General features: G+C 36.6%; 1 protein-coding gene and 1 non-coding gene across 2 annotated transcripts; one reads left to right on the top strand and one right to left on the bottom strand.

The window, feature by feature from the left end:
* Window positions 1-34332: 34332 nt before the first annotated feature.
* On the bottom strand, window positions 34333-34439 carry LOC141670166 (small nucleolar RNA R71). Its single transcript, XR_012554409.1, has one exon. It is a non-coding gene; the product is annotated as a small nucleolar RNA R71 (small nucleolar RNA).
* Window positions 34440-44085: 9646 nt separating this feature from the next.
* LOC141664607 (uncharacterized) lies at window positions 44086-46001 on the top strand. Its single transcript, XM_074470564.1, has 3 exons — window positions 44086-44386; window positions 44543-44706; window positions 45453-46001. Exons 1-3 carry the CDS (start codon window positions 44086-44088, stop codon window positions 45999-46001), a joined length of 1014 nt encoding a protein of 337 aa, XP_074326665.1.
* The last annotated feature ends 26088 nt before the right edge of the window (window positions 46002-72089 follow it).

Genomic DNA, 72089 nt, shown 5'->3' with positions numbered 1-72089 from the left:
TGACAACCCTTGTTCTTAAATTGTAGACTCTGAAGGCTTTTGTGGAAAGTGGATATCCAATAAAAATTCCTTCATCAGCTTTTAGATCAAATTTTGACAGCTGTTGAGGATGAGTCTTAAGAACAAAACACTTGCATCCAAATACATGAAAGTATTTCAGATTTGGCTTCTGTTTCTTAACCATCTCATATGGTGTTTTTCCATGCTTGTTTATGAGTGTAGCATTCTGTGTAAAACAAGCAGTCTGCACAGCTTCAACCCAAAAATAGGTTGGTAGCTTTGCTTCATCAAGCATAGTTCGTGCAACTTCAATAAGAGTCTTGTTCTTTCTTTCTACAACACCATTCTGCTGTGGAGTTCCAGGTGCAGAAAATTTCTGCTTTATTCCTTTCTCTTTGCAGAACTCTTCCATGATTGAATTCTTGAACTCAGTGCCATTATCACTTCTTATTATTTTAACAGAATCTTTGACTAACTTATCCAGCTTTCTGACATGATCAGTTAGAGTAGATGCAGTATCATTCTTCTTGTGCAAGAAATACACCCAAGTGTATCTTGTGAACTCATCTGTTATAACCATATCATATTTCTTCTTTGCAATAGACATGACATTGACTGGACCAAATAGATCAACATACCGTAAGTGATAAGGCTCAAGAATTGAGGATTCAGTTTTGCTCTTGAATGAAGATTTTCTTTGTTTTGCCTTTTGACATGAGTCACAAAGACCATCATGAGCAAATATTGATTTTGGCAGTCCTCTCACAAGATCTTTCTTTACTAGCTCATTTATGTTGTTGAAATTTAAATGAGAGAGTCTCTTGTGCCAATTCCAGCTTTCTTTAATTGATGCTCTGCTTAACAGACAGATTGCAGAACCATCAGAATTTGTTGAAAGTCTGGTTTCATATATGTTACCATGTCTGTAAGCTTTCAGAACCACTTTTCTTGTACAATTACTTATAACTTCACAGTGTTCTTCAAAGAAATCCACATGATAACCTTTGTCATAGATTTGACTCACACTTAGCAGATTGTGTTTAAGTCCTGAGACAAGAGCTACTGTTTCAATTATGACATTCCCAAGATTGATATTGTCATATCCCAGAGTCCTTCCCATGTTGCCATCTCCATAAGAAACTCCTAGGCCAGCTTTCTCCATAAAGTGTGACAGAAGGGCTTTATTTCCAGTCATATGTCCTGAACATCCACTGTCCAGAACCAAGATGTTTTTCCTGTTTCCCTGCAATCACAAAGACCACTATCGATTAGTTTTAAGGACCCAGACTTGCTTGGATCCTTTGGCCTTGTTAAGTTTGTTAGCATTTGCAACGGATTTAGTTTCAGAGCTTATGCTAACATGCTTTTTATCAGACTTTATATCTCACTTTATATCAGAATTTACACTAGAAGGAATTACACTAATTTTTTTTAAAGAAGATTTTATTTGATAATAATCATAGTACAAACTATGATATTCCTTACAATTATAAATAGAATGCCATAAACTACCACAATGAAAACAAGGATTTTGTGGTTTAAACCTAACAGACTGACTCTTAACTCCTGATCTCGAAGGTAAAGAGTTTATATCTTTATTTTTCCTGCAAAAAGAAGCAAGATGGTTAGAGTTTCCACAATTATAGCATTTCTTTCTAGGAGCATTAGGAACAGGCATATAATTATTACTTTTATTCACACCTTCCTTTCCATTCCTATTTTTCCTAGCTTCCTTTACCTTGTTCACATTTTTAATCTCTTTCAGCTTATACTTAAGCTGCTTCTTTGTCATTAAGCCAATATTTACCAAAGCTGGTTTATCCTGTTTTAATTTGTCAGAAGTTGACTTTTTTTTACTTTTATTTTAGAGTCTTTTATCTCTTCAGAATCAGACACAACAGTTTTTGCAACAAATTTAACAGGATTTACCTTTGGCTTTTCAGTCTGTTTGATAACAGTTGGCTTAATTGGCAAAGTCCCTTTCTCACTTTTACCATCTTTATAACCTAACCCCTCTTTCCAGTTTCCACTACTTAGAATATTCTGAGTTGTTTTGCCTGAGTTAGTCCAAGTCCTGATGATTTCTCTTTCTTTTTCTAATTCAGTTTTTAGATAATCATTCTGTTTAAGCAATTCATTCTTAACATACACATCATTATCTCTCTCTATCTGAATAGTGTTCATCTTGACTAACTCTTCTTCAAGATTGTTATTTCTATTTTTGTACTTTAGATTTTCAGATTTTAATCTTTTATTCTCTAAAGTCTGATCTATATAGCTAATATAAATGCTTTTCAAAAATAATCTCAACTCAGTAATATCTTCTGTATCAAAAGCAAGAGGTGATAGAGGTACCTTTAGTTCAACAACATCAGAACTGCTATCAGCATTTGCCATTAAGGCATAGTTCACCTCTTCTTCAGATTCTGAAGTGTCTGCCCAGATTTTCTTCTTTGTGATAAGTGCCTGGCCTTTATCACATTTTCCTTTCTTGCAATTATGGTGGCCTCTTTCACCATAATTGTAGCATTTGACATTTGAGTTGTCTCCTCTGTCAGACTTTCCTCCTTTGCCTTCAGTCTTTCTGAACCTTTTCTTGTCAGAACTTCCACCTTTCCCGGAAAACTTCTTACCCTTTCTAAATTTCTTGTAGGCTATCTTTGTGATACCCTTCACCATAAGAGCACACAGTTGCATCATCTCTGTATCAACATCCACTTCAGATAAATTTTCAGGTTCTGAATCATCATCATCAGAATCTGATGACTCTGAATCAAACTGTATGATGAGAGCTTTTCCTTTTGCCTTCCTAGAGATAATTGGCTTTTCTTCAGTCTTTAAAGTAACTGTCTTAGAATTCCCTCCATGCCTCTTCTTTCTTTGCTCCATCTCAAGTTTATGAGTCTTGAGCATCCCATAGATTTCATCAAGAGACATATCAACAAGTTTATAGTTGTCTCTTATTGTAGTAGCTTTCAAATCCCACTTTTCAGGAAGAGCTAGTAGGAATTTCAGATTTAAATCTTCTGGATCATATTCCTTATCCACTAGTGACAGATCATTCAACATCTTTGTGAATCTGTCATATGTATCAGTTAGTGACTCATCAGATTTTGAGTCAAAGTGCTCATACTCCTGTCTGAGTATTGTCTCCTTGTTCTTTTTGATGGCATTGGTTCTTTGACATCTCACTTTCAATGCATCCCAGATTTCTTTTGCAGTCTTGCATCCAATCACCTTGTTTGACATGACATTGTCAAGTGCACTATGAAGCAAGTGTCTTACTTTTGCATAATTTCCTAGTAAAGAGATGTCTTCAATGGTGAGTTCTCTCTTTTCTTTGGGAATCATCTTCTGTAGCTCATTCCCAACTGCAACAAAAAGCTTTGTGGGCTTGTGTGGACCATCATAAATTCTGTCTAAATATTCTGGATCTATAGCTTCCAGAAATATGGCCATCTTCACACTCCATACAGGGTACTCAGACACCCTGAGCATTGGAACCCTGATGATTTCATATCTACTGATGTTTTGAATGGGTTGAACCTTTGCAGGTTCTTGAGGATCTAGTGTTTTTGATTGATCAAACATGATTGATTATTTATTTGGATCTTAACTGTTTGTAAGCTTAACAAATTGGCTCTGATACCACTGTTGGATTTTTAACGCAGCGGGGGCATGGTAAAATACTTTTACACATATAAAATCCAAATAAAAGCATACAGATCATGAATAAAAATTTGAGGGATCGGATCTAACCTTTAAAATAATTCGGAGACAACGATCAGAGATCCTTAGCAGTTGCTCCTCAAGTGTGAAGCACTCCACCGGTATCCACCAAGAAAACGATGTTAAGGAGGAGGAAGGAGGTGGAGAGAATTGGACTTTCCAAACTTTTTGGGTCTTTTTGGGGTTCAAATAAAAATAGGGTCTATAATAGTGTATTTATAGGCAAAATTTTCAGCTGAAATTTTCCCATAAATAATATTATTATTATCCCATTTATTATTCTCATTAATAATTAAAACACCTTTTAATTATTAATCCTTTTTCTAAACACTTTAGAAATAATTCTCTCTCTTGATTTAATTTCCAAAAATTAAATCCTTAATTAATAATATTAAGAACTTTTCTTAATTAATTTATAATCAATTAAATCTCATTTAATCAATTATTAAATTTGCCAATTAATTATTTATTTCACAAATAAATAATTATTAGCCATTATTAATTAATTCCTCCACCATAAAATCATTCTCTTTTTATGGTGTGACCCTGTAGGTTCAATATTAAGCCGATAGTAGAAATAAATAATAATAAAACTATTTTATCATTATTTATATAAATTCTCTAATTTATTAAATATGATTAATTAATTAATCACATTTATTCTACATCGTGAGGGATACTTCTCAGCATATCGCGACTATCCGGATAATATGAATTCACTGCTTAGAATACCAAGAACCTATTCAGTGAATAGTTACCGTACAATAAACTCCTTCTACCCTACAATGTCCCGATTAAATACAAGGCATGGATCTCGTGTCAAGCCTATCTAATTCAATCACTTGCTTACCATTTACTATGCGTAGTTCTATGCAAATTAGAAACTCCTTTCTAATTTCATTTACTCTGGCCAGAGATTCCTGAACTAGCATAAGTGGATCAGCCTTGAACATTCGCTTCCTTCACTGGAAGGGGTAGATCCTTTATTGATCATACACTATCTTTGTGTACAAATTCCTATACCCAGTAGAGCCCTAATAATTGTCCCTGGAGACTAAGAACTAAACCAAAGCATAGTTCAGTGTACACAAGATGGCTATGATGACCTCAAGTCTAAGGATACTTGTACAACTATCACTATGTGAACAACTGCTGACACGTGAGTGAACTCCATCACTTGTTCAGCTGTGCGAGTCATGTTCAGTGAACTTATTCCATAATAAGCACCTACATACTAGCTATAGTGCCACCACACAAATGTCTATGAGAACAGACATCCTTCATAATGAAGCAAACATAGTATGTACCGATCTTTGCGGATTATTAATTACCAGTTAGTAATCCTATGACCAGGAACTATTTAAGTTTAGAGTTATCATCTTTTTAGGTCTCACTATTATGATCTCATCATAATCCATAAAAAGATTTACTCTAAACTATGGTATATCTTATTTAAACACTTAAATAGATAGAGCCCGTAATAAAAACAAAACAAGTCTTTTATTAAAATCAATGAAATCAAAATAGATTACATAAAGAGTTATTCCTAAATCCTAATACATGATTGGACTTAGGACATATTCCTTTCAATCTCCCACTTGTACTAAAGCCAATCACTCTGGTATCTAATACCCATCTTGTCTTTATGACGATCAAAGTGACTTTCATAAAGTAGCTTTATGAGTGGGTCTGCTATGTTGTTATGTGTGTCAACTCTAATTCAATACAATACAAGAAATGTTACCGCGCTCCCACTAACCCTTTTGTAGACGCATGGTTCATCTGCGTTTTTGATAAAATCAAACTCTTTGATTGTCTCATCAAAACGGATATTCCATATACGAGAAGCTTGCTTTAAACCACATATGGTTCGCAGCAACTTACACACTAGGTTTTCATTTCTCTTGGAAAGAAAACCATCTGGCTATTTGCCAGATCTCATAGTTGTAGTAAGCAGCAATCACAAGCAAAATCCGAACTGATTATAACAGGGCTACAGGTAAAAGGTTTCATCAAAGTCAATCCATTGCCTTTGTTTGAATCCTTTTGCCATAAGCCTGGCCTTAAAGGTCTCCACTTGGCCATCAGCTATAATCTATCTTTTGTATACCGTATACATAGATTCCATTCTGGATTTCATGGCACTATGCCATTTCTCTGAGTCAACACTACTCATAGCCTCATTATAGGTCACAGGGTCGTCATCATCAATGATAGACAACTCATTGTCATTCTCAATGACAAGGCCATATTACCTCTCAGGTTGGCGAGACACTCTCCCTGATCTATAAATGGGTTGTTCCATAAAAGGTTGTTCAGTCAGAACAGGTGTTTCCACTTGATCCGTAGTAGTTTGTGCTTCTTGAACTTCATCAAGTTCAATTTTGCTCCCACTGTTTCCTTCAAGGATAAACTCCTTTTCCAAGAAGGTAGCATGTCTGGAGACAAACACCCGATGATCGGTGTAAAAGTAATACCCTAAAGTCTCTTTAGGATATCCCACAAAACTACATTTTACGGATCGATATTCCAGCTTATCTGGGTCAACTTTCTTGACATAAGCTGGACATCCTCAAATCTTAACGTGTTTAAGACTCGGTTTCCTTTCTTTCCATATCTCATACGGAGTTTGAGGAACAGATTTGGAAGGCACCTTATTCAGTAAATATGCTGAGGTTTCCAATGCATAACCCCATAGGAATACTGGAAGATTTGCATAGCTCATCATGGACCGAACTATGTCTAACAAAGTTCGATTTCTCCTTTCAGATACCAATCTGGAGGCGTCCACTGGGAGACTATACCATTTACTTTGAGATAATCTAGAAACTCTCCATTCAATTATTCACCACCTCGATCTAATTGAAGAATTATAATACTATGTTTGGTTTGTTTCTCCACTTCATACTTATACTCTTTGAACTTTTCAAAGGGCTTCAGACATGTGTTTCATCAAACACATATCCGAATCTAGATCTATCATCTATGAAAGTAATGAAGTATGAAAATCCACCCATGGCTTGCTTAGACATTGGTCCACATACATCTGTGTGTACCATTCCTAGCAAATTTGCAGTCCTCTTTCCATGTCTACTAAATGGAGACTGCAGTGCCACTATGAAGTGAGATTTTCATCATCCCTTTTCTTTTATTAGTTTGTTCAATCTGAAGTAAATTATGTCACATTTATACAGACCATTATTTAAAGTACCACGTCCATAAAGAATATTATCTCTGAGAATAGAACATTCATTATTCTCAATAATAAATGAAAATCCAGCTAAGTCTAACATGGGAATAATATTCCTCACAATCGAGGGAACAAAATAACAATTATTTAAAACAATAGTCTTGCCCATAGGCATATGTAAATGAAATGATTCTACATCTTCAGCAACAACTCTTGCTCCATTTCCCATCAGTAGAATCACCTCCTCTTCCTCAAGAGTCCTACTTCTCCTTGGTCCCTGCAATAAATTGCAGATTTGAGAACCACAGGCGGTATCTAATACCCAAGTAGAAATTTGATTTAATGATATATTCACTTCTATCATGAACATACCTGAATCAGAAGCGGTAGTCTCACTACCCTTCTTCTTCTTCTTCTTCAATTCTGCAAGGTAAACCTTACAGTTCCTCTTCCAGTGCCCCACCTTGTTACAGTGAAAACAAACAACTTTGCTCTTGGGGTCTTCAGCTTTTGGTGGAACCGGCGTTTTCTCACCTACTTTCTTCTTCTTGGAAGAGTTCCTCTTCCTTTTCTTAGGATTGGAACCTTCACCAATTAGAAGAACAGAACTCTTCTTAGGGGGAAAATTCGATTCCGCAGTCTTCAACATGTTGTGGAGTTCAGGCAGGCTGACATCCAACTTATTCATGTGAAAGTTCACAACAAACTGCGAGAACGAACTCGGAAGCGATTGCAAGACTAAGTCTTGGCTCAGCTCCCCATCCATGGCAAAACCAAGTTGTCCAAGACGTTCAATCAAATTGATCATCTTAAGTACATGGTCATTCACAGATGATCCCTCAGAAATCCTACAACCGAACAGCTCCTTCGATATCTCATATCGAGCTGTCCTCCCTGCCACATCATACAACTCTTGTAGATGCATTAGGATAGTGTGAGCATCCATATGCTCATGTTGCTTCTGTAGCTCAATGTTCATGAAAGCTAGCATGATGCATTGAGCAACATTTGCATCATCTATCCACTTACGATACACAACATGTTCATCATTATGTGCATCACTAGCAGGTTCAGTAGGCTTAGGTGAGTCAATCACGTATTCCAGCTTCTCAATCCTGAGAACGATTCTCAAGTTTCGAAGCCAGTCAGCATAATTAGGACCAGTCAATTTGTGAGCATCCAGTATGCTCCTGAGTGATAGTGCAGAAGACATAACGTACTAAGTAAATCTGTAAATGATAAACACATGACAACACTTAGCAAATATTCGATTTCATTTCAAAACACTATATGAATCGGGTCTTTATTCATAAGTGGCTCCCACTAGTTTACCTAATTTATTCAACCCCCTACGTGAAAAATTAAGCATTTATAATGCTAGTGGGAATAGGGATCCTACATTCCATTACACAACCCCGGCTGTAGCACGAACCGCCACGCAATGTTCAATAGGCAGACAACTCTTGTCAATTACATCTAATGTTATTCCCTAATGAAACTTTAGCCTCTTGAATAATTGAGTCACGGCTGTGACACGACAAACTCAATATTCTAAGTCAAGTCTAACCCAACATTCCGTACAGTTGAATCAGTTCCCAAAGGCCCACGGCTGTAGCACGTACCGACCTTTAGATTCTTATTCAATGTACACATCTCTATGTAATAGACAAGTATTTCTTATTTCGAAATCAAAGCCCTCGGCTGTAGCATGAACCGACAATGATTCAAAAATAACAACTACTTTTCTATCATGTTGGAAGGCTATGACCGACACAAGCCCGTTGTATCATTGGCCAATTACTACTTGATATTATTTAATTTTAGAGGGATTATATTACGTTACAATCATAATCATATTATAAAGAGATTCTTCCTTTTAAATTATGTTAGATATATTTGATAATGTCATGGCTAATATGTTTTATGTTTAGATTTCAGATCTTATTTGAACAGGACAAATCAGTACTTAACTGATCAGTACTTATACTGGACATCAGGACTTAAGAGATATCAGTACTTATGTTATCAGGAGATAAGCATCAGGAGATAGATATCAGAACTTAAGTGCTGAAGGACGATCAGATAAGGACAGCAGCTGATTAAAGTTAAGAAGATCAAGATAAACATAAGAAGAGATATGCATGAAGAAGGAATTCCATAAAGAATGGAATACTTGGAATAAAAGATATCTGATTGATATATATTAGGAAGCAGAATTATATTCCATATCAATTAGCGATTATCTTGTAACTGTGTAATATATAAACACAGACATAGGGTTTACACTAAAAGTGTTATTATTATCGGGAATATTATTTACTTAACCCTAGCAGCTCTCGTGATATTTTGTTCATCACTGAGAGATAACGGTTCTAGATTGTAACAGAGTTTATTGTTTCAATAAAGTTTGTTTTCTGTTACTTAAGTTCTTGAAGTTCGATTTGATTGTAATAAACACTGTATTCACCCCCTCTACAGTGATAGTGTGACCTAACAAGTGGTATCAGAGCTTGCTGTTAACACACATACAGTTAAAGATCCAAACACAATCATGTCTGACACAGAAACTCCAACTAAGCCTGCCAAAACTGAGGAATCATCAAAGACATTAATTCAGAGTCGATATGAGACCATCAGAGTTCCCATACTGAGACCATCTGAATATCCCATATGGAAGGTAAGGATGACCATGTTTCTGGAAGCAACAGATCCAGAATATCTTGATAGAATCAAGGAAGGGCCTCACAAACCTACCAAGCTCGCTGTTGTAGTTGCAGGTGAAGCAGCAATGACTGTACCAAAGGAAAAGAGTGATTACACTGCTGAAGATATAGCATCTATTGCTAAGGATGCCAAGGTACGACACTTACTGCATAGTGCCATTGATAATGTAATGTCAAACAGGGTAATCAACTGCAAGACTGCCAAGGAGATATGGGATGCACTGGAGACAAGGTGTCAAGGAACTGAAACAGTTAAGAAGAACAGGAAGACAATACTCACTCAAGAGTATGAACATTTTGACTCAAAATCTAATGAGTCATTGAATGATTTATATGATAGATTTGTCAAACTTTTGAATGATTTGTCATTGGTTGATAAAGAGTATGATCTTGAAGATACCAACCTAAAATTCCTGTTAGCTCTTCCTGAATGCTGGGATTTGAAGGCAACAACAATAAGAGACAACTACAATCTTGATGAAACAACTCTTGATGAAATCTATGGAATGCTCAAGACTCATGAACTTGAGATGGAACAAAGAAGCAAGAGGAAAGGAGGAAAGTCAAGGACAGTTGCTCTCAAGGCTGAAGAGGAATCCCCCAAAGCACCTTCCTCAAAGAAAGACAAGGGTAAAGCTCTTTTCATAAAGTCTGATACTGAGTCATCAAGTTCTGAGAGTGATGATGACTCAGATTCTGAAAGCTTGCCTGAAACTGATGCTGATGAGGAGATGATGAAGCTGTGTGCTCTTATGGTGAAAGGAATCACAAAGATTGCATACAGGAAGTTCAGGAAGGGAAAGAAGTTTTCCAGGAAAGGCATAAGTTCTGATAAGAAGAATTTCAGAAGATCTGAAGGAAGAGGAGGAAAGTCTGACAGAGGAGATTACACCAATGTTAAATGTTATAATTGTGGTGAGAAAGGCCACATATCTCCTGATTGCAAGAAGACCAAGAGTGACAAAGGCAAAGCTCTTGTCACAAAGCAGAAAAGCTGGACAGACACCTCAGACTCTGAAAGTGAGGAGAACTATGCATTGATGGCAAATGCTGATAAATCAAGTTCTGAGAGCAGTTCTGAAGCTGCTGAAACAAAGGTACCTCAGACTACTTATGCTTTTCATACTGATGATATTAATGAGTTGAGAAGATATCTTAAAACCATGTTTGTTAGTTATAGAGATCAAACTTTAACATGTGAAAGATTAACTTCTGAAAATCTTGCTTTTAGGAAAAGAAATGATTTCTTAGAAAAAGAGTTAGTCATGTTCCATCAAACTCAGAAGGATAGAGATGATGCTTTTTATGTTAGGGATGAAGTGCTAAAAATGAATGAATCTCTAAAAACTGAGTTAGAAAAGGAGAGAGAGATTATTAGGACCTGGACTAACTCTGGCAAAACAACTCAAAATTTGCTAAGCAGTGGAAACTGGAAAGAGGGCTTAGGTTATGGAGAAAATAAAAATGAAAAAGGAACTGTAGAAATTAAGCCTGTTGATAAGCAAAAGCCGAAGTTAAAACCTGTTAAGTTTGTAACTGAAAAATCTGAAAATGAGAAATCAGAAGTTAAAAAGGAATTAGCTTCTGACAAACTAAAACAGGAAAAGACAGCTGAAGTTAACATAGGCTTAATGACAAAGAAGCAGCTTAAGCATAAGCTGAAAGATGTTAAGAATGCAAACAAGGTAAAATCACCTAGGAAAAACAGGAATGGAAAGGAAGGTGTGAATAAAAGCAATAACTATAAATCTGTTTCTGATGCTCCTAGGAAAGCATGTCATAACTGTGGAAGTTCTAACCATCTGGCTTCTTTTTGCAGGAAGAATAAGAATATTAACTCCTTATCTTCAAAATCAGGAGTTAAGAGTCAGTCTGTTAGATACAAACCACAAAATCCTTGTTTTCATTGTGGTAGTTTATGGCATTCCATTTATACTTGTAAGGAATATCATAGTTTGTACTATGATTATTATCAAATAAATCCTTCTTTAAAGAAAGTTTCTGTTGTTCCTTCTAGTGTAAGTTCTGATTCAAAGTCTGGTAGTATAAGTTCTGATAAGAAAACTGTTAACATAAAATCTGATGCTAAATCCGCTGCAAATGTTAACAAACCTAAAAAGGCCAAAGGATCCAAGCAAGTCTGGGTCCTTAAAACTAATAATTAGTGGTCTTTTTGATTGCAGGGCAACAGGAAAAATATTTTAGTTCTGGACAGTGGATGTTCAGGACATATGACTGGAAATAAGGCCCTGCTATCAGACTTTGTGGAGAAAGCTGGCCCAAGTGTTTCTTATGGAGATGGCAACATTGGAAAAACTTTGGGATATGGCAATATCAATCTTGGGAATGTCATCATTAAAGATGTAGCTCTGGTCTCAGGACTTAAACACAACTTACTGAGTATAAGTCAAATCTGTGACAGAGGTTATCATGTTGATTTCTTTGCAGAACATTGTGAAATAGTTAGTAAATCTAAAGGAAAAGTTATTCAAAAGGGATTCAGGCGTGGTAACATTTATGAAGCTAAGCTTTCAACAAGTTCTGATGGTTCTGCAATCTGTTTAGTGAGTAGAGCCTCAATTGAAGAAAGCTGGAATTGGCACAAGAAACTCTCTCATTTAAACTTCAACAAGATAAATGAACTGATCAAGAAAGATCTTGTGAGAGGACTGCCAAAATCAGTGTTTGCTCCTGATGGTCTTTGTGACTCATGTCAGAAGGCCAAACAAAGAAAATCTTCATTCAAGAGCAAGACTGAATCATCAATTCTTGAGCCTTATTATCTACTTCATGTTGATCTATTTGGTCCAGTGAATGTCATGTCTATTGCAAAGAAGAAATATGCGTTGGTCATAGTAGATGAGTTCACCAGATACACATGGGTGTATTTCTTGCACACAAAAAATGAAACTGCATCTATCCTGATTGATCATGTCAAACATCTGGATAAATTGATCAAAGATTCTGTGAAAATTTTGAGGAGTGATAATGGCACTGAATTCAAGAATCTGATAATGGAAGAGTTCTGCAAAAATCATGGAATAAAGCAGGAATTTTCTGCTCCTGGAACTCCACAGCAAAATGGAGTTGTTGAAAGGAAGAATAGAACTCTCATTGAAGCTGCACGAACAATGCTTGAAGAAGCAAAGCTTCCAACCTATTTCTGGGCTGAAGCTGTGCAGACTGCTTGTTTTACTCAAAATGCAACACTCATTAACAAGCATGGAAAAACACCATATGAGATGGTGAAAAACAAGAAGCCAAATCTGAAATACTTTCATGTATTTGGATGTAAGTATTTTGTTCTCAAGACTCATCCTGAACAGCTATCCAAGTTTGATCTAAAAGCTGATGAGGGAATCTTTGTTGGATATCCACTTTCCACAAAAGCCTTCAGAGTCTATAATTTGAGAACAAAAGTGGTCATGGAATCTATCAATGTCTCTTTTGATGACAAGAAGATCACTGGACTTGAAGATTGCATTGATCATGATCAGCTGAGATTTGAAAATGAAGATTCATATTCTGATACCTTAAGTCCTGACAGTCTAAGTCCTGATACTGTAAACTCTGATGGATTAAACTCTGATGTTATTGAAACTGTGGTGACTACGTCAACGGAAGATGCACCAATGCAGGGGGAGCATACTCAAGATATTATCATATCTCAAGAAGCATCAGAACACACATCTGGCTCTTCAAGTTCTGATTCGTCAAGTTCTGATAAGCCAAGTACTGATAGTACTGAAAATCTAAATGCTGAAGAATCCAACTCAGAGAGCATAGTTTCAGGGGGAGCATCAGAAAATGAAAACGAAGACAGCATGAATCATGGGGGAGCATCCAGTTCTAGAGAAAACCTTCCATCTGCACGGAAGTGGACAAAATCACATACACCTGATTTGATAATTGGAAATCCTGATGCAGGTGTCAGAACTAGAACAGGTACTTCTAATGAATGTCTTTACAATTCTTTTCTCTCTCAGTCTGAGCCAAAGAAAGTGGAAGAAGCTCTTCAAGATGCTGATTGGGTGCAAGCAATGCAGGAAGAGTTGAATGAATTTGAAAGAAACAAAGTCTGGACCTTAGTGCCAAGACCTAAGAATAGATCTGTTGTTGGTACAAAATGGGTATTCAGAAATAAAACTGATAGTGATGGCATAATTACAAGGAACAAGGCAAGACTGGTTGCAAAAGGATATTCTCAACAGGAAGGAATTGACTATGATGAAACATTTGCACCAGTTGCTAGGTTAGAAGCCATAAGGATATTCATGGCTTATGTTGCTCACAAAAAGTTTACTGTCTTTCAAATGGATGTGAAAAGTGCTTTTCTCAATGGAGAATTGGAGGAGGAAGTATATGTTGAACAACCTCCAGGCTTTGTAGATTCCAAACATTCAGATTATGTCTACAGGCTTGATAAAGCACTTTATGGACTTAAGCAAGCTCCTAGAGCATGGTATGAGACTTTAGCTCAGTTTCTTCTGGAAAGTGGATTCAACAGAGGAACTATTGACAAAACACTATTCTATCTCAACCATGGCAAGGACTTACTTTTGGTCCAGATTTATGTTGATGATATCATTTTTGGGTCTCCAAATGACAAACTTTGCAAAAAGTTTGCCAAACTAATGCAGTCAAGATATCATATGAGTATGATGGGAGAACTTAGTTATTTTCTGGGCCTTCAAGTCAAGCAGAGTGAAGAAGGCACTTTTATTTGTCAATCTAAGTACACCAGAAACTTGCTGAAGAAATTTGGAATGCAAGACTGTTCAAGTGCATCCACTCCCATGGCCACTGCAACAAAACTGGATAAGGATACTGGTAATTCAGTAGATATTACTGATTACAGAGGTATGATTGGCTCACTTCTCTATCTAACTGCTAGTAGACCAGATATCATGTTTGCTACCTGTCTTTGTGCAAGATTTCAAGCAGATCCAAGAGAACCTCACTTAACAGCTGTAAAAAGAATCTTTAAGTATCTTAAAGGAACAGCTGATCTAGGATTATGGTATCCTAGAGAATCAGATTTTAAATTAATAGGTTACTCAGATGCAGATTTTGCAGGTTGCAAAATTGACAGGAAAAGCACAAGTGGAAGCTGCCAATTTCTTGGAGGCAGATTGGTTTCTTGGTATAGCAAGAAACAAAAGTCAATTTCCACATCAACTGCAGAAGCAGAGTATATTGCTGCAGGAAGCTGCTGTGCACAGATTCTTTGGATGAAGAATCAGTTACTGGATTATGGGTTAACATATTTCAAAATCCCTATTTACTGTGATAATCAAAGTGCTATTGCTATGACAGGTAATCCAGTTCAACACTCTATGACAAAACACATCAGCATCAGGTACCATTTCATCAGGGAACATGTGGATGAAGGTACAGTGGAATTGCATTTTGTTCCCACAGATCAACAAGTAGCAGATATCTTCACAAAACCACTGTGTGAAGCTACCTTTACAAGATTGGTAAATGAACTTGGAATGATTTCAGGTTCTTTCTCTAAATCTGCTTAAACTTGTTCTATGTTATCAGACTTTATGATCAGTATTTACAGAATTAATCTCTTTGTGTATTCTGTGCTTAATTGATAAATGTTTTTAAGTACTGACTGTTGTCTGATATATATCTCTTAACTCTAATAAGTGATATATCTGTTTAAGTAATTATTCAATCCTATGAGGATAATTGTGCTAGATACTGACCTACTAGTCTTCAATAAACAAATGATCCCATGAAAGAAGTAATTATTTCTGTGGAAATCTTATGACACAAGCAAATTCTGATACTTGAGCTTAGTTTAGTTTACTTTATTCATCTTATTACTAAGTCCCAAATTAGAATAATGCTACTCATCTGTTTAAGTTCTGATTCTAGTAAAACTGCTGAATGTACTAAGTGCTGATAAACCTCACTTATCAAAAGAAAAAGAAAAAGAATCAAAGAATAATATCAGGTACTCCTTTGAGATCTAGAGTAAAAATGTGAATGGGAAGACCCAAGTGCATAGCTGGTATTAAGTAAATATGCATTAGAAAAGCAAAATATTTTCTTGGTGACTTTTCACACTCTGTGATTACTGGAGAAATACTCTGATAATAGCATAAATTCTGATAAGCAGTCGTAACTCACTTACACTGAGAAGCCACTGTCAAATAGAATTTAAAAAGATGCATAAAATTAGCACAAAAACAGTTGAGGTGGACTCATGCATGAACTCATTTATCAGTAGGTTTCAGGATAATGACAGCTCTTTAGCAAAATTTTAATTATGACTTATTTCTAAGATGTACTGAAGTAAATCAGACTTTACTCTTTATTAGTTATTTAGCTTAATGCACACACAAATCACTCCATATGAATGATGAAATTTTTGTGGTGGTCTATGTTCTTTTAGACAAACAGTCACTGTGTCACCTTGCACAAATTCTGAGGACACGTTCTAGTTATATGTTCTGATGATTAAGTTCTGAAGACTATAACTCAGAACTTGTATGAAAACTTACTAAGATAGATATTCCTTGTTCGAGTTAAGACATTATGTTCTGATGACTGTTAAGTTCTGGTATAGGTCTAAGTTCTGATTTTTCAGTCTAACCCTTTACTTGACTTATCTGTGAGTAAAATTTGGTAACAGTTTCAGATTAATTTAGAATATGTTGAAGTGGAAGATTAATAGTCTATGGTTAGGACTAATGGCACTCGTCCTTGAACAGTTCACTCTTGTTACATGTGCACATTCCTTTTCAAATGACTGTTATTCTTTTTCAAGTCTAGGGAGACGAGGTAGACTTAACTCTATCTGTCAGCATTAAATATCTTCGCGTCTCCTGGCATTCTCTTGCCTATATAAACAGCCACTTCACATTACCCTTTCCATCCATTTTTCTCACAATCTTAACTTCATATTCTTTTTCAAAAACATCATGGTCCGATTCAACATGTTTTTGAATTACCAAAATTTTCATATGGAGCTAAGCTGCGCCGACTGGCAGCAGGAGTGGCATGTAACTGCCATTCCTGAAGAAATATGGGGCTCTGTCCTACAGGCAGTGCTGAACCGACTTCTGTTCTTCGAGATGGACTACCAGCTTCATCTTGATCGATTGGAGGAGGAAAGACGGGAAGCTATCTGTCAGCAAGAGCGAATCATTCGACTCGCTATCTTGTTTGTCGAAGATAGGAAGAGGAAGATGACTTAATCTCGTCTTCTTCCTGTTCTTCTTCATCCTCAGCTTTGTCAGGCTTCTTAGCTAGGACTAAGGCTGTTGATGTTAGATTTAGAAGCTCCAACAGCAACAAATCTTTTGCCAACACCTGTTACTGATGCTATTCAAACTCCGGAATTATCTAAGTCACCTTCTCTGCATCTAGACACTGATGATCAGACTTTAGGTGAGCATCAGGATATGGCTGTTGATCAGAACTTAGCATCAGATCAGCAATTAGAGGATGCTGAAGTCTCCATTGCTACTCACACTGCTATTATATCAGATGATACTGATTCTGTAAGTTCTGATGCTGCACATGCTGGAGATACTGGTGATGCTGCTCCAACTGCAGATACTGAAGCAGCAGGTCCTTCAGGACATATTCCTCTTTCTAAGTCTGAACTAGTAAAGCAGTTTGCTACAGCGGAACCACCAGTGCCTTGGAGTGAAACTCCTGCAGGTCAGGAGTGGACTAAGGAATGGAACTCAGTTTCATGTATTCCATTTGCGTTACATCTTACTGAGCATTTGACTAAAGCTGATGAAATGTTACATTCTGATGATTTCAAAACCCAGCTTCGTATCACTGCATTGAGTACTAAACATCTACAAGGTCTTCATTCAACCACTCATGCAGAAATACACCAGATTCAGGAGAACTTAATCAAGCAGGAACAAGTTTGGAAACTTGATAAGAAAAAGTTCTTTCAACCTTTTATTGACAGGATTGCTTATATTGGGAAGACTCAAGATCGTCAACAAGCACAGATTGATCAAATTCTGCAAAATCAAGATTCTCAGCAATCACAATTGACTGAAATCCAATCTTCAGTGGAATTGCTTATCTCTCTTCTACTTCCTGCTGATGCCAAAAAGGGGGAGAAAGTAATTAAGTCCAAATGCAAGGACGACAAGACACTGCAAGGAAAGGATGATGAAAAAGATGACCAAGGAAACTCTGGAATGGGTGGAGGTCATAGTCAAGGTAAAAGATTCTCATCAAGAAATGCTGAAATTGCAAGTCACAGGATAAGTTCTGATACTGGGAAGAGAATAAGTTCTGATACTGGTAAAAGAATAAATTCTGATGAACTTCTAGATCTTGATGAAGAAATGTCAAGACAGTTATTTCTTCAAGAAAATCCAGGAATGGACTTGGAAAGTTTAAAGGAAGAAGAAGCTAGACTTAAATCAAAGAAAGCCACATCTAAATCTGAAGCTTCTGGTAAAAAGTCACTTCCAAAACTTAAAGGCATTGTGATTAAAGAAAAGGCACAAACTGAAGCAACATTTGCTAAATCACAACCAAAGATAGATCCAAGATCCAAGGGTAAAGAAAAGGTTGGTGAACCTGTTAAAGTTTATGTACCTCCTGAAGATGAAGAAATTACTGATGACAAAGATAATCTTGCTCTGACTTCAAGAAAAGTTCTTAAAACAACCTCTGACATGGCTCAAGTTGTTCAGAGTCAAGAAATTAAAAGTTCTGATATTCAAAAGAAGCAAGTAACCTCTGACACAGCTCAAGTTAACTTGATATCAGAAGGAAGATCAAAAACACTCCTACCAGGATTCACTAAGGCAAAACAAACTCAATCTTTGAAGACTACTGCAAGTCGTTTTGAAGCTAGAGTAGTTACTGGAAAGGAAGCAAGAGATAAAACTGGATTGGGAAGTGCTGATGAAAGAAGAGTACACAACACTACCAATGATCCAACTTCCTTGAGTGAACCAGGTATTGGAGCAACTCCTGAAAGATTGAATCAACTGGAATCTGTACAAATGGTTTACCATACCTACTTGAAGGAACACATCTTGTTGTATTTCATGACAGATGGTAGGGTATATCATATAAGACAAAATGCCATTCCATTGAAGTATTTTGAAGAATTGGAGCATGTATTATTCTTACTTCAAGTGGATGACAGATTGACAGGGACTGCTGCAAACTATTTGAAAGAACAGATTCAGAGACAGAAACGACTTTATTCTGTTAAGTCTGACAGCATATATGTTCCAAAGTACAGAAATCACAATGGTGATATTGTTGATATGAAGCCTAATACTGCACAGATCAGAACATATCTTGGTATTAAGGGGCTTGAGTTTAATCTAGAGTCTGACAAAGCCTATGTCATAAGACTAGATCAGGAGTTGAGAAAAGCAAAGATTAATGATCTCAGAGCTGCAATATTTCAAACTGGTGAAGATACTGCAGAGCTTAAAGATGTCAAACGGAGAATGATTGATGAACTCAGATATGCTGAGAAATGTTTGTTGAAGAATTATCTCAGAACAACTCCTGACATCAGAGAGATCAGAAAATGATGAAGCCAAGTCGAAGATCTACAACTGCTTAAATTCTGATATTTATACAGACTGAAGTTGTTATCAGAAGTTGAAATTGGTAAAAGCTTTAAGGACTGTAAGTTGTAGTTATCTTGTCTAATTCTCATGCATTTATACTTAATGTTTTTGACATCATCAAATATCTGTTAAACTTGTATATTTTGCTAATTTACAAGTTGGGGGAGATTGTTAGATATATTTGATAATGTCATGGCTAATATGTTTTATGTTTAGATTTTAGATCTTATTTGAACAGGACAAATCAGTACTTAACTGATCAGTACTTATACTGGACATCAGGACTTAAGAGATATCAGTACTTATGTTATCAGGAGATAAGCATCAGGAGATAGATATCAGAACTTAAGTGCTGAAGGACGATCAGATAAGGACAGCAGCTGATTAAAGTTAAGAAGATCAAGATAAACATAAGAAGAGATATGCATGAAGAAGGAATTCCATAAAGAATGGAATACTTGGAATAAAAGATATCTGATTGATATATATTAGGAAGCAGAATTATATTCCATATCAATTAGCGATTATCTTGTAACTGTGTAATATATAAACACAGACATAGGGTTTACACTAAAAGTGTTATTATTATCGAGAATATTATTTACTTAACCCTAGCAGCTCTCGTGATATTTTGTTCATCACTGAGAGATAACGGTTCTAGATTGTAACAGAGTTTATTATTTCAATAAAGTTTGTTTTCTGTTACTTAAGTTCTTGAAGTTCGATTTGATTGTAATAAACACTGTATTCACCCCCTCTACAGTGATAGTGTGACCTAACAAATTAAATATTTCAAATCAATAATCAATAATCAGATGATTCCCAGATCGGGTGGAGCATTGTCAAGAGGCGTCACTTAATAACCCTTTCTTACAGATAGAAATCTATTATTGACAGAATCATCCTTTCTCTCATATCAAAAATTCATATTCAATTACGTGTTTCACAAACACAAGAATCTCATGATTGTATTCATAATATTGTTATTAAGGTTATGAAATAATTTCACTATACTAGGTTGTCTAACAAACGCCTTATGTTCATTCAAGTTCACCTAAATCTATCATTGCATGATAAACTAAGCATATATCACATATATCAACATGAATAAACATCAAGGTAGGCATATTACATCATCTAGCATATTGGTCTAAGCATTATACATCTCTATGTATCACATGAAGCATTTAAAAGCAATTAAAACAGTCAAAAACAGCTTTAAAACACTTCATGGAAATTTAAACAGTTCAAAACTTTTATATAAACTAAAATTGATCACTCCATTAGATCCGTCTCGGAAAAACGAATCCAACGGTATATTGCACGCCTAAAACGGAGTTACGAAACTCCCAGAAAATTAATTTTAATATGGACAGTCTGACTGTAACGCATTACAGGAACGCGTTACAAGCCCTGTAACGCATTCCGGTGATGCGTTACAACCCTTTTAACCAATTAAAAGGTGTAACGCATTCCGTGAATGCGCCACAGGTGTGTAACGCATTCCCGGAATGCGTGACACCCCTATTTTTTTTTCTTTTCTTGCAGCAGCCGCCGTTGCTTTCTCTTTTCTTGGAGGCCGTGCCTCACCATCACATCAGTACAGCATTCAACACAGCACAGCAGATGTACAGCAGCAGAACTTATGATTTCCAACATCAAACAAATATATATATACATACTTACAATTTATATATATATATATACTTATTTAATTACGAAATTTAATTGAAACAACTTCAAAAAATCATAATAAAAAATCTATACATAATAAAATTATGAAAAAAATACCCAGACGATCTACAACACTTGTAGAACCCAGATCAACATTCAAAATTATTCTGAGAAACGATTTCTCATCAGACAAAATTAATCCATGATATAACTTGTAAAAATCATAATTAATTCATACAAGCACATAAAATTCTGAAATTTTTACCACAGATCTATATGCATACAACCTAAGCTCTGATACCATTGTTGGATTTTTAACGCAGCGGGGGCATGGCAAAACACTTTTACACATATAAAATTCAAATAAAAGCATACAGATCATGAATAAAAATTCGAGGGATCGGATCTAACCTTTAAAATAATTCGGAGACAACGATCAGAGATCCTTAGCAGTTGCTCCTCAAGTGTGAAGCACTCCACCGGTATCCACCAAGAAAACGATGTTAAGGAGGAGGAAGGAGGTGGAGAGAATTGGGTTTTCCAAACTTTTTGTGTCTTTTTGGGGTTCAAATAAAAATAGGGTCTATAATAGTGTATTTATAGGCAAAATTTTTAGCTGAAATTTTCCCATAAATAATATTATTATCCCATTTATTATTCTCATTAATAATTAAAAAACCTTTTAATTATTAATCCTTTTTCTAAACACTTTAGAAATAATTCTCTCTCTTGATTTAATTTCCAAAAATTAAATCCTTAATTAATAATATTAAGAACTTTTCTTAAATAATTTATAATCAATTAAATCTCATTTAATCAATTATTAAATTTGCCAATTAATTATTTATTTCATAAATAAATAATTATTAGCCATTATTAATTAATTCCTTCACCATAAAATCATTCTCTTTTTATGGTGTGACCCTGTAGGTTCAATATTAAGCCGGTAGTAGAAATAAATAATAATAAAACTATTTTATCATTATTTGTATAAATTCTCTAATTTATTAAATATGATTAATTAATTAATCACATTTATTCTACATCGTGAGGGATACTTCTCAGCATATCGCGACTATCCGGATAATATGAATTCACTTCTTAGAATACCAAGAACCTATTCAGTAAATAGTTACCGTACAATAAACTCCTTCTACCCTACAATGTCCCGATTAAATACAAGACATGGATCTCGTGTCAAGCCTATCTAATTCAATCACTTGCTTACCATTTACTATGCGTAGTTATATGCAAATTAGAAACTCCTTTCTAATTTCATTTACTCTGGCCAGAGATTCCTGAACTAGCATAAGTGGATCAGCCTTGAACATTCGCTTCCTTCACTGGAAGGGGTAGATCCTTTATTGATCATACACTATCTTCGTGTACAAATTCTTATACCCAGTAGAGCCCTAATAATTGTCCCTGGAGACTAAGAACTAAACCAAAGCATAGTTCAGTGTACACAAGATGACTATGATGACCTCAAGTCTAAGGATACTTGTACAACTATCACTATGTGAACAACTGCTGACACGTGAGTGAACTCCATCACTTGTTCAGCTGTGCGAGTCATGTTCAGTGAACTTATTCCATAATAAGCACCTACATACTAGCTATAGTGTCACCACACAAATGTCTATGAGAACAGACATCCTTCATAATGAAGCAAGCATAGTATGTACCGATCTTTGTGGATTATTAATTACCAGTTAGTAATCCTATGACCAGAAACTATTTAAGTTTAGAGTTATCATCTTTTTAGGTCTCACTATTACGATCTCATCATAATCCATAAAAAGCTTTACTCTAAACTATGGTATATCTTATTTAAACACTTAAATAGATAGAGCCCGTAATAAAAATAAAACAAGTCTTTTATTAAAATCAATGAAATCAAAACATATTACATAAAGAGTTATTTCTAAATCCTAATACATGATTGGACTTAGGACATATTCCTTTCAACCACTTGTTAGGCCTCAATGATACTATAGAAGGGGGTTGAATATATTATCAAACTACAAGTTTATTCAATATATCAAACTCTGTTACAGTAGGTTTAATCTACTCTCTCAGTGATGTATGATATCACTAAGAGCTGCTAGGGTTACAATGAATAATATTATCATGAATGATAACACCTATAGTGTAAACCCTAATCTGTGTTTATATACTACACAGTTACAAGATATCTCCTAATTGATATGATATGTTCTGTTTCCTAAAATACATCAATTAGAGATTATCTACTGTAGTCCTTTAGCTGTATAACTCTCCAAGCATATCATTTTTTATTTAATCCAAATCTTCTCCTATAAATTAGCCATTTTTCATCCCTGAACTGTATCCGCACTTAAGTTCTGATGTAAGTCCTGATGGCTTAAGTTCTGATAACTTCCCTTCTTCAGTAAGTTCTGGTTTCCAGTTAAATTCTGATATTAAGTTCTGAAACTAAACAAATCATATTAGACATGACATCACAAATATATCTAACAGAACTATCAACGGATGATAGAATATCAACGGATGATGATGTCAACGGATAATAAAATCAATATTTGTCACATCAGTTGATCTTCGATGAGGAAAATGAAACATGAATTTCAAGGCGGTGAAGGACTTTATCTCAGAAACAATAGTATAGGTTTCCTTGTTGTTAATAGAATAAAATTCCTTATACATTGGTAGCTGTGCTCTATATAAAGCACAGATTAGGTTCATACTATAAGCATTGCGACATTGTTATATCTTTCGCATAACCTAGAAGCTCTCAAGGATATTTGTTCATCCTTTCAAGAGAGTACTTGTGTAGTAAGCTTTTATAAGATCAATATAAAAACTGTTGATTCTGTTGAAACTTTGTCGAGTTGATTATATTAACTGCATTTACGCCCCCCTCTATTATTGATTAAAGGCCTAACAATTGGTATCAGAGCTTGATATTAATGTACAAATAGTTGAAGATCTGAAGATTAATCAATTATGTCAGACAAAGGAGAAGAAGAAACACGAAATCTGGATCTGAAGCCACAACCCCCATCTACATCACAGATAAGCAGCAACATGAGTAGGTATGAAGCAATCAAGGTGCCCATCCTGAAAGTACATGAATATCCAATATGGAAAGTCAGGATGACCATATGTTTGGAAGCCACAGATCCTGAATATATAAACAGGATCTATGATGATCCTCACAAATCAATGAAAGTAGCTGTTTCGCTTGCAGGAGAACCAGAGAAGATGATAGACAAAGACAAGAAGGACTATACTCCTGAAGATATCTCATCTATCATAAAGGATGCTAAGGTTAGACATATCCTGCATAATAATCTTGATAATGTTATGTCCAATAGAGCCATTGGATGTAAAACAACAAAAGAGATATGGGATGCTTTATAAGTAAAGTGTCAAGATACAACTGCTATCAAGAAGAACATGAGGACAATACTTACTCAAGAATATGAGCACTTTGACTCAAGGGACAGTGAATCCCTAACTGAGATCTATGACAGATTTCAAAAGTTGCTGAATGACTTATCCCTTGTCAACAAAGAATATGATTTGGAGGAATCAAATTTGAAGTTCCTACTTGCTCTTCCTGAAAAGTGGAACTTTAAAGTCACATCAGTCAGGGATAACTATCAACTTGACATCACACCTCTAGATGAGATCTATGGAGTTTTGAAAACTCATGAACTAGAGATGGAGGAAAGAAGCAAGAGGAAAGGATCAAAAGCTAGACCAGTTGCACTCAAATTTGAATAGAAGCCAAAGGAGAAAGCTAGGAGGAAAAGCTACTCGAAAGGGAAAGCCATGATTATAAGTTAGATACTGAATCATCAAATTCTCATGATGACTCAAATCCTGGTTCTAAATCAGATACTGATAGTGATCACAACAACAATGAAGATATGGATCAAATGGCTATTCTACTGGTTAAAAGCTTCAAGAAGATGGTCTACAAAAACTTTAAGAAAGGGAGAATATTTTTCAGAAAATGTTCCAGTACCTCAAACTCTGATAAGAGGAACAACATAAGAGATACTGATTGGAACGAAGCTAGATCTGGAAAACTTGACAAGTCAAAAGAGAGATGTTATAACTGTGATGGACTTGGACACTTTACAGCTGACTGCAGAAAACCCAAAGCTGAGAAGAAACAAGATTTGATCTCAAAGAAGAGAAACTGGGATGATTCATCAGACTCAGATGATGAGATCAATTATGCTCTCATGACAAATGCTAATGCTGAGACCGTTAATGCTGAATTAAAGGCACCTCAGTCTACTCTTGTATTTGATACTGATGATATCTATGAATTAAGATTATATATTAAGAATCTGCATGTTAGTTTTAGGGATCAAACCTTAGAGAACAATAGAATCAAGAGTGAAAACTCCGTGCTTAAGAAAATGAATTATTACCTAGAAACTGAGTTGCTTTCCATGCTAGAAATTCAAAAAGAAAGAGATAATGTTGTTTATGTTAAAGAAAATTGTTAGAAAAACATGTTTATCTAGAAAAGGAGCTAGCTAAAAAGAGAGAAGTAATTAAACTTTGGACTAACTCAGGAAAGACAACTCAGGAAATCTTAGAGAATGATTGTTGGGGATCAGGATTAGGATATTCAGCAAGATCTAATTCTGATAAGAAAAATGGAGAAGAAACTGAGAAAACGGAATCAATAAAAACTGATATTCTGGTCAAATTGAACAAGGTTCAAATAAAGACCATTAAGTTTAATCCAAGTGCTAATAATGTTAAATCAATCCATGAGGAATGTACCACCTCAGCACCTAGATCAAACTTAATTACTGAAAAGAGTGAACAAGTTCACATAAACTCAGTAAATATTGGTTCAATGACTCAGAAACAGCTTAAGCAAAAACTGAAGGATCTACACATGAAAGAAAAGAGGAAAAGGTCTAGGAAAAATAGGAATGACAAGGTAGGTGTTAATAAGAATAAAAATTATGTAACTCAACCTAATGCACCTAGAAAGACCTGTTCAAACTGTGGTAGAACTAATCATCTTTCTAATTCTTGCAAGAAGAATAAAGAGATAAAAGTTGTTCCTTTTAAATTAGAGTTTAGGAATAGAACAGTTAGTTATAAACCACAGAATCCTTGTTTTCATTGTGGCAGTGTTTGACACTCTATTTATACATGTAAAGAGTATCACAGTTTGTATTATGATTTTTATAAACTGAAACCCTATTTAGTTAAAGCAAAATCTATATCTGCATGTATAAATACTGACAGTAAGAATGTTAACATAAACTCTGATATGAAGTCTTTTGCTTCATATGTTAACAAACTTAAAAAGGCCAAAGGATCCAAGCAAGTCTGGGTCCTTAAAAATAATAACTGATTCAAATTATTGATTGCAGAGTGACACGAGGAATGCTCTAGTGTTGGACAGTGGATGCTCATAATATATGACTGGTTATAAATCCCTGCTATCAGAATTTGAGGAAAAGGTTGACCCAAGCGTTTCTTATGGAGATGGCAACTTAGGAAAAATCTTGGGATATGGCAAAATCAAAGTTGGAAATGTCATCATTGAAAATGTAGCTCTGGTTGCAGGACTCAAGCATAATCTGATCAGTATGAGTCAAATCTGTGACATAGGTTACCATGTCAATTTTTATAAGGAGCATTATGAAATTGTTAGTAAGTCTAATGGCAAGATCATATTGATTGGTGTGAGACATGGTAGTTTGTATGAAGCCATGGTCTCCACAAGTATTGATAATTCAGAAGTTTGTCTACTGAGTAGAGCATCTGTGGAAGACAGCTGGAACTGGCATAAAAGACTTTCTCACCTCAACTTCAACAATATCAATGAACTTGTGAGGAAAGATCTTGTAAGAGGATTGCCCAATGCAGTGTTTACTCCTGATCGCTTATGTACTCATGCCAGAAATCCAAAAAAAGGAAGACATCTTTCAGGAGTAAAACTGAATCCTCAATTCTTGAACCATATCATCTACTTTATGTTGATTCTTTGGTCCAGTGAATGTTACGTCTATTGCCAAGAAGAGGTATGCACTTGTGATTGTTGATGAATATACAAGATACATATTGGTGTATTTCTGCACAACAAGTATGAAACTCCATCCATTCTTCTTGATCATGTGAGGGAGCTGGAAAAAGGGTCAACATACAAAGTGAAGATCATCAGAAGTGATAATGGAACTGAATTCAAGGATAGCTCTATGGAAGAGTTCTGCAAACTCAAGGGGATAAAACAAGAGTTTTCTGCTCCTGGAACTCCACTACAAAATGGAGTTGTTGAAAGAAATAATAGAACTCTGATAGAAGCTGAAAGAACCATGCTAGAAGAAGCAAGATTGCCTACCTACTTCTGGGTTGAGGCTGTGCAAACTGCTTGCTTTACACAAAATACTACATTGATCAACAAGCATGGAAAGACACCATTTGAGATGGTGAAAGGAAAGAAGCCATATTTGAAGTTCTTTCATATATTTGATTGTAAATGTTTTGTTCTCAAAATTCATCTGGAACAGCTGACCAAGTTTGATCTAAAAGCTGATGAAGGAATATTTGTAGGTTATCCGTTGACTACAAAAGCATTCAGAGTTTATAATCTGAGAACAAGAACAGTCATGGAATTTATTCATGTATCTTTTAATGACAAGAAGATAACAGGTCTAGAAGATGCAGATGACCATGACAAGTTGAGATTTAAAAATGAAGTACCTTATGCTGAACTTCTAAATCCTGACTCTGATTTAGTAAATCCTGATATCACTCGAAGCTCTAAGGTTCCACAGAATAGTAGAAATTCTTCTGACATAGAAGCATATCTTGAGGGGGAGCAACATGACACAAATCCAGAGACTACTGCAAGTGATTCAAGTCAAGAAACATCAGTAAAAAGATCATCAGACTCATCTTCCTCAAACTCCGATGAGTCAAATACTGATAACAATGGGGACACTGATTTAGGGGGAGCATCAGGAAATAATAATGGTACTACTAAAGGGAATAACAGAGAATCCATGGATCAAGGGGAGGTTCTTCTTCTAGGAGTCAACTTCCATCTGCAATAAAATGGTCTAAGTCGCACACACCTGACTTAATCATTGGAAACCCTGACAGTGGTGTAAGAACAAGAAGAGGAACTCATAATGAATGTCTCTACCATTCTTTTCTATCTCAAACTGAACCTAAAAAGGTTGAAGAAGCTCTGCAAGATGCTAACTGGGTCACAACAATGCAAGAGGAACTCAATGAGTTTAAAAGGAACAAAATCAAGACTCTTGTGCCAAGATTAAAGAATATATCTGTAGTTTGCACAAAGTGGGTGTTCAGAAACAAAACTGACAGTGAGGACATTGTTACAAGGAACAAAGTAAGACTGGTTGCAAAGGGTTACTCACAACAAGAATGCATTGATTATGATGGGACATTTACTCCAGTTGCAAGGTTAGAGGCAATAAGAATATTTCTTGCCTATGCTGTTCACAAGAAGTTTAAGGTGTTCCAAATAGATGTAAATAGTGCATTCTTAAATGGAGAACTTGAAGAGGAAGTCTATGTTGAACAGCCTCCAGGGTTCATTGATCCAAAATATCCAGATCATGTCTACTTACTGGATAAAGCACTCTATGGATTGAAGCAAGCTCCAAGGGCGTGGAATGAAACACTTGCTCTATTTCTGCTAGAGAGTAGTTTCACAAGAGGTACAATTGATAAAACTCTCTCCTATAAATACCATGGTAAGGACTTGTTGTTAGTACGAATATATGTTGATGATATCATTTTTGGATCTACTAATGAATAACTCTATAAGAGATTTGCAAAGCTAATGCAGTCTAGGTATCAAATGAGTATGATGGGAGAATTGAGTTACTTTCTGGGATTACAAGTCAAACAGACTAATGAAGGAATCTTCATAAATCAATCCAAATATACCAGGAACTTACTCAAAAGATTTGGAATGTAAGACTGCTCAACTGCATCAACTCCTATGACCACTGCAATCAAGTTAGATTTAAATACCGGTTCTTCATTAGATATAACTAACTACAGAGGTATGATTGGCTCACTCCTAAATCTGACTGCTAGTAGACCTGATATCATGTATGCTACCTGTCTTTGGGCAAGGTTCCAAGCTGACCCTAGATAACTACATCTATTAGCTGTGAAAAGAATTTTCAAGTATCTCAAAGGCACCATGAATCTGGGATTATGGTATCCTAGATATTCAGATTTTAAGCTAATTGGATATTCAGATGCTGATTTTGCAGGATGTAAAATAGATAATAAAAGCACTTCTGGAAGCTGCCAATTTCTTGGAGGCAGATTGGTTTCTTGGTATAACAAGAAACAAAAGTCAATTTCCACTTCAACTATAGAAGCAGAATACGTTGCTACAGGAAGTTGTTGTGCTCAGATTCTATGGATGAAGAATCAACTGCTGGATTATGAGTTAGACTATTCTTCTATTCCTATATATTATGATAATCAAAGTGCTATTGCAATGACAGGAAATCCAGTGCAACATTCAATGACCAAGCACATCGGTATCAGATATCATTTCATAAGGGAACATGTGGAAGCTGTTACATTGGAATTCATTTTTATTCCAACAGATCAGCAAGTAGCAGATATGTTCACCAAACCTCTCTGTGAAGCTACATTCACAACTCACAAGATTGGTGAATGAATTGGGAATGATTTCAGGATAGTTCTCAAACTATGATAATTAAGTCTGCTGATATTTTTGAAGCATGGTATCTTATTATTTGTCAGTACTTGTTGATACTGATTCTTATGCTAAATACTTGATGTTATGATAACATGCAAACTGTGCTAAATGATCTTATGTGATAATTGCATGTTGAACTACTGATTATGCTTACAAACTCTGTTTTTAGTTAAACCTATTTGGACTAATTATTTATGTCAGTAGTTGATAAGTCATGATACTAGTAATTAAGATACTGATAATGGTCAACCCATGAGTGACTGTTATACTTCATTGATTATTTTGAATTTATTCGAAATAAATTGTTAACAGTATTTTTAATTAATTAGTGAGTGAGTGAAATATCTTTTAATTACTTAAATAGGTTAGCTACTGATGCAAGTATCCGCTGATACTTGAGTATTTACATTGGGAATAGAATTATGAAGAGAGAGATTACTTCTATTGGGAATCGATTGTGAGGAATATTATTTCTATTCCATGTTAGACTTGGCTAGATTTTCATTTGTTATTCAGAATAATAAATGTTCAATTCTTAGAGATAACGTTCTTTATGGAAGTAGTATTTTAAACAATGGTCTGTATGTATGTGACGTAGAGCATAATTTACTACAAATTAAACATACTAATAAAAGAAAAAGGGATGATAAAAATCTCAGTTTTTTGTGGCACTGCGGACTTGGTCATATTAGTGAAAATAGACCGCGGACATTGCATAAGGAAGGGTTACTTGACCCCTTTGATTTTGAATCATATCCTACATGCGAGTCTTGTCTATTGGGTAAAATGACCAAATCTCCATTTAGTGGACATGGAGAGAGGGCTGCAGATTTGCTAGGATTGGTACACACAGATGTATGTGGACCAATGTCTACGCAAGCCATGGGTGGATTTTCATACTTCATTGCTTTCATAGATGATCGATCTAGATTCAGATATGTGTATTTGATGAAACATAAGTCTGAAGCCTTTGAAAAGTTCAAAGAATATAAGTATGAAGTGGAGAAACAAACCAAATATAGTATTATAACTCTTCGATCAGATCGAGGTGGTGAATACTTGAATGGAGAGTTTCTAGCTTATCTCAAAGAAAATTGTATAGTCTCCCAGTCGACTCCTCCATATACTCCACAGTTGAATGGGGTATCTGAAAGGAGAAATCGAACTTTGTTAGACATGAACTTTCAGCTCAATCCGTTGCTTGTTGCCCTTTATTGAAACTCAAGGAAAGCCTTGATCGATACCTTTTCTTTCAAAATAGAAAAGGTGATAATGCGCTCAAGCAACGGTTCAGTCCATGATGAGCAATGCGAATCTTCCAGTATTCCTGTGGGGTTATGCATTGGAAACCTCAGCATATTTACTGAATAAGGTGCCTTCCAAATCTGTTCCTCAAACTCCATATGAGATATGGAAAGAAAGGAAACCGAGTCTTAAACACGTTAAGATTTGGGGATGTCCAGCTTATGTCAAGAAAGTTGACCCAGATAAGCTGGAATCTCGATCTATAAAATGTAATTTTGTGGGATATCCTAAAGAGACTTTAGGGTATTACTTTTACACCGATCATCGGGTGTTTGTCTCCAGACATGCTACCTTCTTGGAAAAGCAGTTTATCCTTGAAGGAAACAGTGGGAGCAAAATTGAACTTGATGAAGTTCAAGAAGCACAAACTACTACGGATCAAGTGGAAACACCTGTTCAGACTGAACAACCTTCTGTGGAACAGCCCATTCGTAGGTCAGGGAGAGTGTCTCACCAACCTGAGAGGTATTATGGCCTTGTCATTGAGAATGATAATGAGTTGTCAATCATTGATGATGACGACCCTGTGACCTATAATGAGGCTATGAGTAGTGTTGACTCAGAGAAATGGCATAGTGCCATGAAATCCGAAATGGAATCTATGTATACCAACCAAGTATGGACTCTGGTTGAGGCGCCAGAAGGTGTTAAGCCTATTGGGTGTAAGTGGGTATACAAAAGAAAGATTGGAGCAGATGGGCAGGTGGAGACCTATAAGGCCAGGCTCGTGGCAAAAGGATTCAGACAAAGGCAAGGGATTGACTTTGATGAAACTTTTTTGCCTGCAGCCCTGTTAAAATAAATTCGGATTTTTCTTGCGATTGCTGCTTACTACAACTATGAGATCTGGAAAATGGACGTGAATACGGCCTTTCTCAAAGGGAAACTTGAAGAGGGAGTGTATATGACACAGCCAGAGGGTTTTCTTTCCAAGGGAAATGAACACCTAGTGTGTAACCTGCTGCGAACCATATATGGTTTAAAGCAAGATTCTCGTAGATGGAACATCCGTTTTGATGAGACAATCAAAGAGTTTGGTTTTATCAAAAACATAGATGAACCATGTGTCTACAAAAAGGTTAGTGGGAGCGCAGTAACATTTCTTGTATTGTATTGAAAGAGGAGACGTCAAGAGAGTTGACACACATAACAACGTAGCAGACCCACTCACAAAGCCACTTTCTCAAAGTCACTTTGATCATCATAAAAACAAGATGGGTATTAGATACCAGAGTGATTGGCTTTAGTACAAGTGGGAGATTGAAAGAGATGTGTCCTAATTCCAATCATGTATGATGATTTAGGAATAACTTTTATGTAATCTGTTTTGATTTCATTGATATTAATAAAAGATTTTTTTGGTTTTATTACGGGCTTTATCTATTTAAGTGTTTAAATAAGATATACAATAGTTTAGAGTAAAGCTTTTTATGGATTATGATGAGATCATAATAATGAGACCTAAAAGATGATAACTCCAAACTTAAATATTTCTTGGTCGTAGGATTACTAACTGGTAATTAGTAATCCGCAAAGATCGGTACATACCATGCTTGTTTCATTATGAAGGATGTCTCTTCTCATAGACATTTGTGTGGTGACACTATAGCTAGTATGTATGTGCTTATTATAGAATAAGTTCACTGAACATGACTCATACAGCTGAACAACTGATGGAGTTCACTCACGTGTCAGTAGTTGTTCACATAGTGATAGTTGTACAAGTATCCTTAGACTTGAGGTCATCATAGTCATCTTGTGTACACTGAACTATGCTTTGGTTTAGTTCTTAGTCTCCAGGGACAATTATAAGGGCTCTACAGGGTATAGGAATTTGTACACGAAGATAGTGTATGATCAATAAATGATCTACCCCTTCCAGTGAAGGAATAGAATGTTCAATGCTGATCAACTTATACTAGTTAAGGAATCTCTGGCCAGAGTGAATGAAATTAGAAAGGAGTTTCTAATTTACATTAAATAGAACTAAGCATTGTGAATGGGAAAGCAAATGATTAAATAAGATAGGCTTGACACAAGTTCCATGCCTTGTATTTAATCTTGACATTGCAGGGCAGAAAGAATTGATTGTACGGTAACTACTCACTGAATATGTTCTTGGTATTCTAAACAGTGAATTCGTATTATCCGGATAGTCGCGATATGCTGAGAAGTATCCCTCACGATGTAGAATAAATATGATTAATTTATTAAGTAATCATATTTAATGAATTAGAGAATTTATATAAATAATGATAAAATAGTTTTATTATTATTTATTTCTACTACTGGCTTAATATTGAACCTACAGGGTCACACCATAAAAGAGAATGATTTAATGGTGGAGAAATTAATTAATAATGGCTGATAATTATTTATTTGTGAAATAAATAATTAATTAGCAGATTTAATAATTGATTAAATGAGATTTAATTAATTCTTAATATTATTAATTAAGAGTTTAATTTTGGAAATTAAATCAAGTGAGAATATTATTTTTCTAAAGTGTTTAGAAAAGGGATTAATGATTAAAAGGTGTTTTAATTATTAGTTAGTTGGTTAATAAGAATAATCAATTAAAGGGTTAATAATAACAATATTTTATGGAAAATTTTCAGCTGAAAGTTTTGCCTATAAATATACTATTATAAACCCTATTTGCCTCAACCCAAATAATTAACCCTAATTCTAAAGTAGAACAAGAGGGAGACAACTAATTCTCTCAACCTCTTCCTCCTCCATCACATTGTACTCTTGGTGGATACCGGTGGAGTGCTTCACACTTGAGGAGCAGCTGCTAGGGATTTCCGTTCATTGTTCTTGGATCGCTATTAAAGACCTCCATCTTTCCATCAACGTAAAACTTCTTAAGGTAAACATACTGAACTACGAATTAAATATTATTTTTCGCATGGATCCTGCAGAGGGTTTTTTTTTTTTTTTCTTTAAGATTTAAATTTACGTTTTCGTTGCGTTTATGTGCTAAAAACCCTTCAAGAACCAGCAGCGAATCTGAAGGTTTTGATGGATTATTCTCAACCGAAGATCAATGACATTCAGTCTAGCATTGTCAGACCAGCCATTGCGGCTAATACTTTTGAAATCAAGTCTAGCACGATTCAGATGGTGTAGAATTCAGTCCAGTTTGGGGGTTCTCCAACAGAAGATCCCAACATGCACATTAGATATTTTATCAAAATCTGCGACACGTTCAAGTTCAACAATGTTTTTGAAGAAGCTGTGAAGCTGAGGCTTTTCCCATTCTCACTGCAGGATAAAGCTAAGTGTTGGTTGCATTCTTTACCACCAGTATCTATCACTACTTGGGAGGATCTTGCTCAGAAGTTTCTTACTAAATTCTCCCATATGGCGAAGACAGCTGCAATCAGGAACACTCTTACTCAATTTGCGCAGCAATTGGGAGAATCTTTATGTGAAACTTGGGAGCGCTACAAGGAGATGCTTAGAAAGTGTCCTCATCATGGCATGCCTGACTGGATGATCATCTATTTCTTGTATAATGGGTTAGGAGCACAGTCCGGACCCATGCTCGATGCAGCATTAGGTGGAGCATTATAGGTTAAGAGCTATGATGAAGCTTATGAGCTAATTGAATTGATGGCTGCTAATGAATATCATAACCCAACTCAGAGACTACCTCAAGGCAAGGTAGCAGGAATTCTGGAGGTGGATACTGCTACGGCTATAGCTGCCCAGCTAAAGGCGTTAACGATTAAAGTGGATTCTTTAGCTAACTATGGAGTTAATCAGATCATTAGTGTCTGTGAGCTTTGTGCATGTGCGCATGAAACTGAGCAGTGTGCTATATCTAGTGAATCAGCTCAGTTTGTGAGCAACTTTCAGAGGTCAAGGAGCAGTTAAAGGCAATTACATTGAGGTCTGGAAAGGTCACGAGCCCCCAAATTCAGCAAGATAAAGATTCTGAAGATTATGTTCATAATACAGGTGCATTTGCACCTTTTCCAATTTCAGAAAATAAGATTGGTAGCTGAAAAAGTTTTGCAGAAGGATGTCGAGGTGGAGCTGAAGAAGAAAGCTATTGAAAGAAAACCTCCTGAGGGTAATACGGGGGATAAACAGGTCTACCCACCTCCGCCATATCTTAAAAGACTTCAGAAGCAGAAGTTTGATAAGCAATTTGCCAAGTTTTTGGAGGTTTTCAAAAGTTGCACATTAACATACCTTTTGCTGAAGCTCTAGAACAGATGTCAAGCTATGCTAAGTTTATGAAGGGTATTCTATCTCAGAAGCTAAAACTCGAGGAGGTGGAAACCGTTGCTCTAACGGAAGAGTGCAATGTTGTGCTGTAATATAAACTACCTCATAAGCTTAAAGATCCATGAAGCTTCACAATACCTTGCACCATTGGAAATCTGTTGTTCAAAAAGTGTTTGTGTGACTTGGGAGCTAGCATCAATCTAATGCCCTTGTCTGTTTTCAAGAAACTTGGACTACCTGATCCAAAACCTGTGAACATGTCTTTGCAACTGGCTGATCGTTCCATCACTTATCCGCGAAGAGTAGTGGAGGATTTATTGGTTAAGGTGGATAAACTCATCTTCCCAGCTGATTTTGTCATTCTAGACTTTGAGGAGGATAAGAAGATTCCAATTATCTTGGGAAGACCATTTGTAAGTCATATGTCATAGCCTATTTGTATATTCGAGGATTCAACTCAACTCAAATAAGAATGTAATAAGTAAATAGTGGATCGACCGTAAGAGAGATCTCGCAAAGTAATATCTGTCAAAGGATTCAGAGACAATGTTCATCTACAGACTTGAGGAGTTAATTCACTGGAAGAAGTTCAAGAAGTTGATCATGCCTCAGTGATATAAATCAAGATCGTGGATTTAATCAAGTGACAGAGATCTCGTCAGAGTATCATTAATTACAAGGATTTAATCTGAAGAAAATCAAAGTGTCAGAGTCAAGACATGAAGAAACGTCACGGAAGTTAGTCACTCATGAACCAGACAGTACATCGAGTGTCAACGTTGAAGTGGTGGAATTGATTCATAATTTTCAGTGATTTTCAGAAGATTTGCAGAAGAATGGTTGCTGCTCAAGACTAGAATTAATTCTCTATTAATTAATTAATTCATCTAATTTAATTAAGAAAATAAATTATATCTGCAAAGAATAATTTATTTATTAATTGAATTAATTGATTAATTAATTCTGAATTAATTTTAGGAATTTTCAGAAGTTTAATTGGATTAAATTCAAGCATTAAATCAGCAAGACAATTGAAAATGAACTAGCATGACAATCAGGATTGTCATACCGATTGTCATGCTAGGCCATATTCAATTGTCACACCGAAAGTTACTCTAGGAGGATGATTGTCTTGCTAGTTCATTCAGATTGTCTTGCTAGTTCATTCAATTGTCTCACCGAAAGTCTTGCCAGCTATAGGATTGTCATGCCAAGTCAATTCTATTCGTTTGTTGATTTAAAAAGAAGCAGAGAAGCAGCAACTTATTATTAAGAATACAGAAGTCAAGAAACAAGGCAGAAAAGAAAATCAAGAAGAAATATTTCATCTTTTCATCTGCATACTTCAAGATTAAATTTCTAGATTGTAAAGTTAAATCCAATCCACTAGAAATCTTTATCTTGCTCTTGTGTATCAATCTAGCGGATCAAAATCCCTAGAACTTAATCTCAAATTGCGTTTAGCATTTGAATCTTTTTTATTACAAAAATAGAAAAAGTTCATGTCGAATTTATTCTAGATTTGTGATAATTAATTTGAGATTAATTCCTTGTAATCGATACAGTTGTTGTAACACCTTTCAAGTTTAATAATATTTTTATTTAACTTGAATTTTGTTTCACATTTTTTATTCCGCATTTAATTCGATTATTCGGTACTGTTTGTATTCAACCCCCCCTTCTACAAACACATTGGGACCTAACAATTGGTATCAGAGCCTTCTGATTAACGAACAAATCAAGATCCTAGACTTTTGTGATTTTTCAACTCCTTGAATTTTTATTTATTCAAAAATTCATAATGACTTCACATAAAGTTAGAACCGTTAAAATTCCACAATTTGATAAAGAGAATTATATCATGTGGAAGAAGAAGATGCTATTATTTTTACAAGTTGCAAATCCCAAATATTCAAACTTGTTAAAGAAGGGTATAAAAACTCCGATGGTTATTGAACCGGAGGTAATAATAGATGGTGTGGTGACTACTGAAGCTAGAACCTATCCAAAAGAGCCTGAAGATTTTACTCCTGCTGAGAAGGAAGAAGCCTCCTTGGATGCCAGCCTTCAATTAATATTAATTGATTCCCTTGATCCCTTGATGAACAGACATGTGATGAACTGTAAAAATTCCAAACACATGTGGGAAACTATTGAGGTGATTAATGAAGGCACAGAGGAAGTTAGGGAGAACAAGTTGGAAATCCTAACCTCTGAATATGAACATTTCAAATCAAATCCAGGAGAAGGAATTACTGAAGTGTTTGAGAGGTACAATACGTTGATCAACAACCTGAACATCAATGGAAAGTATTATTCAATCAGGGAGGTCAACAAAAAGTTCCTTTTAACACTGCCAGCTCATCTTGAACATAGAATCACTGCCATTAGAGAAGCTAGAGATCTGAGTGAGATTTCTTTGGACAGGCTCTATGGAGTGTTAAAAACCTATGAGTTGGAGCAGATTCAACAGAAGGAAGTCTACGGGAAGGATAGAATGGTCAGCACATCTACTGCACTTGTAGCTGAAGGTCAACAACAACAACAATCTCAACAGTTAGAAAGAATGGTACAGTTTTCCAAGGGTGAGGAAAATGAGTTAGTAGCAGAATATGATCCTCCTACTACAAATCAATCAAGTGATGATTTTTATTCCTTGGAAGAGCTGGAGCAATTGGAAGACGAGTCAATGGCCCAAATTGTCAAGAGATTCTCCCATATCAGATTCAAGAGGAATCCCAAGCTTAAGTACAAGTCCAACTACAACAAATTCCAGAAAGGTGGATCTTCATCCTCTAACACCAGCAGTGGTGGGTACAAAACAGGGATGGTTGATCGAAGCACCATTAGATGCTATAACTGCAATGAGTTGGGACACTTTGCCACAGAATGTAGGAAGCCAAAGCAAGTAAGAAAGAACTCTGAAAGGGCTTATCTGGCAAAGGGAAGAAGCTGGGATGATACTGACAGTGAAGATGAAGATGAAGGAAATCTTGCTCTTATGGCTATTGATGGAAAAGCTTCATCGTCAAGAATAGAGGTAAAACTTTCTGATGCTGAAATGGTTTATCATCTAAGAGGTAACTTAGATTGTGCACGTCGTGATAATGAACTGTTAAGTTTAAAGATCACAGACCTTGAGAGAGAGGTCAATGAATTAAGACTTGTGCATATTAATCAAGACAAATTAAAAGAACAGGTATCATTTCTAGAGAATAGAGTTGACTGTTATAGAAAACTCGAAACTATTCTCAAAGACAAGATCACCGGTCTTGAGACTAAGGTTAGAGCCTACTTCAATTCTTGTTCGAAGGCTAAAGAGTTCTACAGTAAGCAAGCTGTTAATCAAACATCTGGAATAGGTTATGATTACAATGCTGCTATTGGAGAATTAGGCATAAACTCCCCTCCTCATGTCTGTGCTAAAGGGAGGGAAGTACCACATATGCTTAAGGGTGTTGATGAACCCCTCTATAAAGCATCAATTGCTGAACCATTTGATGCGACCTCTTCTGTTATTCAAGAAGAAATACGTGCTGAAGATCTTGCTAATGAGAAGATTGTTTCCAAGTCAAGTGAGTCGAAAGTTCCAGTCAAAGTTGTGAAAGCAACTGAGACTAACTCAGACACACATGAGTTGGATAACAATAATGCCATGTCTACCATGCATAAATTGCCTGCTGTTAATCACTCTCATAAAGCATGAGGTGTTGCTAATTGTATGTCTTGTGCTTTTAATATGATGTATGCTTATTTTAATGGTAAGCATGTGTCTAATGATAAGACTACTCCTCGTCAGTATGTGAATAACAAGAAGCATGATAGGTCTAAGACTGCTAGTCCTTCTAAGGCTAGAAAGGAGACATTTGTGCCTAAGCTTAAACAGAAATTTGTTAAGGCTGTTTACAAGGTCAAATGTTCAGTCATTGAGGATGTTGAGATCCTTAAAATTAAAAATGTTGTTTTGCCTGACAAAGGACAATTCTACAAGTATGCCGGGCCCAACCAAGTTTGGGTTCCGAAGCAGGTCTAATCCATTTGAAGTGCAGGGCATTAAACAGGTGTAACCGGTAGTATGGATTCTTGACAGTGGATCATCAAGACATATGACCGGAGATAGAGCCCTGCTATCAAATGAGGATTGAGAAAGCTGGCCCCCTGGTTACCTTTGGAGATAACAGCAAAGGTTTATCTGAGGGATATGGCTGTTTGCAAGCTGGGAATGTTATCATTGTAATTTTGTATATTGTGCTAGGTTATTATCAGGAAGCAGTATCCAACATATAGCACCAGTGACGAGACTTGAGAATATTACGACATATCAGGCACCTGCTGCACATTACACTTGGAATTGTACTCTAGTAAGATGTGTACAAGTGTACTCCTGATTGGTGAATCAAAAGAGGAAGTCAATGCACCACAGTTCATGGACTTTGCAGCTGCAGATCTATTGGACTATGCAATCTCTTCTTCACAATCTCACTTCAGGTTGGTATGAACTAGTATACTGCTCAAGCAATCGTCAACGACATGGTATGGCACTCTAACTACAGCTACAGTTTTATATGAATAAGTAGAGTTGTCATATTAATAACTATCTTATCACTAAGCACAATCATATTGTTTTATATGTGCAGTGGTATATTGATTATGCAACATAACAATTAGTATCTAAAGTACTTGACAAGTATCGGTCAATGATATGTTGTTAACATTATGTTGCAGATATTTGTAAGCTTTTGACATGAATGAGAATTACTTAGACTTTACCCTAAGTGATCAATGTTTTATCAAAAACTCATTCATTTTGAAAAACAAAAATTAAACTTCTTTCTACATTAGTGATTTCTTATTTCATGTAAAATCTTTTGAAATCACTATTGTAAATCATTTTCTCTCTATTACCATATGTTCTATGATACAGGTTCAGTCTCCAATGACTTTCTTTCATTGACAGTCATGAGGTTGAAAACCCACAACGTCTATCCCAGACTGTAAAGACAAACACAAAAACAGAACCAACCAACACTCTTTTACCACTAAAAGTAGTATGAATGAGCGTGAGGGAGATAGTGCCTAGTGCACCACATAAGGAAGGTTCTGTAGTCAACCCAGTAGCTCTGTCTCCTACATAGATGAGTAGTATTTAAACCGAGACAACTGCTAGCCCCCATACATCTTCTCAAAAAGATGTAATGGCTGAAAAGGCACAAAAACAGTTACTAGATTCATTCTCTCAACAGGGTGAGTCTATTGAATTTTGCCTGTCGGCCAAGGTATCCGATGTAGTGTCACCACTTCAAACATAAACAATTCTTGATGCACAAGGAGAGGTTACACACACAAAGGATGAGTTGACGGAAACAAGAGTTTCGACCATTTTAAGGTCAGATTCGATTGTTCAAGGTTCGTTAGTGGACCAATTGCCTTTACAGGTGTTAGGAGAGGATACTGATCCAAAAGCCATATGTCAGTGGTCAGTGTCTACCTCCCCAGGCTTAAATCCCCTGGATGCATCTGCGGATAGTGGATCTGACATAGGCGCAGATCGGCAACTTGTTGACAATGATTTAGATATTACCTGATGAGTCACAAGGAAATGTCTTCACAGACATTAGAAGGGAACCTTGATCTTTATGCTAAATTCGTTGGATCATTGTTTACCTTCCCAGAATTCAAATCTGGAACCCTAAAAGGGAAACTAGCAACTTGTAAATTATGACTCAGATTCATCTGACGAGTTTAACAAGGATGGGGATTTGTGAACTCCCATTGCACCACCTGTGACCTCCTTAAGGATGGCTAAGGTGATTTTCCTTGCAGGTACAGCTGGATTATGGAGCTATGAGAGAAGAGTGATACACTTGTGAGATTGAGTGTAAACACGAGTGGAGAGAAGAGTGAAACACATGTGAGGTACACTAAAACACAATCACACACTCACAGTGAGGAAGAAAAAGAAACTACTTGTTATTTCTTTTCCAACCAAGTGAAATATGAGAACTCCTTCAGACGACGGCATACATTCCTTCTTTAAGGGGGAGATAAAAGCTTAAGTAATAGTTTGGAGGATTCCTCAACTAAGGGGGAGAAATAGCAGGGAGGAAGAAAAAGATCCTAAAAATGTACACTACACCACACCATTGTTGTTTTTAACTACGGATCCTATTGTACGGGAGAGGTGGTAAACACAAGGTGATTTTCTGATAAGGGAAGAAGCTGTTAGAGGAGAACCATTGGTTTTTATCTGCGGATCCTATTGTACGGGAGAGGTGGTAAAACGAAGGTGATCTTCTTTAATCAGTTGATTCTCATAGGGGGAGAAGCAAGAGATATGGGCTTCTCAACAGGAAATGTGGTTGTACAAATGAAGATGGAACTACTTGAAGATATGTTCAGTCTAGAGGAACATCTACTTGGAATCTGGAAAATGTTAAATCTCATCCAGAACTTTTCTGCTATTTACTTTGCATGTATGTTTATATCTTTTTCTTATTTGTTAGTTGAGTTATCCTCTAGGTATTTGTGTGTTATTGTCTAACAAACAAATAGGGGGAGATTGTAAGTCATATGTCATAGCCTATTTGTATATTCGAGGATTCAACCTAACTCAAATAAGAATGTAATAAGTAAATAGTGGATCGACCGTCAGAGAGATCTCGCAAAGTAATATCTGTCAAAGGATTCAGAGACAATGTTCATCTACAGACTTGAGGAGTTAATTCACTGGAAGAAGTTCAAGAAGTTGATCATGCCTCAGTGATATAAATCAAGATCGTGGATTTAATCAAGTGACAGAGATCTCGTCAGAGTATCATTAATTACAAGGATTTAATCTGAAGAAAATCAAAGTGTCAGAGTCAAGACATGAAGAAACGTCACGGAAGTTAGTCACTCATGAACCAGACAGTACATCGAGTGTCAACGTTGAAGTGGTGGAATTGATTCATAATTTTCAGTGATTTTCAGAAGATTTGCAGAAGAATGGTTGCTGCTCAAGACTAGAATTAATTCTCTATTAATTAATTAATTCATCTAATTTAATTAAGAAAATAAATTATATCTGCAAAGAATAATTTATTTATTAATTGAATTAATTGATTAATTAATTCTGAATTAATTTTAGGAATTTTCAGAAGTTTAATTGGATTAAATTCAAGCATTAAATCAGCAAGACAATTGAAAATGAACTAGCATGACAATCAGGATTGTCATACCGATTGTCATGCTAGGCCATATTCAATTGTCACACCGAAAGTTACTCTAGGAGGATGATTGTCTTGCTAGTTCATTCAGATTGTCTTGCTAGTTCATTCAATTGTCTCACCGAAAGTCTTGCCAGCTATAGGATTGTCATGCCAAGTCAATTCTATTCGTTTGTTGATTTAAAAAGAAGCAGAGAAGCAGCAACTTATTATTAAGAATACAGAAGTCAAGAAACAAGGCAGAAAAGAAAATCAAGAAGAAATATTTCATCTTTTCATCTGCATACTTCAAGATTAAATTTCTAGATTGTAAAGTTAAATCCAATCCACTAGAAATCTTTATCTTGCTCTTGTGTATCAATCTAGCGGATCAAAATCCCTAGAACTTAATCTCAAATTGCGTTTAGCATTTGAATCTTTTTTATTACAAAAATAGAAAAAGTTCATGTCGAATTTATTCTAGATTTGTGATAATTAATTTGAGATTAATTCCTTGTAATCGATACAGTTGTTGTAACACCTTTCAAGTTTAATAATATTTTTATTTAACTTGAATTTTGTTTCACATTTTTTATTCCGCATTTAATTCGATTATTCGGTACTGTTTGTATTCAACCCCCCCTTCTACAAACACATTGGGACCTAACACCATTCTTAGCTACAGGCCAAATTAACCATGAGAGTTCAAGGTTAGGATGTCACGTTCAATATCTTCAATGCAATAAAATTCCCCACTGATGAAGAGGAGTACTTTAAAGTGGAGTTGGTCGACTCTGTAGTGACTTCAGAGCTTGATCACTTGCTAAGGACTAACGCCTTAGAGAGAGCCTTAACAGGGGATCCCGATAGTGAAGATAAAGAAGGGGAAGAGCAAATGCAGTATTTGAATACATTCCCATGGAAGAGAAAGATGGATTTGCCTTTCGAGTCTCTTGGATTGGAAGAGATGAAAAATTCTCCGAAGCGTCTCAAGCCATCTATTGAAGAAGCCCCCACACTTGAGCTCAAACCACTGCCTGACCACTTGAGGTATCCATTTTTAGGTGATGCATCTACTTTGCCTGTTATTATTGCATCTGACCTTTCAGGAAGTGATGAAGATAAGCTCTTGAGAATTTTAAGAGAGTTTAAATCAGCAATTGGATGGACTATAACATATATCAAGGGAATCAACCCTTCTTATTGCATGCATAAAATTCTGCTTGAGGAAGGAAATAAGCCAACTGTTGAGCAATAAAGGAGGCTAAATCCTATCATGAAGGAAGTTGTGAAGAAAGAAATTCTTAAATGGCTAGATGCAGGAATCATTTATCCCATATCTGACAGTTCATGGGTGAGTCCGATGCAATGTGTGCCTAAGAAAGGAGGCATTTTCGTTGTCTCTAATGAAAAGAATGAGCTCATCCCTACTCAGACAGTCACAGGATGGTGAGTTTGCATGGATTATCGAAATCTAAATAAAGCCACAAGGAAAGATCACTTTCCGTTTCCATTCATTGATCAGATGCTTGACATGTTGGCTGGCCACAAGTACTATTATCTTCTGGATGGATATTTGGGATATAATCAGATTTGCATTGCTCCAGAAGATCAAGAGAAAACCACGTTTACTTGTCCATTTGGCACTTTTGCTTTTCGTCGAGTCTCTTTCGGACTTTGTGGTGCACCTGCTACTTTTCAGAGATGCATGATGGCCATTTTCTTAGATATGATTGGCACTCATGTGGAGGTATTCATGGATGACTTCTCCATGTTCGGGACTTCTTATGACGAATGCTTGCACAATCTTGGGTTGGTGCTGAAAAGATGTGTTGAGACCAATCTGGAGCTCAATTGGAAAAAATGTCACTTCGAGGTGCAACAAGGTATTATACTTGGGCACAAAATATCTAGCAAGGGTCTTCAGGTGGATAAGGCCAAGGTGGGGGTCATCGAAAATCTACCTCCGCCAATATCAGTTAAAGGAGTCCGCAGTTTTCTTGGTCATGCGGGTTTTTATCGGCAATTCATCAAAGATATCTTCAAAATCTCTAATCCTTTGTGCAATTTGCTAGAAAAGGATGTTCCCTTCAAATTCGATGAAGAATGTCTAGCTGCTTTTGAGAGATTAAAAAAGAGTTTAACTACATAACCTGTGATTATTGCAGCTGATTGGAATGAGCCATTCGAGATGATGTGTGATGCTAGTGACTATGCAGTTGGAGCAGTTTTTGGCCAGAGGAAGCAGAATATTTTCTATATGGTTTACTATGCTGGTAAGACCCTTGATGATTCTCAACTGAATTACACTACTATAGAGAAGGAGTTGCTGGCAATTGTCTATGGTTTTGAGAAATTTCGATCTTATTTGCTTGGGACAAAGGTGAGATGTTATAATGATCATACTGCTATTCGCTATCTGGTCTTGAAGAAAGATTCAAAACCTTGCTTGATTCGATGGATTCTCTTACTTCAGTAATTCGAGCTAGAAATCAAGGATCAGAAAGGTACAGAGAATCAGGTAGCAGATCATCTATCACGTTTGGAAGTTCAAGGTAAAACTTCGGGGGATAAGACGTTGATCAATAAATCTTTTCCCGATGAGCAACTTTTTGGGGTGAAAGAAGAAGAACCGTGATTTGCAGATATTATGAACTATCTTGTGAGTAATATTATTCCCCCAGAACTCTTGTATGCTCAAAGGAGGAAGTTTCTACATCAGGCAAAATGGTATCGATGGTTTGAGCCGTTCTTGTTTAGACATGGAGCTGGCCAGATTATTTGGTGATGCATTTTGTATAGTGAGACGAAGGGAATCTTGCGCGACTGTCATTCTACTGTGTATGGTGGACATTATGATGGAGAGAAGACATCAGCTTGTATCCTTCAAGCAGGATTCTTCTGGCCTACTTTGTTTAAGGATGCTCATCAGTGCATTTCGAGATGTGATCGATGCCTCTTAACATGATGATCGAAGTTGAGATTTTCGATGTTTGGGGAATCGACTTCATGGGGCCATTTGTCCCGTCATGCAATAATCTGTATATTCTGTTGGCGGTTGATTATGTGTCCAAATAGGTCGAGGTGAAAGCTTTACCAACCAATGATGCTAAGGTAGTGATTAACTTCCTTCATAAGCAGCTATTCACGCGATTCGGTACTTCAAGGGTTATAATCAGTGATGAGGGATCACATTTCTGCAATCACAAGTTCACTACATTGATGGAGAAGTATCACATGAATCATCATATTGCCATAGCCTACCATCCTCAAACTATTGAGAAAACTGAAGTGTCTAATCGGGAGATTAAACGTATCTTGGAGAAGGTGGTGAGTCCATCAAGAACATATTGGTCTTTGAAGCCAGATGAAGCTGTTTGGGCATATAGAACAACATTCAAGACTCCTCTTAGTATGTCTTCTTTCCAGTTGGTGTATGGGAAAGAGTGTCATTTGCCTGCGGAGTTAGAGCATAAAACATATTGGGCTTTGAAGAAGCTAAATCTTGACATGGAAGCTGCTAGAGAGAAAGAATGCTTCAACTTAATGAACTCGAGGAGTTTTGACTACAGGCTTATGAGAATAACAAAGTGTACAAATTCAAGAGATTGCATAATTAGAGATTAGTGCGCAAGTCTTTTGTGCCCGGTCAGAAGGTTCAATTGTAAAACTCTCATCTCCAACTTTTCCCGAGAAAGTTTAAGTAGAGGTGGTCAGGACCATTCACGGTCAAAATTGTGTTTCCACATGGAGCAGTGGAGATTTTTCATATGCATCTGGATCAAGCGTTCAAGGTGAATGGGCAGAGATTGAAGCATTACTATGGAGATACTGCTAACCGCGAGGTGATGAGCGCCATTCTATCAACAACTTGATTCGAAGATTCACGTTAAGCTAGCGACGTAAACCAAGCGCTTCGTGGGAGGAAACCCATATTTGTTGTATAGTAGGTTCGACAAGAAAAAAAAACAAAAAAAAATCTGATTTTCCATAAGCACGGCGCGCCCGTGCCAGAAGAGGGGCGGCGCGCGGTTGGCAGAAACACGGCGGCCACGCGGAGATGCGGGCCGGCCACGCAAAGGTTTTGGAAAAAGAAAAAAATACAGAAAAATTTGAAAAACAAACAAAAACAACCCAGCCCGTTTTTAACCCTTTTTCACCCTAATTCCTATTCCCAAACAATCTCACCCCCATCCCACATATATTCTATATATACATACATCCTACATACATCTCTATCACATACATTCCAATTTCAAAACCCTAGTTTTTACTATTCACTACTTACACACAAAATCTCTATAGTTCTCATGGAACTCAAAAGATCGAGAATCGTGGTGGGGAGCAGCTCTAGTGATTCGAGTGCTAGTGGAGCGAAAAACATATTTTCTTCTACGGATGCTCAAGTTGAGTTTACGAGATTGTTGTCGAAATCAATTGCTAAGGAGAGGGGTTTCTTACCCATTGTGTGAGATGGAAAGCTCTTGGAGATGATTACTGAGATGGGATGGTAAACTTTCTGTGAGGTACCTGCTGTTGTCCTGATGAGCATTGTTCCGGAGTTTTATGCGAATGTAAGGGCGGACAAGAATGAGTTTTCTATGGTTCGTGGCTTGATGGTGGATTACATACCGAAGGCTAGTCGTCGGGTCATTAATCAACCCGCAATAAAGCCGATGCAAGAGAACTGGGTGAGCAAGTCGAGGGAGGATTTTAATCTTAACTATATTATGGCTGAGTTGTATGTTCTGGGAACACTGTTGAAGTGTAAGAAGGGCACTAATGAGCCGCTCACTTTTCTGGCTGCATGCATGAACATGTATGCTCGAGCATGGAATGCTTTTGTGTGTGCCAATATTATGCCTTATTCGCATCAGCATGATGTTACTGTTGATCGTGCTATTTTACTTTAGGAGATCTTGAATGAGGAGTATGTAGATCTCGGCCAGGTGATATATCAATAATATGATACGGTTTCTACAAAGCAGGACATCGGGGGCGATTCCCCATGCCTCTATTGTGACGAAGCTTTGTGTTTCGGTTGGTGTTCGTTGGCCTGAGTTGGAGCAGTTGCAGATGTCGAGCGCTCCTATTGATAGCTCCACAATCTCAGTCATGCAGGAATGGTATGATGGAAAAGTTGATGAGACGGGTCTGGGTTAAACTTATGACCATCTGCCACGAGGCCAGCCAGCCAATCAGGCTTGTGCTGGTGGTTCTTCTCCGGCTAGGCGTGCAGCTTGAAGAGCTGCTAGTGGAGAGGCTAGTTCTTTGCGTGCTCAGCAGGAGGCAGGGGATGGTTCTGGGCTTGGCGATACGCAGTTTTGGAGATTGGCCAGATGCATGGATGCGATGCATGATATGCACAGTCGTTTTATGGCCGACTAGACACAGGATTTGGGACTGCTTTCTGAGCCACTGGTGTTGAGGTTTATTGGCCGATATTTGGTGCTAATTCTGTGTATCCGCCACCTGATACTCCACCCAAGGAGGGTGATTTTTCTGATAACTAGGTATGCCCGAAATCCTTATTATTACCTTCAATGAGGACATTGAAAATTTTAAGTTTGGGGATGATAATGTAAGGATTAGTTTGTGTGTGTCCATATAGATTCATAAAGATTCATGTTGCATGTTTAGTTGTATTTCATTCATATTTTTGTATGATTGTTCAATATAAAAACTGTTGATTCTGTTGAAACTTTGTCGAGTTGATTATGTTAACTGCATTCACCCCCCCTCTATTGTTGATTAAGGGCCTAATAATTGGTATCAGAGCTTGATATTAACGTATAAATAGTTGAAGATCTGAAGATTAATCAACCATATCAGACAAAGGAGAAGAAGAAACACGAAATCTGGATCTGAAACCACAACCCCCATCTACATCACAGATAAGCAGCAACATGAGTTGGTATGAAGCAATCAAGGTGCCCATCCTGAAAGTACATGAATATCCAATATGGAAAGTCAGGATGACCATGTGTTTGTAAGCCACAGATCCTGAATATATAAACATGATCTATGATGGTCCTCACAAATCAATGAAAGTAGCTGTTTCGCTTGCAGGAGAACCAGAGAATATGATAGACAAAGACAAGAAGGACTATACTCCTGAAGATATCTCGTCTATCATGAAGGATGCTAAGGTTAGACATATCCTGCACAACAATCTTGATAATGTTATATCCAATAAAGTCATTGGATGTAAAACAACAAAAGAGATATGGAATGCTTTAGAAGTAAAGTGTCAAGATACAACTGCTATCAAGAAGAACATGAGGACAATACTTACTCAAGAATATGAGCACTTTGACTCAAAGGACAGTGAATCCCTAACTGAGATCTATGACAGATTTCAAAAGTTGCTGAATGACTTATCCCTTGTCAACAAAGAATATGATTTGGAGGAATCAAATTTGAAGTTCCTACTTGCTCTTCCTGAAAAGTGGAACTTTAAAGTCACATCAATCAGGGATAACTATCAACTTGACATCACACCTCTAGATGAGATCTATGGAGTTTTGAAAACTCATGAACTAGAGATGGAGGAAAGAAGCAAGAGGAAAGGATCAAAAGTTAGACCAGTTGCACTCAAATTTTGTTAGTCCCTTAACAATATAGCAAGAATTACAGAAGGGGGGTTGAATGGAATTCTTGAACTTTTTCTTGAAATAAAAATGTTCAACTCGATTATAGATATATTTGTTTTGATTAGCACAATGCGGAATATAAACTTTAATAAATCAAAACAAGAGTAATTAAAAACAAGAGTCTTTAAAAACTTTCTGGTGGATTTAAACAATTCCACCAGAGATATATTTAATATACCGAGAGGACTCTGTGTGCAGAAATGCTCACAGCTGCTTATACAAAATAGAACTACTAAGAACACAAGAAATGCTAAAGATAGTGCTTACAAAGATTTCTCTGTGTTTGTTTCTTAGCTCTCTTAGTTATTTTTCTATTTGCTACTCTCTTGGTTTATATATTACCAAGATTACAAAGTCAAAAGAACTGAATAAATATAAAATCTAACAGTCTTGATCTTTGCTGCTTTTCGTCCTCTATTACCCAGTTAATGGGCTTCCACAGTGTGTTTGTATCCAACTCGACGACTGTGTGTCAGCTTTCACTGTTCAACTGATGTTTGAATCTTGATATGATCATCCGTCGACTTTCAGATCATCCGTCGATGACTTACTTGATCATCCGTCGACTGCTATTTTAAACATCCGTTGAAAGTCATTTGATCATCCGTCGAAGCTTTGTTAAGCATCCGTTGATAGCTATTTTGGCACTTGACTTCATTTCACTTATACAGAATTATAAGACATTGCTTATGTACAGTTAATCAACCTATTCTGCATATCTAGTTAAAGTCAACATGACTTATATACTACTACAGATTCTATACAAAGGTGCATACAACATTGTGCTACAAACTTATTATTACATAAGCTATTCACTCGATGGATAATAAGTTACTCATCCGTCGGGAATAAAACGAGTTATCCGTCGGGACTATAATTCTTATCCGTCGAGTGCTACATTATTTCACTAAGAAAAATTTACTTAGATGTTTTGTTTAGGTAATCATCAAGTACACAATATATTCACAACAATCTCCCCCAATTTATGTCTACTGGAATTATAGCCATAAATTAAGAGATACTTGATGATAACAAAACATCCTAAACATATATCTTCAAAGATAAGTAGATAAAACTGAGAGTGCTTCAATTTAAACAGGATATACAAGGTTTGGCTCACAGTCAGTTCAAGATGCTCCTCTAGCCTGAGCAGATTTTTCTAGTTTCTTGAAGGTCTGGATCTTCTTCCAAGCTTTCTGTTGTTTTCTTCAATTTGATTCTGGAGCTGTCTGTGGAATTCTAATTCATCAGATTCTGAGAGATCTAACATTTCTTGTATTTCCAAGAGAGTCTCATTGCTAGAGATACTCAATTGGTCTTCTAATCTGAAGAATCTTCTCACACCCTTGTCATCCATGAATTCCATCAGCCAGTAGGGCCTTAGATGCACTCTTCTCCCTGTGTATGGGATGTTAAGAGTTTTGGGTAGTGCATCTTTGGCTCTAACACTCCTTAGCTCTTCAATCTTCTTCAATACTAATCTTCTTGCAGTTACATTGTAATAACCCCAATTTTTGAGAAATTTTGAAACCCTTATGAATAGTGTTTTTGCTGAACGAGAAAACTTTTCATGCCACGCTATGTAGGGGTTCTGTTATTGATCTTATGGGATATTATTAGTACTCTATGTGGTATATAAGTGTATGTAAAGATCGTCAGAATCCAATTCCGAACACTTTGATTTTTCCCGGAAATCCACAAGATATGGAGAGAATTGAGTATAAGGTAACAGGATAAAAAGGATTGAAATTAAAGGATTATAGGAGAGGATCATAAAAGGAATATAATATATTGAGAAAGGTTAAGGGAACCTAAGTAATAAGATCCCGGGTATGATCCCTCAAACGATAAACGAGAACGAAAGATAAGTGAACCGTAAAACAAATAAGTGACCAAGAGACAAGCTTGTACAAGAAGCCAGGGATTGTGACATCATCAAACCACAAGGTGTGGACAAGTGGGAGCATTATGACATGTGCAAGGTGACACAAGCATGACATAGAAGGGAAGGAAGTGTGGTTGAATTATAACCACACAAAATCAAGGTTAATTAAGTCATTAACCAAAAACAACACAAAAATCAACCAACCAAGCAAATCATTTCATTTTCATCAAACAAAACACAAAAATCTCTTTCTTCCCAAGCTAGCTCTCGGCCCATTTCTTAAAATTTGAAGATCCAAGCTCCACCACTTACTATTTAGCAAGGTAATTATCTAAGCTTCCCCATGGATAGTTACATACTTCCTATAAGTTTAAGCTTCTAATTCCAAGCCAATCTTTTTCTATAAATCAAGGAAGAAGATGGTGAATAGTAACCTTCAAGAAATAACTTTAGTTTTCTTGAGTTTTTATGAAAGATTAAGGTTATACAAGCAAGGATCAAGGTTCTTTAGGCATTCAAAGCTCTTGTGTTGTGTTAAAAAGCTTCAAGGAAGGTATAATCTCTTAACCAAGCTTTGTTATTGAATGTTAAGAGCATAATATGAGTATTTTAGTTCATGAGAGGCTTGATGGTTGTGTATGTAGAGATTAGTGAGTTTTGGGATGTTGTTGGATTGGTAAATGTTGTTGTTTTGATTAAAAGAACTTAAGTATGGTTAAAGTTAAGCTTAGGCATAAGTATGAATGTTAAACTTGAATTGGTTGGGGCTGTTATGATGTGGTTTGGATGGATGTTGGTTGTATGATTGATTTGAGGTTGAATTGTGATGGTTTTTGAATGGTTTAAATTTGGGAAATCGCGTAAACATAGCCGTCGTAACGTCCGATTTTCTTTAGACTGTTTTTGTGCATAACATTAGGACCCGAGAACCCCCTGCTAGATTATGACCATTGCCATGTCTAGATAGCTCGTGTTACGAGCTTCGTTTTGATATGTAGTTAGTTCGATTCCGATGCACGGTTTAGGAGAAACGACCGTTTCAAGTAACGGCGTTTCGCGAACGAAACATTTCCCCTCACCTTACTTTGAAACATAGGTTAAAGACCAAAAAGGGTTAATTAATGTATGAAACAATTATGGTAAGAGTGTTAGGCAGTTGGTAAGACACTCGCGAAGGAATCGCCTTAAAATTCGTAATGCTTAATTTATTAAAAATGGTGGAGCCGAGGGTACTCGAGTGACTTAAGAAAATCAGTAAGCGCAAAACAAGCGTTAGAGTCTAAGTTAGTTAAAGTATAGATTTACAAGTGACTTTGGTTTAATTCCAACTTACTTGTTGTTTATAGGTTACCAGACTCGTCCCGAGCCATTCGTAACCCCCAGTCGCTCAGGCAAGTTTTCTACCCGTTATACTGTTGTTGTGATGTAAATATATGTATATGCATTATCTTGTGATATTGCATGATTGTTATTAGCAAATTTTGCGATATATTGGAGCATGCTGATATGGTATATATGCATGTCTGTTTTGTAATCTGGTTATCTATCTGTTGATATCAATGCTTATAGTTGCATAATACCTATGCTAGAAATAAGCAAGTAGTTGCGTATACCCTTAGTATAGGGGATAAAAGGTAAACATATTTCTAAACCGGGAGTCGATGTTCCCGAGTATATTATATATATATATATTTATATATATATGGATATAGTTTTTAAAACTATTGATCGAATAAGGTTTATTCGATACCTTTATTTTACTTAATTGAATATTATTTTGAGTATTCATTCGAGGGCTTATGACCCTTTTATTTATTTATCTGAATATTATTTGAATATTCATTCGAGGGCTTATGACTCTTTTATATTATTTATTGAATATTATTTGAATATTCATTCGAGGGCTTATGACTCAGTTTATATTATTTAATGAATATTATTTGAATATTCATTTGAGGATCTATGACTCCGATTATTTGCTGAGATATATTCTTTATTTTATTAAAGAATAAGGTGTCGATAATCAAACTCACTTTTGATTATTCAAATAAAGATAGTACTTTCGTATAGGTATATCTTTGGATATTTAATATTCATTTCAAGTATAAGTTTTAATACTTCTACTTTAATTATTTTTATAAAGATTATTCTTTATGGGAATATTATTTAATTAATAATATTCAGTCATTTTCTAAATATTCTGGGGACTGATTTACTTCATTAAATCAGCTTTACTCCAAACACTCTATAAAGTGTTTTCGAGTCTTCAAAATGATTTTTAAAAGTTAGAGCGGATCCCAAAACTCATTTTTATATTTAAGATCTTCCTTTTTAAGGGGATTTAAATACTCGCTCAAAACCTGAGGGATCCGGCTCTGTGATGTATTTTATATTCGCAACAAGGTTGCAGTTTTGGTAAATGAATTGATTACTTACCCAACGTTCGGGAAGTAAGTCCATCTATTGAGTTGGCATAAGCAACATGGGCTCAGTGGGTGTCCATGATAGTGTAAGTGGCTCAGTGGGAGTCCATCAAATGCATAAGTGGCTGAGTGGCAGTCCAGTATAAGGTCCTATTGAGACCAGGGTGATGACCAGTGGGGAATTCGTCCATCTACTAGTAGAAAAGGTTACTTATGGGTATCTTCGCCTGATCAGCAAGATATCTGGTTTATGCCAAAATTCTTTTCCTTTCCAAACTTATTGGATATTGCAATTCTGTTCATACTTTACATGACAGAGGTTTTCAGGAAATGTATAAAGGAAGATGTATATGTGGATATATATATATATATATATCAGACTTAATGAAGTATGTCATAACTTCATTTCCTTTAATAATATTTTAAAGATTTAATCTATTCAAATCTTGTCTTGTAGTCTCATCTATGTGATGAACTGGTAAAAGCTCATTATACTTTGAACAGTGGTAGTTCAAGTAGCTTTATAAATGATATAAGTGTAGTCAAGTATTTGGTAACTTCATCTTTTAAACTTATATCTAATTAATAATTGTCTTATGTATGACAAAGATTTTCGGAAAAATGTTGAGACAAGGTTAGATATATGAGATCACCTTGCAACGATTTTTTTTTATATATACAGTTATAAACTGGAACTTTGTGTGTATTATGCATGGAAGAGGACTTCCAATATTTTGAAAAGTATATATATATATACTGAATATTTTGCGACTTCATCGCATTAAGATATCAACTTGGTTCATTTCTTTTGACCAAGACTTTCATGAGTACTAAGAGAAGGCTCATATACTATTAATCATTATACATATTATTTTGGTGGGCTTGCTGCTCACCCTTGCTTTCTTCTTTCATCACACAACAACAGATAGAAAGGATGAACAGGACCAAGCTCCCGATTTGCAAGCGATTAGGAGACGTTCCGCAGTTTTCTAGAAGCATTGATGCCGCCGTAGCTGAGGTAGGAACTACCAATAGGCTAGGCTTTCAATTTCTAATGTACCAGATTTATGTATAATTATGAATTGTAATAATGGCAAAGAAATGTAAATTTATTCAGAAAACCTTTTAAGGTGTATTGGCAGATAATTGTGGAATAAAATGACTTGTGGTTATTTTTGGATGTTCATCTCTGAGACTATAACGTATGGTGTGTGTGTTTATTGTGGGGTCACAGTACAGAGTAGTTGAGTAATTATTAAGATTGGGTGTTATTAAGGGAAATGGAACTCGTGACAACCTGGATCCCCGACCCCGGATTTGGGGGTGTTACATACATTAAACCCAAAGTTTTTCTTGAAGGATGAATAGACTTTGATCAACACAGCTTGGCTTTCTTGAAGTATCCTATAAAGAGGCCACTGAATCTCTCTTCCTCCTTTGTACTTGAATACCAACCTTTCAGGTAGGTTTCTGTATGCATCAATTGCCCTTACCTCATCCAGCTCCTCCAGATAAAGGTTTAGGTCTGAGAATTCTTTGATGTCACACAAGTACAAGTAGTCTCCCTTGTTGATCTTGAGTTGAGCTTTGACTACTGCCTTGGATTTGAGAGGTGACAACTTCACTTTCTTGACTACCCTTGATTTTGTCCTTCTTGGCTTGGTGAGAATTGGCAAGTTGAAGTCATGAATTGGTAATTTATCCCACTCTATTGGCTCATCCTTTGGCACAATAGGCTCTCCATGTATGTTCCTGTAGGGGTCCACCACCCTTATGTCTTCAAATACCACAGAGGGCTTTGATGCTTGAGTTTCAGCTTTAGTGGATTCCATTGGAAATTGATCTTCCAATTCCTTGTTAACAATATCCAACTTTCTTTTTGTTCTTTTAGCCAGTTCTTTCTTTCTTGGAGATTTCTTCTGTTCTTCAATCTTCTTCTTTGATTCAGTAGCTTGAGTTGGTTGAGAGGGAATTTGTTGAGAAGAGTTCACAGCCTGTAGCTTGGTCAAGATAGCAAACTGTTCTTTCTTTTGTTTAGACTTCTTTGCATCTAGAGCAGCTTGCCTCTTTTCCTGCTTCAATCTGACTTTTTCTTCTTCCTTTGCATGAGCAAATTGTGGATGTCCAGCTACCACACAAATTTCCTTCCCATTTCTGAATATCTTTGCAATTCTCTTTCTTGAGACTGAATCAGCTGGATCTTTGTAGAGGAGAATAGATCTTGACAGAAGCTTCTTTTCATCAGGCTTGGGTATCTCATACACAGTATCCATAGGGTTCTTCAAAGATGAATTTGGATAGTTTGCCCTTGGTTTAAGAATTATCTCAGCCTTTTTAGTCTTGATGCAGGAAGATTGTCCTTTCTCCAGATAGTTCATGCTCATCTCATTCACATTGATTGGCTTGACATGAGAGTGATGGATGGCTGACTGATCTGGTTCCTTGACTAATTGAAACTTTTTCTGTATTTCCTCATCAATCTTTTTCCAGTTGATCAGAGTCAACTCTTCTTTATCAGCATCTTTCAAATTTGCTGCTGCTGCATTTATAAGATCTATACCATCTGCAACTGGTGGCTTGGAGATAGTAATTGAAGGTACAATTACTTTGCTGATTTGAACTAAAATGTTCTCCCCCTCAATTGGTCCTTTCTCCCCCTTACTTGATTCTCTCTCCCCCTTTTTGTTATCATCAAGTGGAGGAGTTAGGCCTTGTGCTTTAGCCAGTTGCATGAGAAGATTTGTCTGAGTCTGTTGATTTTGAAGAAGTAGAGCCACTGAATTCTCAATAACTTGAACTCTGGACTCCATCTTGGCTATCTTCTTGTCAGAATCTGATTCTCTTCTCAACCTTAGTAATAGATCATGCATGGTACCATATGGCATTATTGAATCCAGCTTCTCAGAGTTGTATGTCTTTAAGTCAGCTATCTCCTTTTTCAATTCATCCACACTGATATTCTATCTTGAGTGTTGGATCTTCATTAAGTGCAAAGAGTCTAGATGAGCTTTAAGAACAGCCTTGGTACCAGCATCTGAAGCTTCCTGAAGGGCTTGCTGAATAGCTGTTACTTGTTTTACCAAAGACACCTCAAATTGTCCTGGTGTAAATTCCTTTGCCCATGCCCATTCAGGTACACTTAAAGCAGAACTTGGGCCTTCAGCTCCCCCTAAGTTCATGCTACCATTCAAAGAACTAGAGTCATCATCATCAGAATTTACTCCAAATTCTTCAGATGGCTCTCCAGCTTGAGGAGGCATCCTGTTTACAGCAGCTTTATCTCTTTGAAGAGATTCTGTGGTGTGCACTAAGTGCAAAGTCTGCTCTGCCTCCATATTGCCCTGAGCAGCCAACAGTTGATAGGCTGAAACAGGGTGAGTAAAAGTGTCAGTATCCAAGGAAATGTTATCAATTACAGCTTTGTAATGTTGCTGAAATTGTCTTTCCTTTTCAGCATCATCCACAATCATTGACTCACTAGCAATGGCTGGTTCCATCCTTATTTCTCCAGTACCTGCTTTTCTCTCATGTTCTCTCTTTTGTTGCATCAGGGTCTCACCCTGGCTCCCCACCCTCACACCCTCACCTTCACCTACTAAGGTGGGACTCCTCTCACTCACTTTTGCCAATCCTGAATGAATGGATTGCTGAGATTCACTCTTTTCCTCTCCTTTTGCCTGGGAGCAACCCAGCCTCTCACTCAATGCACTCTCCTCTCTCAGTCCTAAGAGTGATTGTATTACCACCAAATCTTCTGCACTTGAAATTATTGAAGTTTGAAGTTGTGCAGAGACACTCGACGAATAAGTGATATCCGTCGGGTGAGTGGTAAAGCTATCCGACGGATAACTGCTGTTAAGCTTATCCGTCGGGATACAATCACTACTCGACGGATGAGCAATATCCATCGAGAGAGTGGAAATGAATGAGGTGGGAAGAGAAACTATTGTTGACTCTATGTTGATTGAAGTTATTTGAGGCACAGATGTCACAATAGAATCAGAAAGAATTGGCAAGTGAGCCAACAAATCATCTAAAAGATGATGCTCACTTGCACTGGATTTTGGCTTCCCCAACAGAGTTAAAGAAGGGGAATCAGGAATTGAATTGTTTATCATGTCCACTTCCAGTGAGTTGGTTGGTGAGTATTGTGTTTCAGTGGCTTCTATAATGAGAGATTTTGGATGTGACTCCTCATTCATTGGAGCCACATCAATCTGAATTTGAGAAGGTGCAGGGACTGTGTCTTTAGCACCAGTTTACACTAATTGTGTGCCCTATGCATCCCCAGTTATTTTAGATTTCTTCTTTCTAGTGTAAGTTTGGTGTGAGCTTGTGTCCCTAACCCTCTTGGCCTGTGCTCTTGGATGAGAGCTTTGTTCAATAGCCACATCCTTTTGGGAGGATGCAGCTAGAAGTGAGCTTCTGTCCTTTTTAAGCACTGCAGTTTGTTGAGAAACTGCAGTGTGGCTAGGCTGGGATTCACTCATCTCTCCACCCTTATCCTTGGGGTTTCTTTGATGTTCACCCCTTCCCTCGCCTATCTTACCCTCCTTCACACTCCCCTCTTTGGTTTTGGTAGATATTTCAACTGGTACTTTTGAGAGATACCAGAGGGGGTTTTCTTTGATTTGGATTTGGGAATTGCAGTTGTTTTGGCAGCTTTGGCAGGCAACTGTTTGGTCATTTTCACAGTTGCCATAGCTATGCCTGAAGTCAAAGAAATAGAAGAGATTGGAATAGTTGAGGGTATAGATAAACTTACCTTACTTACCTGAGGTGTCAGCATTACAGGAAAATAGAACATTGGCACATCCTTGTGATGGTTGGCTCTGTTCAAGTCTGCAATGATTCTTCTCTCTTGAACCCAACAAGCTAATTTGTTATTTGGGTTCTCAAGTTCAATCTCTTGACAAAGATGGTTAGCCAAAAGCATAAAAAATCTAGCATAGTAAATATTCTTTCCTCTTTTGGCTAAGTCACCTAATTTAAAACCTAACTCATACACAACAAGGTCACTGAAATTATAATATTTGTCTGTAACTAGCATGTATAGCATATTAAGCATGGAAATGTTCACAGAATCAAAATTACTGATTTTTCCAGAAAAGACTTTAGTTACTACATCACACAAGTAACTCCATTCCTTCCTAAGACCTAGTCTTCTAAATTTCACTTAGTTTTGCAGTAGGAAGTGCATAATAAATGGAATTAAGCATATTGACAATATCAGTGTCAGTGTGTGGTGCAGTTACATTATCATCAGGAATCTTGAAACATGCTTTTATTACATCACTATTGATACAGAAATCATTAACTTTGATGGTCAGAGTGATGGTTTTGCCAGTAGAGTTGTAGATTGTTGTTGTCCACATTTCCTCAACAACTTCACAATAGATTGTGGGTGATTCCAGCATAGCAAAACTTAACTTGCAGTTCTTCACGAAGTCCATTATCTTATGATAGTCTTCAGATTGCTGAATCCCCTTGTTGACCAAGGCAGTGAAGTTGTTCTTCTCATAGATGAACCTAGTCTGTGACATGATCTTTACTACGGGTGCCATTGTTAGAGAAGAAAAGCTTGAAGAGAAAGAGGATTTTTGCTTGAGAGAGAATGAAATAACATAGTTGAATTTGAGAATGATAAAAGAAAATGATTAAAATGAAATAGGCTTTTATACTTTGCTCAGACTCAACGGATGAAAATAATAAAGAGAAGTAAATTACCCAATAGAAATTGCCTAAAAAGACCGTTTTTAAAATAAGCTTTAAAAATTCCACCCATTATCCGTCGTGTAATGCTTATAAACTGTAAGTATACTCGATGGATAATGTTCAGGGAATTAACGGTTCAGATTTAGATACTTCGATAGATGAGGATAAAATGTTATCCGTCGAGCTTTAAAATATTCCAGAAAAGTAATTGATTTTTATTTACAATTTGTATATCGACGGATGACTCAACCCGATAGATAATGGTCATCCGTCGAGATACAAATTTTGACTTAGCCAAAATTTCATCCAAGACTAAAAATCAACTAAATTTCTGGCTTCTTTTCAAATTGCAAGAATAATACAGATAAATTCAAGAGTAATTAAGCATACCTACCTCACTTACCAACCTAGAAAAGGTGGATTCATCCAGTGGCTTGGTAAAAATATCTGCAAGTTGCTTCTCACTTGGAACAAAATGTAACTCTACAGTACCATTCATTACATGTTGATGTCTATATGCTTTGTCCTTAAATGTTGTACTGGATTTTCAGTGATGGCAATTGCACTTGTGTTGTCACAGAAAATAGGAATCCTTTCAACTTGCAAACCATAGTCTAGCAATTGATTTTTCATCCATAAAATATGTGCACAGCAACTGCCAGCAGCAATATATTCAGCTTCAGCTGTGGAAGTAGAAACTGAATTTTGCTTTTTACTGAACCAGGATACAAGCTTGTCTCCTAAAAATTGACAGGTTCCTGTTGTGCTTTTTCTATCAATTCTGCAACCTGCATAATCTGCATCTGAATAACCAGTTAGATCAAAACCAAAATCTCTAGGATACCAAATGCCAAGGTTTGGCGTTCCTTTGAGATATCTGAAAATTCTTTTAATAGCTATCAAATGAGACTCTCTAGGATCAGCCTGAAATCTAGCACACAAATGTGTAGCAAACATTATATCTGGCCTACTGGCTGTTAAGTATAGAAGTGAGCCAACCATGCCTCTATAACTTGAAATGTCCACAGACTTTTCAGTAGTGTTTAGTTCAAGCTTAGTTGCAGTGGCCATGGGAGTTTTTGCAGATGTGCAATCCATTAGATCAAACTTCTTAAAAAGATCAAAAATATATTTAGTTTGACTGATGAATATTCCATCACTAACTTGCTTAACTTGTAAACCAAGAAAGTAAGTTAGTTCTCCCATCATACTAATTTCATACTTGCTTTGCATCAGTTTGGCAAACTTTTTACAAAGTTTCTCATCTGTAGAGCCAAAAATAATACCATCTACATAAATTTGAACAAGTATGTTAGAGCCATTCACATTTCTGAAAAATAAAGTTTTATCTACAGTACCTCTTGTGAAGTGACTTTCCAAAAGGAACTTTGATAAAGTGTCATACCAGGCTCTAGGTGATTGCTTCAGTCCATAAAGTGCTTTCAGTAGATAATAGACATACTCTGGGAAATTTGGATCTTCAAAGCCAGGAGGTTGACTTACATACACTTCTTCCTCCAAATCTCCATTCAGAAAGGCACTTTTGACATCCATTTGATAGACTTTGAAATTGGCATGGGCTGCATAGGCTAAGAAGATTCTGATGGCTTCAAGTCTTGCAACAGGATCAAATGTTTCATCAAAATCTATACCTTCTTGCTGACAATAGCCTTTAGCAACCAATCTTGCTTTGTTCCTTGCTACTATGCCATTTTCATCCATCTTATTTCTGAATACCCATTTGGTGTCTATTGGATTCTTTCCTTTAGGCTTGGGTACCAGCTTCCATACTTTATTCCTTTCAAATTGGTTTAGCTCCTCTTGCATAGCTAAAATCCAATCAGGATCTAATAAGGCTTCTTCTACCTTCTTTGGTTCTTCCTTAGACAGGAAGCTGTTGTATAGACATTCTTCTTGAGTTGCTCTCCTGGTTTGAACTCTGGAAAAAACATCACCAATAATCAGTTCAAAGGGGTGATCTTTTGTCCATTTTCTTGGTTGAGGTAGATTAGCCCTAGATGAAGAGACCTCAATGTTGTCTTGATGTGTGATTGAGTTTTGATTGCTAGAAACTCCCCCTGAGTTTGTGGATCTTTGATTTGAGATTGGGGTGCTTTCTATGGGTGATCTGCCTTGACTTCCTGCTCCTTTTGATAACCCGACGAATGGTGAATTTTAAGTATCGACGGATGAGGCAGGTTGTCTTTCGACGGATAATACAGATTGCCTTCCGACGGATGAAGCATTATGTAACTCGACGGATGTTGAGTTTTGTGCTTCATTTGTAGTAGATTTGTCTGCATTATCCTTAGACCCTTTTTCTTGATCACTCTCATCATCACTTTCATCACTGACCATCTCAACATTGTCGAATTTGAGGCTCTCATGGTAATCTCCATCTTTTAGTCCTTCAATCTTTTTATCATCAAACACAACATGTATAGATTCAACAATAATGTTGGTTCTTAGATTGTAGACTCTATATGCTTTACCAACAGCATATCCAACAAAAATTCCTTCATTTGCTTTAGCATCAAACTTCCCATTTTGATCAGTTTGATTTCTCAGAATATAGCATTTACAGCCAAAGACATGAAGAAAGTTCAGAGTTGGCTTCTTGTTTTTGAACAATTGATAAGGTGTCTTTCATTTTGCTTGATTAATCAGAGAGATGTTCTGAGTGTAGCATGCAGTGTTGACAGCTTCAGCCCAGAAATATGTTGGTAATTTTGATTCTTCAAGCATTGTCCTTGCAGCTTCAATAAGAGATCTATTCTTTCTTTCCACTACTCCATTCTGTTATGGAGTCCTTGCTGCTGAAAACTCATGCAAGATCCCATTTTCCTCACAGAATGCTCTCATGACATAGTTCTTGAACTCAGTTCCATTGTCACTCCTGATTCTTCTAACTTTGAAATCAGGATGATTGTTAACTTGCCTTATGTGATTGATGATGATTTCACTAGCTTCATCTTTGGACTTTAGGAAATAGGTCCAAGAGAACTTTGAGAAATCATCTACAATTACTAGGAAAAATCTTTTCTTTGAGATTGACAATACATTGACTGGTCCAAACAAATCCATGTGAAGCACTTGCAGAGGTTCTTCAATTGCTGAATCAAGTTTCTTCCTGAAAGATGCTTTAAATTGCTTCCCTTTTTTGCAGGCATCACACAGTCCATCCTTTGTAAACTCCACCAGAGGAATGCCTCTAACCAGCTCTTTCTTTACCAGCTCATTCATGGTCTTGAAGTTCAAATGGGATAGCTTCTTGTGCCATAGCCAACTTTTATCTTGACTTGCTTTACTGAGAAGACAAGTTACAGATTCTGCTTTAGTTGAGTTGAAGTCAGCTAGATACACATTTCCTCTTCTCACACCAGTGAGAACCACTTTGTTGTTTTGATTATTAATCACAACACAGGTTTCTTTGTTGAAGGTTACTGAGTTGCCTTTATCACAAAGCTGGCTGATACTCAACAGATTGTGTTTGAGACCATCCACTAAGGCACCCTCTTCAATGATGACATTGTCCTTTGAAATCAAGCCATATCCCATAGTATAACCTTTATTGTCATCTCCAAAAGTGATACTTGGGCCAGCTCTCTCTTCAAACTCTGTGAGCAGGGTAGAATCACCAGTCATGTATCTTGAACAACCACTATCCAAGTACCAAAGATTCCTTCTGTTTCCCTGCACACATCAAAATCAAATCAAGTTGATTTTGGTACCCAAGTTTCCTTGGGTCCTGCCTTGTTAGCTTTCTTCTTCTGTTTCTTAGGTTTTAACTCATTTGACTTAGGAATTTCAGATTCTTCCTTAGTCATTTGGGTTGGGCCTTTGAAACCACTAGATGCAACAGAATTATTATGCATGTTATGGCTAACAGGAAATGGCATGCTTGGTGCAAACATGTTATTCCAGTAAGGCATACTAAATGGCATTTGAGGCATATTGTATGCAGCATAATATGGATTAGGTGCAAATGGCATGTTAGCAAACTGTGCATTCATGTTCTGTGTAGGCATAGCATTAACAGGCATAGGAGGCATGGCATTCATGTTAGAGAATTGAGGCTGAACAGACATGGGAGTAGGCATGGCAGATTTGCAATTATCAGACAAATGATTTACACTACCACATTTGACACAGATTTTTTTAGGATCATATTTGTCAGGTGTGTAGTTATTATGTTTGTTAATCCCTACTTTACAATTCCTATTGTTTTTCCTTTTAGTCTCTGTTTTTACCTCTATCTTCTCAAGTCTGTCACTCAACTGTTTGACAGTCATGTGACCAACATTAGCCTTCTTCCCTTTCTTGGCTTGACTTGACTCCCCTGAAACAAAGTTCTTGGAAACAGACCCATACTTTTCATTTAGCTTGGTTAATTTGGCTTTGCTAATGGGTTTGCTCACAGCCGACGGATTAGGATTTTTATCATTCGACGGATAACACATTTTGTTATCCGACGGATAGTTCTCATCATCCGTCGAGACATCTGTCAGCAATCCATCTACCAAAATAGGTTCTAGTTTCTCCTTATTCTTTTTCCAGGCTTCATCACAAAATGACTCAATTCCTTGAACCTTGGTGATTTGAGCATGAATATCTCTGGATGTTTTCCATGCTTTAATCACCTCCTGTTCACGATCAAGTTGCTTCTTTAAAATTTCTTCCTTTTTCAAGGACTCAGTTAATTCCTCCTTAGCAATTCTACACTCAATTTTTAGTTTCTCAAACTCAACAAACTGAGACTCAAGCACATTATTCCTCTCACTCAAAAACAAGTTGTTTTCTTTGATTTTAGCATTTTCTTTAGTGAGGGACTTAAGTGTAACACGCAAATGATACAATTCTGTAGACATGTCATTTATCACATCATTACACTCAGCTTTAGATAAATGTGCAAGGTTTGTAGTAATTACCTGATTGCTTGAGGAACTTGTCTCTGTTTCATCAGATTTGGCCATAAGGGCTAGATTGACATAGCTGACATCCTCATCTTCATCCAAACCATCAGCTGCCCAGTCATTCTCTTGTGTAATAAAAGCCCTTTCCTTCTGTTTGAGTAGATCAAAGTATTTTTGCTTATAATCCACAGACTCAAATCTCTTCTTACTGGAATCTGACTTTCTACACTCATTTGCAAAATGCCCTGCCAAGCCACATTTGAAACACTTGAATTTTGACTTATCCACCATGTTTCTATTTGGCTTGGCAGCTCCAAAGTTCTTCTTGAACTTGAGCTTGGCAAATCTTCTTGAAAGGAATGCTAGGTGCTCATCAATGTCCTCCATGTCATCTTGACTCAAAGAATCTTCACTTTCTGCAGCTAGCCCTTTACCCTTGCTTTCACAGGCCTTTGAAGTTGATTCCACAGCTTTCATCTTCACTTCCTTCTCCTTTTCCAGTTCAGCCACTAGTGCAAAGGATCCTCCTTTCTTCTTTCCTCTCTCCATTCTTTCATCCTGCTCTATTTCAAGCTCATAGGTCTTCAGAATGCCATACAGTCTCTCCAAAGTAAACTCCTTATAATCTTGATAGTTTCTCAATGAGACTGTCATTGGTTTCCATTCCTTTGGAAGAGATCTGAGAAATTTCAGATTGGAGTCTTTAGTTTGATAGACTCTTCCATGCAATTTAAGAGCATTTAGTAGCTTTTGGAATCTACTAAAAATGTCAGTGAGTGACTCACTTTCTTCATTGTGAAAATGCTCATATTGCTGAATCAGGAGCTGCATTTTATTTTCTCTTACTTGCTCAGTACCATCACAGATTATCTGTATTGTGTCCCAAACTTCCTTGGCAGTCTTGCAGTTGATGATGTTATCAAACATATCTGCATCAACACCATTGAACAGAATGTTCATGGCCTTTTTATCTTTCCTGACTTGTTCAAGATCAGGTTCAGACCATTCATGCCTTGGCTTTGGAGAGATGGTTCATTTCCTGTTGCAGCTCTCATTGGAACATGATGGCCTCTTTCTATGTAGTCCACATAGGCCTCATCTTGAGAAAGCATATGAAGATGCATCTTTACCTTCCAATGATGGTAATTATCTTTATCAAGAAAAGGAATCTTGACTCCAACATCTTTCTTGTTCATCTTGCTGTATTGTTTTGATCTTTAAACTCTTTGTAGATGAAGAGCCTGCTCTAATACCAATTGTTAGTCCCTTAACAATATAACAAGAATTACAGAAGGGGGGTTGAATGGAATTCTTGAACTTTTTCTTGAAATAAAAATGTTCAACTCGATTATAGATATATTTGTTTTGATTAGCACAATGCGGAATATAAACTTTAATGAATCAAAACAAGAGTAATTAAAAACAAGAGTCTTTAAAAACTTTCTGGTGGATTTAAACAATTCCACCAGAGATATATTTAATATATCGAGAGGACTCTGTGTGCAGAAATGCTCACAGCTGCTTATACAAAATAGAACTACTAAGAACACAGGAAATGCTAAAGATAGTGCTTACAAAGATTTCTCTGTGTTTGTTTCTTAGCTCTCTTAGTTGTTTTTCTATTTGCTACTCTCTTGGTTTATATATTACCAAGATTACAAAGTCAAAAGAACTGAATAAATATAAAATCTAACAGTCTTGATCTTTGCTGCTTTTCGTCCTCTATTACCCAGTTAATGGGCTTCCACAGTGTGTTTGTATCCAACTCGACGGCTGTGTGTCAGCTTTCACTGTTCAACTGATGTTTGAATCTTGATATGATCATTCGTCAACTTTCAGATCATCCGTCGATGACTTACTTGATCATCCGTCGACAGCTATTTTAAACATCCGTTGAAAGTCATTTGATCATCCGTCGAAGCTTTGTTAAGCATCTGTTGATAGCTATTTTGGCACTTGACTTCATTTCACTTATACAGAATTACAAGAAATTGCTTATGTACAGTTAATCAACCTATTCTGCATATCTAGTTAAAGTCAACATGACTTATATACTACTACAGATTCTATACAAAGGTGCATACAACACTGTGCTACAAACTTATTATTACATAAGCTACTCACTCGATGGATAATAAGTTACTCATCCGTCGGGACTAAAACGAGTTATCCGTCGGGACTATAATTCTTATCCGTCGAGTGCTACATTATTTCACTAAGTAAAATTTACTTAGATGTTTTGTTTAGGTAATCATCAAGTACACAACATATTCACAACACCCCTTATTGACCAAGGCAGTGAAGTTGTTCTTCTCATAGATGAACCCAGTCTGTGACATGATCTTTACTACGGGTGCCATTGTTAGAGAAGAAAAGCTTGAAGAGAAAGAGGATTTTTGCTTGAGAGAGAATGAAATAACATAGTTGAATTTGAGAATGATAAAAGAAAATGATTAGAATGAAATAGGCTTTTATACTTTGCTCAGACTCAACGGATGAAAATAATAAAGAGAAGTAAATTACCCAATAGAAATTGCCTAAAATGACCGTTTTAAAATAAGCTTTAAAAATTCCACCCATTATCCGTCGTGTAATGCTTATAAACTGTAAGTATACACGATGGATAATGTTCAGGGAATTAACGGTTCAGATTTAGATACTTCGACGGATGAGGATAAAATGTTATCCGTCGAGCTTTAAAATATTCCAGAAAAGTAATTGATTTTTATTTACAATTTGTATATCGACGGATGACTCAACCCGATGGATAATGGTCATCAGTCGAGATACAAATTTTGACTTGGCCAAAATTTCATCCAAGACTAAAAATCAACTAAATTTCTGGCTTCTTTTCAAATTGCAAGAATAATACAGATAAATTCAAGAGTAATTAAGCATACCTACCTCACTTACCAACCTAGAAAAGGTGGATTCATCCAGTGGCTTGGTAAAAATATCTGCAAGTTGCTTCTCACTTGGAACAAAATGTAACTCTACAGTACCATTCATTACATGTTCCCTTATGAAATGGTACTTGATGTCTATATGCTTTGTCCTTGAATGTTGCACTGGATTTTCAGTGATGGCAATTGCACTTGTGTTGTCACAGAAAATAGGAATCCTTTCAACTTGCAAACCATAATCTAACAATTGATTTTTCATCCATAAAATCTGTGCACAGCAACTGCCAGCAGCAATATATTCTGCTTCAGCTGTGGAAGTAGAAACTGAATTTTGCTTTTTACTGAACCAGGACACAAGCTTGTCTCCTAAAAATTGACAGGTTCCTGTTGTGCTTTTTCTATCAATTCTGCAACCTGCATAATCTGCATCTGAATAACCAGTTAGATCAAAACCAGAATCTCTAGGATACCAAATGCCAAGGTTTGGTGTTTCTTTGAGATATCTGAAAATTCTTTTAATAGCTATCAAATGAGACTCTCTAGGATCAGCCTGAAATCTAGCACACAAACATGTAGCAAACATTATATCTGGCCTACTGGCTGTTAAGTACAGAAGTGAGCCAACCATGCCTCTATAACTTGAAATGTCCACAGACTTTTCAGTAGTGTTTAGTTCAAGCTTAGTAGCAGTGGCCATGGGAGTTTTTGCAGATGTGCAATCCATTAGATCAAACTTCTTTAAAAGATCAAAAATATATTTAGTTTGACTGATGAATATTCCATCACTAACTTGCTTAACTTGTAAACCAAGAAAGTAAGTTAGTTCTCCCATCATACTCATTTCATACTTGCTTTGCATCAGTTTGGCAAACTTTTTACAAAGTTTCTCATCTGTAGAGCCAAAAATAATATCATCTACATAAATTTGAACAAGTATGTTAGAGCCATTCACATTTCTGAAAAATAAAGTTTTATCTACAGTACCTCTTGTGAAGTGACTTTCCAAAAGGAACTTTGATAAAGTGTCATACCAGGCTCTAGGTGCTTGCTTCAGTCCATAAAGTGCTTTCAGTAGATAATAGACATACTCTGGGAAATTTGGATCTTCAAAGCCAGGAGGTTGACTTACATACACTTCTTCCTCCAAATCTCCATTCAGAAAGGCACTTTTGACATCCATTTGATAGACTTTGAAATTGGCATGGGCTGCATAGGCTAAGAAGATTCTGATGGCTTCAAGTCTTGCAACAGGAGCAAATGTTTCATCAAAATCTATCCCTTCTTACTGACAATAGCCTTTAGCAACCAATCTTGCTTTGTTCCTTACTACTATGCCATTTTCATCCATCATGTTTCTGAATACCCATTTGGTTTCTATTGGATTCTTTCCTTTAGGCTTGGGTACCAGCTTCCATACTTTATTCCTTTCAAATTGGTTTAGCTCCTCTTGCATAGCTAAAATCTAATCAGGATCTAATAAGGCTTCTTCTACCTTCTTTGGTTCTTCCTTAGACAGGAAGCTGCTGTATAGACATTCTTCTTGAGTTGCTCTCCTGGTTTGAACTCTGGAAGAAACATCACCAATAATCAGTTCAAAGGGGTGATCTTTTGTCCATTTTCTTGGTTGAGGTAGATTAGCCCTAGATGAAGAGACCTCAATGTTGTCTTGATGTGTGATTGAGTTTTGATTGCTAGAAACTCCCCCTGAGTTTGTGGATCTTTGATTTGAGATTGGGGTGCTTTCTATGGGTGATCTGCCTTGACTTCTTGCTCCTTTTGATAACCCGACGGATGGTGAATTTTGAGTATCGACGGATGAGGCAGGTTGTCTTCCGACGGATAATACAGATTGCCTTCCGACGGATGAAGCATTATGTAACTCAACGGATGTTGAGTTTTGTGCTTCATTTATAGTAGATTTGTCTGCATTATCCTTAGACACTTTTTCTTGATCACTCTCATCATCACTTTCATCACTGACCATCTCAACATTGTCGAATTTGAGGCTCTCATGGTAATCTCCATTTTTAGTCCTTCAATCTTTTTATCATCAAACACAACATGTATAGATTCAACAACAATGTTGGTTCTTAGATTGTAGACTCTATATGCTTTACCAACAGCATATCCAACAAAAATTCCTTCATCTGCTTTAGCATCAAACTTCCCATTTTGATCAGTTTGATTTCTCAGAATATAGCATTTACAGCCAAACACATGAAGAAAGTTCAGAGTTGGCTTCTTGTTTTTGAACAATTGATAAGGTGTCTTGCATTTTGCTTGATTAATCAGAGAGATGTTCTGAGTGTAGCATGCAGTGTTGACAGCTTCAGCCCAGAAATATGTTGGTAATTTTGATTCTTCAAGCATTGTCCTTGCAGCTTTAATAAGAGATCTATTCTTTCTTTCCACTACTCCATTCTGTTGTGGAGTCCTTGCTGCTGAAAACTCATGCAAGATCCCATTTTCCTCACAGAATGCTCTCATGACATAGTTCTTGAACTCAGTTCCATTGTCACTCCTGATTCTTCTAACTTTGAAATCAGGATGATTGTTAACTTGCCTTATGTGATTGATGATGATTTCACTAGCTTCATCTTTGGACTTTAGGAAATAGGTCCAAGAGAACTTTGAGAAATCATCTACAATTACTAGGCAAAATCTTTTCTTTGAGATTGACAATACATTGACTGGTCCAAACAAATCCATGTGAAGCAGTTGCAGAGGTTCTTCAATTGCTGAATCAAGTTTCTTCCTGAAAGATGCTTTAATTTGCTTCCCTTTTTGGCAGGCATCACACAGTCCATCCTTTGTAAACTCCACCAGAGGAATGCCTCTAACCAGCTCTTTCTTTACCAGCTCATTCATGGCCTTGAAGTTCAAATGGGATAGCTTCTTGTGCCATAGCCAACTTTCATCTTGACTTGCTTTACTGAGAAGACAAGTTACAAATTCTGCTTTAGTTGAGTTGAAGTCAGCTAGATACACATTTCCTCTTCTCACACCAGTGAGAACCACTTTGTTGTTTTGATTATTAATCACAACACAGGTTTCTTTATTGAAGGTTACTGAGTTGCCTTTATCACAAAGCTGGCTGATACTCAACAGATTGTGTTTGAGACCATCCACTAAGGCAACCTCTTCAATGATGACATTGTCCTTTGAAATCAAGCCATATCCCACAGTATAACCTTTGTTGTCATCTCTAAAAGTGATACTTGGGCCAGCTCTCTCTTCAAACTCTGTGAGCAGGGTAGAATCACCAGTCATGTGTCTTGAACAACCACTATCCAAGTACCAAAGATTCCTTCTGTTTCCCTGCACACATCAAAATCAAATCAAGTTGATTTTGGTACCCAAGTTTCCTTGGGTCCTGCCTTGTTAGCTTTCTTCTTCTGTTTCTTAGGTCTTAACTCATTTGACTTAGGAATTTCAGATTCTTCCTTAGTCATTTGGGTTGGGCCTTTGAAACCACTAGAGGTAACAGAATTATTATGCATGTTATGGCTAAAAGGAAATGGCATGCTTGGTGCAAACATTATTCCAGTAAGGCATGCTAAATGGCATTTGAGGCATATTGTATGCAGCATAATATGGATTAGGTGCAAATGGCATGTTAGCAAACTGTGCATTCATGTTCTGTGTAGGCATAGCATTAACAGGCATAGGAGGCATGGCATTCATGTTAGATAATTGAGGCTGAACAGATATGGGAGTAGGCATGGCAGATTTGCAATTATCAGACAAATGATTTACACTACCACATTTGATACAGATTTTTCTAGGAGCATATTTGTCAGGTGTGTAGTTATTATGTTTGTTAATCCCTATTTTACCATTCCTATTGTTTTTCCTTTTAGTCTATGTTTTTACCTCTATCTTCTCATGTCTGTCACTCAACTGTTTGACAGTCATGTGACCAACATTAGCCTTCTTCCCTTTCTTGGCTTGACTTGACTCCCCTGAAACAAAGTTCTTGGAAACAGACCCATACTTTTCATTTAGCTTGGTTAATTTAGCTTTGCTAATGGGTTTGCTCACAGCCGACGGATTAGGATTTTTATCATTCGACGGATAACACATTTTGTTATCCGACGGATAGTCCTCATCATCCGTCGAGACATCTGTCAGCAATCCATCTACCAAAATAGGTTCTAGTTTCTCCTTATTCTTTTTCCAGGCTTCATCACAAAAGGACTCAATTCCTTGAACCTTGGTGATTTGACCATGAACATCTCTGGATGTTTTCCATGCTTTAATCACCTCCTGTTCACGATCAAGCTGCTTCTTTAAAATTTCTTCCTTTTTCAAGGACTCAGTTAATTCCTCCTTAGCAATTCTACACTCAATTTTTAGTTTCTCAAACTCAACAAACTGAGACTCAAGCACATTATTCCTCTCACTCAAAAACAAATTATTTTCTTTGATTTTAGCATTTTCTTTAGTGAGGGACTTAAGTGTAACACGCAAATGATACAATTCTGTAGACATGTCATTTATTGCATCATTACACTCAGCTTTAGATAAATGTGCAAGGTTTGTAGTAATTACCTGATTGCTTGAGGAACTTGTCTCTGTTTCATCAGATTTGGCCATAAGGGCTAGATTGACATAGCTGCCATCCTCATCTTCATCCAAACCATCAGCTGCCCAGTCATTCTCTTGTGTAATAAAAGCCCTTTCCTTCTGTTTGAGTAGATCAAAGTATTTTTGCTTATAATCCACAGACTCAAATCTCTTCTTACTGGAATCTGACTTTCTACACTCATTTGCAAAATGCCCTGCCAAGCCACATTTGAAACACTTGAATTTTGACTTATCCACCATGTTTCTATTTGGCTTGGCAGCTCCAAAGTTCTTCTTAAACTTGAGATTGGCAAATCTTCTTGAAAGGAATGCTAGGTGCTCATCAATGTCCTCCATGTCATCTTGACTCAAAGAATCTTCACTTTCAGCAGCTAGCCCTTTACCCTTGCTTTCACAGGCCTTTGAAGTTGATTCCACAGCTTCCATCTTCACTTCCTTCTCCTTTTCCAGTTCAGCCACTAGTGCAATGGATCCTCCTTTCTTCTTTCCTCTCTCCATTCTTTCATCCTGCTCTATTTCAAGCTCATAGGTCTTCAGAATACCATACAGTCTCTCCAAAGTAAACTCCTTATAATCTTGAGAGTTTCTTAATGAGACTGTCATTGGTTTCCATTCCTTTGGAAGAGATCTGAGAAA

The sequence above is a fragment of the Apium graveolens genome, chromosome 6 (assembly GCF_009905375.1).
Source record: "Apium graveolens cultivar Ventura chromosome 6, ASM990537v1, whole genome shotgun sequence".
Lineage (NCBI taxonomy): Eukaryota > Viridiplantae > Streptophyta > Magnoliopsida > Apiales > Apiaceae > Apium > Apium graveolens.
Note: the sequence above shows the minus strand (reverse complement) of the source record. Positions and strands in the feature narration are given on the sequence as shown.

What these genes read in the sequence shown, in the direction of transcription:
- LOC141664607 (XM_074470564.1), top strand. Translation starts at nt 44,086, where the DNA reads ATGGCCATTTTCTTAGATATGATTGGCACTCATGTGGAGGTATTCATG. An exon ending in CAGTTTTCTTGGTCATGCGG is followed by an intron (nt 44,387 to 44,542) that starts GTTTTTATCGGC and finishes TGATTATTGCAG; the next exon opens with CTGATTGGAATGAGCCATTC. An exon ending in CTATAGAGAAGGAGTTGCTG is followed by an intron (nt 44,707 to 45,452) that starts GCAATTGTCTAT and finishes GTGTCCAAATAG; the next exon opens with GTCGAGGTGAAAGCTTTACC.